A 72089-nucleotide genomic window follows, 5' to 3' on the forward strand; every position below is an offset into this window, starting at 1 on the left:
GGTAAAAAAGAGTCAAAAGCTGGCTTGAAACTCAACATTCAAAAAATTAATCATGGCATCTGATCTCATCACTTCATGGTGAATAGAAGGAGAAAAAGTGGGAGCAGTAACAGATTTTGTTTTCTTGGACTCCAAAATCACTGCAGACAGTGAATACAGCCATGAAATTAAAAGACACTTGCTCCTTGAAAGGAACGAACGCCATGACAAACTTAGCATATTAAAAAGCAGAGCCATCACTTTGCTGACAAAGATGTGTATAGTCAAAGCTATGGTTTTTCCAGTAGTTAATGTATGGATGTGAAAGTTGACCCATAAAGAAGGCTGAGCAACAAAGAACTGATGCTTTTGAATTGTGCTGCTGGAGAGGACTCTCGAGAATCCCTTGGACCACAAGGAGATCAAACTAGTCAATCCTAAAGGAAATCAAGCCTGAATATTCACTGGGAGGACTGATGCTGAAGCTCCAATGGCCACCTGATGCGAACAGTCCACTCATTGGAGAAGACCATGATGCTGGAAAAGATTGAAAGGGAAAAGAGAAAGGGGTGGCAGAAGATGAAATGGTTAGATAGCATCAGTGACTCAGTGGACATGAATTTGAGCAAACTTTGCAAGATAGTGGAGGACAGAGGAGCCTGGGATGCTATAGTCCGTGAGGTCACAAAGAGTCAGATACAACTTAGTGAGTGAACAACAGCAAATTAGTTCTTGTCAATATCTCTCCCAACGTCCACATTACCAAGTCCAAAGACCAACTTTGCGTTTTCATCTTACTCCATCATTTGACATAGACATGTCATGCACATTGAAATGCTCTTTCTCTTGCATTCCCAAGCATCACTTTCTTCGTTCCTTCTGTGTCACTTTCATTCCCTTCTTATCTTATAGATCTTGTGTCGTGTTGTCATGACATGGGGGCTTCAAATAAAATTTACACACTGACTATTCTGTCTCCATCCCAAACCTGATATTCATACTCCAGTGAAAAAAGTGAAGTCGCTCAGTCATGTTTGACTCTTTGTGATCCCATGGACTGTAGCCTACCAGACTCCTCCATCCATGGGATTTTCCAGGCAAGAGTACTGGAGTGGACTGCCATTTCCTTCTCCAGGGGATCTTCCTGACCCAGGAATTGAATCTGGGTCTCCTGCATTGTGGGCAGGTGCTTTATCATCTAAGCCACCAGGGAAGCCTCCTTCAAACTCCAGAGTAGATGTACAACTATTGACAAACTTCACTTAACACAAAATACTACAGTCTGTGGGGTCACATAGAGCTGGACATGACTGAGCGATGAACACACAGCACAAGTACTGCTGGAAACTATTTTGCTTTTCATTCCCTAAATTGAAGTTCAGGAAGACAGCTGTTACCATGCAAGATATAAAGTGAGTCCCTGAAATATTTCAGTTTTTCTATTTGAATTTTTAAGGCATTTGAATATGCTAAGAGATGGAGAGAGATCAATTGTACTCGTGTTTGTGTGTGCTAAGTCACTTCAGTCATGTCTGACTCTTTTAGACCTTATGGACTGTAGCCTTCCAGGCTCCTCTGTCCATGGAATTCTCCAAGCAAGAATCCAGGAGTGGATTGCCACATCCTCCTCGAGGGGATCTTCCAACCCAAGGATCAAACCCATGTCTTGTATATCTCCTGCATTGGCAGATGGGTTCTATACCACTAGCCACCTGGGAAGCCCCATTTATACCCATAATTAATTACAAAGGTTAAGATTCAGCTTAGGTGAAAACATTTCATTTCTTACATCAGAGATTAAGTTAAAAGATTAAGTTAACTTTTAAAGTTATATGCTAAATGCCTTTTCATTTCTCTGTCTGCACATAGATATGGTTCTCATAATTCTTTCTCTGTTTTTGCCAAACTTTCCCCACAGCTCTAGAGGAATGTGGACAAAGAATGTAGAATACATGAGTCAGTAATTTTGAGACAGATTACAATTTAAGTAATCCAATTATTAAGGCTGGATACAGTACAGTAGGCTTAAAACTTAGGCTACATTCAGTATAAATTTTGAGAAATTTATATTGGTGCCTACTCTCCAATATTTAAATTTTATTTATTGACTTTCCATTGAGAAACTTGTCTGATCAGAGAAAATCATTCAAAATTGTAATTGCCCCCAAAATTGAGGAATATAGTCAATAATTGTCCAGAATCTTGGAGGTATTAATACTGACCAGATTTAGATGGGCTCTTGCAACATAGTGGGAGGAACCCTGGCTAGAAATCCTAGTACTTGCCACCAAGGAGTTGTTTTGAATTAGTCACTTCTATATGGGCTTCTGCTGCCTCATACAAAAAATAATGTGGAATTAGTGGTTTGTAAGGGTCCTTTTCGGAGAAGGAGATGGCACTCCACTCCAGTACTCTCGCATGGAGAATCCCACGGACAGAGGAGCCTGATAGGCTGCAGCCCATGGGGTCGTGAAAAGTCGGACACGACTGAGCGACTTCCCTTTCACTTTTCACTTTCATGCATTGGAGAAGGAAATGGCAACCCGCTCCAGTGTTCTTGCCTGGAGAATCCCAGGGACGGGGGAGCCTGGTGGGCTGCCGTCTATGGGGTCTCACAGAGTCGGACACGACTGAAGCGACTTAGCAGCAGTAGCAGTAGCAGCAAGGGTCCTTTCAGGTAATTACATCTTTGTTGTTGTTGTTTAGTTGCTCAATCACATTCAACTCTTTGCAGCTCCATAGACTGTAGCCTGCCAAGCTCCTCTGTCCATGGAATTTCCTAGGCAAGAACACTGGAGTGGGTTGCTATTTCTTACTTCAGGGGATCTTCCCGACCCAGGGATCGAACCAAGTCTCCTGCATTAGTAGGTGGATTCTTTACCACTGAGCCACCTGGGAAGCCCAGGTATGTCTCACAAACTGTCTTTTTTCCCCTATATCTTTTCATAGATGAATGGGATTGAATGGGAACTTACGCCTTCTTTTTTTGCAGGCTTGTGCCTGTGACTTCCCCTACTTCTTTTTTTTTTTTAATGTAAACTTTTTTATTTGGTGTTGGGGTGTAGCTGATTAACAGTGTTGTGGTAACTTCAGGTGAACAGCGAAGGGAGTCAGCCATACTTATACATGTATCCATTCTCCCCAAACTCCCCTCCCATCCAGGCTGATAGAAGGCAAACCCTGTTCTTATGTTCTCTGCAGGGGAGTCCACTTTTTCTCTGTCTAGTATCCCTCTAGTTTTGTTAGGGTATACATAACGTTGTTTTGAAAAATTCTTCTCCTCCCTCCCCAGTCCTGCAGTTCCCTTGGTTCTTCTTGTGCTTAAATAATCCATCTCCTCTTTCACAATGATTATGAAATCAAGCTGCTCCAACCTTAAGAGACTTTTCTCCTGATTATGCATGATTGGTCCCAGAGACACGCATGTGACCGAACTGGGCCATCAACATTTTTCCTATAATTGTTCAAACTAAAGATGGGGGAAAAAGGCATTTCCTCACTAGTGATGAAGGGAAATAGGAAGCAGGTGGCTTCACATTCTATTGTCTTGCTACGTGGAGAAAGTTGGTCTGAGAGGGTGATATGACACAATGAGAAGCCAAGGCAAGAGATGAAAGAGATGGCCTTGGTGGTTTTCGAGGCTGTGGCCAGCTGAATCACCCAGCTTCCTGCAGTTACATGAGCCTTCCAATAAATTCCAGTTTTTGCTCAAGTTAGTTTGAGTTTAGGTGTCTGTCTGTTGCAACCAAGATGAATTACTGACTTTTAATTTTATACCCGATCAGATGTGAAAATACGTGGTTGGAGAAGCAGCCACTTCTTTCTTCTTTCTTTTCTCTACTCTCCCACACACCTTTTTAAGCTATCAAAATAATTGAGGGCATATGCAAGGATTCTGGTATGAATTAGTATCAATCACTTAAGAAATGGCTTACTATTATTCTTATTCACTCTGAGCCTTCTGTCCCTTCTGCTGGTAATAGTCCTTGGCTCCCTGGCCCCAGGAATGAGGACTTGACCCAGGATGCCGTAGTTGTGTTATTTTATGGCTCTGGGCACAGTGATACCAAGATGTGAACACATAAGCAAAACCAGATCAGTGAGGGTATTTTTCTGGATTTTTTCAAATTGGACCTGAAAAGATGCTCTTAGACTCTCGGGCCACAGAATTGCTATCATGTGAGTCTGATGTGTCCTTGGCTATGTTTTCCAAAGAAAGGATTGAAAAACTATCTTCATGGGGAGAGAATTTAGCCAATTGGCAGAGAAAGACAGAAGTGTTGGAAAGGAAGACTCTTGATACTGTTGTGCCTCTGGTCCCAGTTATGGCCAGCTAGAGCCCCATCATCAGAGTGGGGTTCTTGAGAAGCAGATGCTGAGGTGGGTTTTGACACACTGGCTATTTTTAGGAATCAATGGCTGTGGATTGTACCTTGTGGGGAGGGGATCATGTTACCTTGCGAGAGAGGAGTTTTTGCATTGTTTTCAATGAAGGGGAGAATGCTAGCTCTTAATAGGGGTGTGTGGGCCACATTTGTAGGCTCCAAAATTGCAGAGGCCTCTGGGGTTCAAGAATTGGGGTGGACCTTTTATCAGGTGATCCCCATCCCGAGTGACAAGGTCCCATTGTCTCAACCAGGTCCTGATCTTTTATAATACGGACTGTATCAGCTGGGTATCCTCCTCTAGAGTTTTGTTGTCTTGACTTTAAGCCAGAATCTAGTCCAGTTTTTTTTCTTCCTTCTGTTGGTGGAAATGATCTCTTAGTGAGGGACTTCAGAGGCCCTCTGGCTTTCACACTTGGTTTTCATCATCTGTTAATTACCTGTATCTTTACTAACAACTTCTGGAAGAGTTTCAAAGGCAGTCGCAGGATCAGCAGCATCAGTATAACCTTGGAATGTGTTAAAAAAAAAAAAAAGTATAAATTCTTTAGGCCCATGAAGACCTTCTTAATCAGAAAAGTTGTATTGGAGCTCCGAAAACTATGTATTACCAAGAAAGTTATTTTGCTTCATGGTAGTTTGAGAATCATGGTTTTAGAATGTTGGTATAACTTAGCAGTAGCCATTGGAGAATACTGTGCCTTTGGTTACAAAGTCCTAACAACTCTGAAATACTGATACATCATACCAACTAGTATGTTCCCTTCTACAGATACGCCATTCCTGTTCAACACTTCTGCAACTTTTATTATTTTTTTTAAGTTTACGGTGTTATTTATGGCTGCCCTGGGCCTTCATTGCTGCATGTGTACTTTCTCTGGTTGTGTCAGATGGGAGCTCCTCTCTAGTTACAAGGCATATGCTTTCCACTGCAGTGGCTTCCTTGTTGCAGAGCACAGGCTCAGTAGTTGTGGCACTGGGCTTAGTTGCCCGTGGCATGGGATCCTCCTGGACCTGGTATCAAACCTGTGACTCCTGCTTTGACAGGAGTGTTCTTAAGCCCTGGACCAGCAGGGAAGTCCTCACTGTGACTTTTAATACCATGTGCCTAGAGCTGTCTGGGCTGTGTCTGCCCAGTGACTGAGTCCTTTTTTGCTAAAGGCCAATTTAAGTTAGAATTCTGTCACTTGACACTGAATGGATTCCAACCATTATACCCGAAACGCCTAAGTATACCTATGGGGGATGTATTTTTATCAACATTATTAACAATAATACTTTTGCATCACCTAATCATGTCACATTGCTTCTTAAAAAGTGCTTTCATACGTTACTTCATGTGATCATAACAGTAAAGCTGTGAGAAGAAGGGCCAAGCTGGTTCTATTATAGTTGCTTGGGGCTCTCTCTCTCTGGATCATATTTAGTTTTTCTTCTTTTATGATATAAAACATAATGTGTAGTAAGGTAGAAACTTCAGGTTGTTCGCTGTAGTGTAGGACTCGCTCATTCTTTTATTGCCTTTAATTGAAACTTGCTCCCGTCATCTCAGGAGGACGGAAAAGATAAAGACCTGTCCTCTGACTTCCTCAGAGGCCCTTTCTGCAGGATGTGCTGTCACCAGGATGACACAACCTGTCCACACAGCATATGACAGTGTTCAGTGACAATATTCCTCACATTCTCCCTGGGTGCACGTGCAGCCACCAAGTGACACGCTTGATGCTCTCATTTCGGCAGCGCTCACATTCAATGCCAATCACTGCTCTCGGCCAACTGCGGTTTATATCAGTTGTGAAGACACACGGACAGGTTCTTCCATTGCATGGTTCCCGTATTTTGCATCCCTGGTCTTGGCCTCTAGGTCTTTACAGCTGAAATTGATAGTCTTTACTCCTGTAAATATTTTCTTTGTAGCTATTTCAATGGATTGACCAGAAAACGTTTGTTTAAACGTGTGATGTGAGACTCATACTGTTAGATATTATGGCAGAGAATAGAAATATATAAAGTATATGAGAAACAGTCTACAAACCACACTCTCCTTAGGTGGGTCTCTGAGGTCATTTTCTTTAGTTTCTGAGTCCTGTGCAAGTCAGTAATTGAGGTGACACTCTCAGGAGGACCTTGCAAGGGAGTGGGGGAAGTGGGATAGGACAGGGCGAGAAGCTAAGCAAAAAGTATGGTTTCAGAAAACATCTAGGCACAGATTGTTCTCTTTGCAGGACCCTGGAGAGGGAGTCATACCAAGAGTTGTCCTGGACAGAGGCAAAGGGACCAGGCTGCTTCACCCCTTGTGCTAGGCAGTCATTGGCCCATGAGCTGTCTCTGGGGAAAGGGGCATAACACCCCAGACAGCTTCTGTGGAGTCGACTCCCCATCAGCCACAGACAGTCTTCTGGAGAGGTTTGCAGGTATGAACCTTTAGGGCCAACACCTGAAGCAGGTAGAGGGTGGGTGCATGATGTGGTAAAGGGGAATCAGAGCAACAACAGCACCTTATGCATAAAAATAATGACCTGTAAATCTAAAATGATAATGATGTTAATAATAGTGAATAATCATATCGCATTTCATGTATGTCAGACACCATTCTGAATGTTTCACACCTGTTGACTCATTTAATCCTCCCAAGAGCCCTATGAGGTAGGTAGTAGTATTTTCCCCATTTTAAAGATGAGCCAATTGTGGGTGGTTGTGATCTCAGAAATAATGTGGGAAGTGAGAACAAGCAAAAGCCAGGCACATGGAAAATATAGTCCAGGCAATGTATCTATGGGTAAAGAATGGGGTAGTCCTGGTGTTTGCCCAGACAGATGGGGTTTCGACACAGGCAAAGGCTGAGAAGTACACTGTTAGTAATGAGGCTATGGATGATAACTTTCTGCTATTTATGCACCTCACCAGCTGACCAACACCAAGGCCACTGTGAGAGCTAGTGTCTGAAACAGTCCCCACTAAGCACATGATCACACACCTTTGAATTTCAGAACATAGATAATCGGTACATATGGTTCAATCTAATACGCTGACTGTATTCGTTTTCTAGGGCTGCCATAATAATGTACTACAGACTAATAACAGCAGAAATTAATTTTCTCACAATTCCGGACATTAGACGTTTGGGATCAAGGTAAGGTTGCTTTCTCCTGAAGCCTTCCTCCTTGGGTGTAGACACAGGGCCAACTTCTCTGTGTTTTCAATGTGGTCTTCTCTCTCTGTGTATCCTATTCTCCTCCTCTTATAAGAACCCCAGTCATATCGGATTAGGGTCCACCCTATAGACCTCACTTTAATTACTTCTTTAAAGATCTTATCTCTGAATACATTGTGAGGTAATGAGGATTTGGCCTTCAATATATATGAACTGGGGGAGGGACACAATTTATACAAACTCAAAGTGCTTTCTACATGTAATATGTCTCCTGAGAAAATTAGCTGCAGATGTTTTCTTTTGTAATCGTTGTCTTGCTTTGTACCAAATGACTACCAAGAAATCGATAACTGATTGGATCAGTGGCTGAATCACAGATAGTCCTGAAGAGGGCTGCCTGTTGTGAGACCTCTTCTTAATAGCACAGATTGCAGTTGAGCAGGGAAATCAACCCAAACATACCCTTTCTTTTGATGTGTTTGAATTCATAGCCTATAAAGAGATGGAAGTTAAGAACAGAGGGTAAAGCAGAGACAGAGAGATGCCGCATCAGGAGGGGTAGAGTAATGGAGCTGGGAGCCAAGGATGGCCCTCTGTGCTGAAATTTGCCTCTTTGCCCTCAGGCCTTCCCCCTGGCCTTCTCCCGCCCTGATTTGTATCACTACCTTCAGATATGTTAAGCTAGTGGAAGGCACTAGTGAGAGGTCTGACTGCAGGAGGAAGGGAGAAAACCTACTCTTCTTATCTTGGTTGATGTCTCAGGCAGAGGCTGTATTACCTTCACAATTCCAGTTCTTCCTGAAAATACCTTCTTCAAGAGTTCCAGCTTCCATTAGGCAGGCCCCCATGGCTCCATTTCCCCCGGTGGCCACTCTTTGTGGATTCTGTAACACCGTAGCCTCTCCCTTTGTTTCTTCAGCCCTCAGTGATAGCAGATTATCTCTGTTCTGATGAATTTTGCCTTCCCTGTTGGACTCTTCATCACCTTTGTTATTTGTGAAACCAGTTACTCTGTTAAATTCTTTCTACTTGAAGTACCTAGCATAATTTCTCTTTTCCTGATTAGACCACCGTTCCATCTTTTCCAAGGAGACGAATTCTAAAGTTGCTGTCAAGGCGCCATCTGTGTTATCCTAAACAGTTATGAATAGCATTCTGTTTCCCATTTTGGTGTACATTGTGCCAATGGTTTTGGAGGTTCTTTCCACCCCATAGGACTTTACAATGTATCCATTATTTGAAGTAGATTGAGCAGATTTCTGATTCTTGCAGCCTGAAGGAGTCCAGCATAACTTAGGCAATGACCTATAGAGAAATAGCAATTTTATCAAAAAGGCAAATTGTTAAAGTGTCACAAAAAGGTTTAGGATAAGGGTCACTCTCTTAATAGCAGTCTTTTTATCATTTGTATGGGCGTTTTTCCTGTTTACCCATTTACCAGCTAGAATTCTTAGACTGGGCCCCAACAGGAAAAGCAGACGCTGATGAGACTGTGGACCTATTTCTTAGCTACTGTAGCATTTAAGATTATTCCCCTTTCATTTCTCAAACAGTAGAGATGTTCAAGGTTATTTTTAATTATCCATATTCCTATTCAAGTCTCAGAGTTAGTCTTATAATATTATTGCAGCAGAACCATGAAAAAGTCTTGAATAACTTGATCTATTGAAAGAAGACATAGGCAACTTGGGGCCAAGGCAATTGTAATGTTTTAAAAGCCCCATAGTTGACTCTGATACACATTCAATGCTGAGAAACACTAATATAGGTTGGTAGAATTCTAGTATATGTTAAAATCTACTTGTTGTTCAGTTGCCCAGTTGTATCTGACTCTTTGCGACCTCATGGACTGCAGTACACCAGGCCTCCCTATCCCTTACCATCTCCCCAAGTTTGCCCAAGTTCATGTCCGTTGCACTGGTGAAGCCATCCAGCCATCTCATCCTCTGATGCCTTCTTCTCCTTCTGCCCTCAATCTTTGCCTATCAGGGACTTATCCAATGAGTCGGCTGTTCACATCAGATGACCACAATACTGGAACTTCAGCTTCAGCATCAGGCCTTCCAACGAGTATTCGGGGTTGATTTCCTTTATGATTGACTGGTTTGATCTCCTTGCTGTCAAAACTAGTATATGTTAGTAAATGTCTTTCAACAGTTTTTATTTTTTTCCCTCCAAGAGTCATCTTGGCTGGGTGGGAGATTTTCATGCTCTAAGTTTACACATGATATTAGAAGCATATTTGGAGAAATAAATGTGATTTGACATTGTTTCAAATTAAGTTCATGTGAAGACAGTGCTTCAAATTGAACCCACATAAAGGGATTTAATGTGTTCCATGGGATATTGGATAGAGCATAACACATAAATCTTAGACCAAAGTCCAGGCCAAGAAGAAGATGGTCGTGTCACAATCCCAGGCTGCCATGTGTCAGAGACATGAGTCCTGAGTTTTCCAAGCAGTTGCAGCATTGCCACTTAGAAAACATCCCCATTACATCAAATGATAAGAGTTTCCGTGTGGTCGCCTGGAGTATTGCTCGCTGACAGGTTTTAAAGCAATGCTTCTTGTAACACAGCTCTGCTGGGAGGAGCTGGGGCAGCCCAAGCCATGTGCTGTACATCATGGTGAGTGGAGTGACCAACATGTAACTGAACAGAAGAACTACTTTCAATGCAGCCAGAGCTGTCTGATGGGAGAAGATGGATGAGTAGGAAGAACTAACAAATCTTCCCATGCTTGGGTGGACAAGGGGAAGAGCACTGACTCACTGGAAAAGAGCATTAGGTTTGATTCTTCATGCTGGAGGGAGACCAGCTTGGGTTGATCTTCTCTTAGTTGCAGACCAGTGTGGCAAACCGGGATAATGATGGGAGTTCTGGGTAGAATTTTACTAACACAGAAGATCTGAGTGCTTCCTGGAGACAGCACATTCTGAGGGCATGAGAGAATCAAGAAGTAGGAGGAACAAGAAATTCACCCCCCACGCCCCTGTTGGCATTACCCGGTGATGATGGCTCTAGGTGGGTTTTTCACATCAAGTCAGATTAGTGGCATCTCTGGGGGAAGGAACACCCAAGGGATGGTAGAACTGAAGATTCCAAATGGACAGAAGAGAGAGCCGTGCCAGGAGAGTGAGCCTGAGCATTTTCACAAAGACGCTGGGTGCCTGTTGCCTTAGCGTGGTCAGTTTTGTTTATGTCCTTCTAATTTTTCAACTGATGCTTCTTTCTTACAAAAGGAAAAATGCAAAAATCATGAAGTAGGTCTGTGTATGTTCCTCAAATGATAACTGATTCCAATGACCTATTTAATGTTATTTCAATATTAATGCCATCATTGTGATTAAATAGAAAATATCTTACTATATAGTATAGAATAGTTACTTGTGCAGTTACTTTATTAACATTTTCTATTTATGGTGAAAACTAGTAAGATAAATCATTTCAGTTGGATGAGGAAAATAAGGGAAAAACTGTAGTTTTTTTTTTTCCTTGAACTTTAATACTTTCCATGAAAGGACCTCAAGGCATGTGCTTCTTTGAGATAAAATACATTTTACATCACTGTCTTTCCCCTCACATCATGGGTCTCTGCCTTTACCCCATCGGATGTTGGCTCAGCGGCATGTCTTATCTCTTCCTAACATGCATCCTGCCATGCTATATTTCTTAAATGAATGGAAACTTTGTTTAAACAGAGGAGAAATATAATGATCACCTCACCTGTTTAAAATGGCTGCATGAGTATGCTTTGGTCATTGTCATTAAAAATGTATTTGCTTGGCAAGTTCTACGGCTGTATGAATTACTCTATAAGAATTCCCCACAATAGTTACTAGGAGATGGAAATAGAGTTAAATGACTACTTCCACACGTATTTTAAAATTAAAGGCAGCAGTTTAATAAAGCGAAAAAGAGATACATTTTGGAGTTAGAGCTTCATTCTGATTCTTGGTTTCCCATTTACTTTTTGTGTGACCTTGGGCAAGACGTATGACCTTGTTAAGGCCTCCAGTGCTTCATCTGTAAAATGAGAACAAAATCCATTTCATTAAGTTATATTGAGAAAGAGATGCTACATGAAAACAGCCGACAGAATACTTGGCATAGAACAGAAACATAAACATAATTGTTTGCTTCTTTTAGGGCTTCCATTGTCACTGTTTTTAATTCTACTTGAGAACTCATTGGTAAAACTATGTTATATAGATGTTTAAAACTGCTTTTGTTATTGTCTTCCAAGAGTGAGTCAAATTTGCATTTTCTTAAGATAACAGAAAAGAGAAAGTTCAGTGAGGATACAGCTGTTAGGTTAGGGCAAATCATCTTAGCATTTGCCTTTTTGATCATTTTGCATTATTTTTCCATTTTACTTTTAAAACTTCCAAATGTTATCAAAATGAGCACTTTCTAGTTCCATAGAAGCTGTTCAAATTTTATATTCTCAAAAGGACTAAATCGGTGGCAACATTCTGAATACTCGGAAAAACAGCTTGACAAGTTCAGTCGAAAGAGAAACAGACATAAGTAATGAGCATTAAAAAAAAAAAAAAAAAACACAAAAAAACCTTACAGGGATATGAATTCAAATTGCTTGATTTTTTTTGGTTTTACAGGACCCACATAAAGAACCCTTTCTATGGAGGAAAATAATGATATCACTGTGGCTGGCAAGGTCAGCTGGGACATTGGCTAGGTAGCAGAAAATACATTTCTTGGCTTCATTTCCTTCCAAACAAGGGCATATTCCATATTTTGCACAAAAAATCTATCATTTCATAGCTGTAAAAAGAAACAAGGTTTAGAAAGAGTGTGATGTGGTAAATGGAAATGTCTGGAGTCTGATGTACTCAGCTGAGGTCATATGACAGCTGGACACATTTGAGAAAGTCATGTATCCATCTGTACCTCAGTGTTTGAAAAAATGGGGACAGTGCCATCCAATCTGCTGGCTGGTTGTGAGAATTTAAATGAGATAATGCATGTGAAAGTGCCTGGAATATATAAGACTGTTAGTAAGAGTCACTGGGTACTTTGGCCACCTCATGCAAAGAGTTGATTCATTGGAAAAGACTCTGATGCTGGGAGGGATTGGGGGCAGGAGGAGAAGGGGACAACAGAGGATGAGATGGCTGGATGGCATCACCAACTCGATGGACTTGAGTCTGAGTGAACTCCGGGAGATGGTGATGGACAGGGAGGCCTGGCGTGCTGCAATTCACAGGGTCTCAAAGAGTTGGACACGACTGAGCAACAGAACTGAACTGATCTGAAGAGTCACTGGATTTATTTTGTTTGTTTTTTACTAATGATATTCTCATTTAATGGTTAAAATAAACCAAACCTAAGAGGCCAAGAAAATTTGGAAATCTCAGAATTCTCATGAAGAAACCTTTTAAGAACTTCTGTAAAATAATATCATGAACATATGGAGTAGATTTCCAACTCGAGCACACTGTGGCCTCAGAATTAAGATTAAGATGATTGACTTTTACCTACCCTGGAAACTGTGACAGGAGTTCCACGCATCTGAGCTCTCACAAACCTAAGTTTGCCAAGACTGAGGAGGCACGAAGCATTCATTGAAGAAATATATCTGCTTCCAAGCCTTCAGAATTCGTCTGATTTAAAGTTCAGGGTTACATGTACAACTCACCTACTGTGAGAATGACCATGGAGATTTCTTAATACTGTGGCCATTTTAATTTTTTTTCTTCTTTCCTCTATTTACATTTCTGGTGGTGCTTCTCAGAGATTAAATCACTAGCTCAACCAAAGCATTTTCTCCAGTATTTTCTCTTACTCATTAGCTCATTCCCAAAGTTATGCTACAGTTGGATGAGGTTCAGTTGCTTCTGAGAGACTTGTTGTTTGACGTTTAGATTCCATTCACATGACTTTATCCTTCATAACTCATAGATGATCATTTATAAAAAATACTGTCAGGAGCATGTTATGTGAAAAGTCATATTTAAGAGGCTCCACTCCTAAGGCAAGACCTATTAAGCTGTAGTAAGACATCGAAGTTACAAGGAAACTGATTGTCTCTCTGAATTATGCTCAATCTCTTTCTCAGTCTCTCTGACGAGGCCTCTCATCTTAATGTGTTTGTATAATAGAATTAGAGATTTGGAAAAGGTCAGAACTGAGATGTGAGAGTTAGACTACAAAGAAAGCTGAGCACCGAAGAATTGATGCTTTTGAACTGTGGTGTTGGAGAAGACTCTTGAGAGTCCCTTGGACTGCAAGGAGATCCAACCAGTCCATCCTAAAGGAGATCAGTCCTGAATATTCATTGGAAGGACTGATGCTGAAGCTGAAACTCCAACACTTTGGCCACCTGATGGGAAGAACTGACTTCCTGGAAAAGACCCTGATGCTGAGAAAGATTGAAGGCAGGAGAAGGGGATGACAGAGGATGAGATGGTTGGATGGCATCACTGACTCAATGGACATGAGTTTGAGTAAATTCCGGGAGTTGGTGATGGACAGGGAGGCCTGGCGTGGTGCAGCCATGGGGTCGCAAAGAGTCGGACACAACTGAGTGACTGAACTGAACTGAGAGTTCATTAGTCCAACTTCCTACTTTTACTGGAAGATAACTGACACAAATGTTTAACGGTTTTTGTTTTCAAAACATGGAAGATAATGAGATTGTGTTGATGTATAAAGCGATACTTCAGGCCAAGGCCAAATCTAAGAATAGGAAGCAAAGTTGCTTCTGTGCCCATTGAAGGCTGGGGAATAGAGAAAAAACTATGATTTAGTGGAAAACATCACTCAAAGCTTCAGATTACACATCTGTAAAATAGTGATGTTAGTAGTCTGTCTACGGGTTTTGTAAAGATTATGTGAAGCAACTCATGCAAAATACTTAGTCCAGTGCCAGACACCCACTAAGAACTGTGTTTTCTCTCTCTTTCTATATATATATATATATATATATATATATAGTTGTGTGTGTGTATATATACACATACGTAGAGTGGCATAGTATACATGACATAAAAGCTACGACTTTATTTTTAAGAAGTAGTTCAGTTGTATTAAATACATTGACACTGCTGTGCAGCCAGCAATGCCATTTATCTCCAGAACTCTTTTCCTCTTGCAAAACTGAAACTTTGTACCATTAATAATAATACCTCATTCCCCCTGTCCCCCAGCCCTTGGAAACTACAGCTGTATTTTATCTCTCAATGAATTTGAATTAGCCACTTTAGCTAGCTCATCTGAGTAGAATCATACAGTGTCTGTCCTTTGAGGATTGCCTGATTTTATTTAGTATAATGTCCTCAAGGTCCATCTATTTGGAGCATGTACAGAATTTCTCTCTCTTTTAGGTTGAATAAGATTCCATTGCATGTCTATGCCACATCTAGTTCATTTATCTGTTGATGGACACTCAGGTTGCTCTCATATTTTGGCTATTGTGAACAATACTGCCCTGGACAGCAGTATTTTCAAGATTTGAGACCCTGTTTTCGATTAGTTCCATTTTATATCTAGAAGTGGAATTGTCAGAATGCTGTGAGTCGAGAAGTAAAAAGGGGTAAGAATGTCATGTCACCACGGAGAAGGCTTCCAGAAGGAGAAGGAGAAAGAGAAAGAACACAGAAATCTAGCAGTAGAACTCACGTGATTGTGGACAGGTCTAGATCTGCACTGTCCTCTACAGTGGTGATAATGCCATTTGAGATGTGGCTGGTGCCACTGAGGAACTGAGTTTTTAAATTTTTAGTCTTAATTAATTTAAATAATTGCTTATGTCCATGGCACCCCACTCCAGTACTCTTGCCTGGAAAATCCCATAGACTGAGAAGCCTGGTAGGCTATGGTCCATGGGGTCGCAAAGAGTCAGACACGACTGAGCGACTTCACTTCAGGGGCAACCATAGAAGACAGAGCAGAGAGCACGCAATCTATAGAAAAAGAGGTCACTGAGGGGTATTGAGGAAGGTTTTTATTTCTGTTTTTCTCAAGATATTAGAGACTTACAGGATTATAAAAATGATGAGCATTAGGCAGAAGAGCTTTTGAAGTTGAAGCACAGGAATAGGAAAATAATCAATAAAGTTTCTGAGAGGAGGTAAGGTTGATAAGATCTAGAGCAGGAGGGATTCTTCGGCCTTTCACAATACACAAGATTATGATGATTCTATGGGAGGAGAGAGGAGGAGTATGATGGTGTTGGCAATTGTCAGGAGTGTAGGCTGGTGGCAGGAAGCTGAGTGGGTTTCCAACAGACGGATTCCATTTTCTTCCCAGGATGGGAATTGAGGTCATCTACTGGGAGGGAGGGAAAGAGTAGTAAGCTAGAGATTGCAGGAGTTGAGAAGATTTAAAACAGCTTTTGGAAAAGACAGAATGCTGACGATGGAAACCTGTGAAGTTTGTTGAGCAGTCCTTATTTTTCAGACGGGGAAGCCAGACTTAGGAAGGTGTGCATGTCGCTTAGTTTCTTTCAAGTCCAGAAAACAGTGGAGACTTGAATCTTTCTGAGTCCACAGATTCAGTTCTTACACTGCCAGTAAATTAACCTGCCTGTGCCAAGCTCCAGCGCCTTATATGTGCCTCTTCTGATACTTTTCACCTCCATCTTTTATGGTATTTATTCATGCAAAGGCTCTGTTTCTCTTAGTAAATTCCAGGTGTGCAGAATCCATCGTCTTAAAACATCCTAGCCGCTCCACAGTGCCCAGCACAACTCCTCACAGACAAAGGAGGCTCAGTAAATATTTGTTGAGTGGTGCATGGCTGGATAAAGGGAGGCAAGATGCATGAGGTGGAAGAAAAGGCCCTTTCTCATACCCGGGTTCACCTTCCCCATTCTTATGCATGACTGACTCCATTTATGCTCTGCATTTCTGGCTTAGACATAGCTGGAGCCTCTCCCCATTATCATGATGGTTTGGAGAGACATACTTGAAAATCAAGTGAAGCAATTCAGTGTGAAAAAGAAGGGCTGTTATTTTTCTGAGATTTTTTTTTTCCTTTTTAAAAAATTATTTAATTAATTTATTTTGGAGTCCAGACATGGCAGGAAAGCTGACACTTGGGAGGTTCCTCTTTCTCCAATATAACTGACATCACAGAGTTCATGCCCTTATCTTTCATTCTCAAGGTTATAAACAAACATTGAGATTGGCCAGAGCCCTGACCTTGTGGGTGACTAAGGCCCCTTGGAGTTAAAATCTAACTAAGATTTCCCCCTGGGACTCCAATTCTATCATATTGTGCTATATTTACCGATGATGTTACACTTTATCTTAGCAAATATTTAATTTGTTGAGAGAAAACATGTCATGAATGTATTACTCATAAGTTTCCCTGTTTCCCAAAGATTCTGGCAAGTGGCAGAGCTGGGATTTCTGGGGTCCTATTCATACAGCTGAAACAAAGCCAAGGGCCAAACCTTAGCGAATTCAGAGGAGAAGAGATGGGTGTTGTACCGAGGCTGGCAGCACTTGCTGAATGATTTGATGTGGCCAGTTGATCAGTAGGCATTTCCCATGCGATGGTTAGCTTAACTCTGAAATCAAATGGTTTTAGAAATAAGTATCTAAGAACCAAGAAAATGTATCTGACTCACTGAAAATATGGGAAGCTCACTTTTATTTTCCCAATTCCATTGTCCTCTGTTCAATTAAATATGCATGTCACTGACCATGGATAAATCTAAACATTGATGGGATTTTGCATCACCAGTATTTATGCTCACGCCAGAGCTCCTGAACTGAAACACCCCTGAGAGAATAAAATACCTGTTGGCATTGATGGTTTTGAGATTATCGAAACATATACTATTTTAGAAAATCAAAATATGCTGTTTTAAAGAAGAGTTTTTTTTTTTTTCAATAAGCACCCTTAAAACCTCGTTATTTGTACTGAGAGCTGAAACCTGACCATAGAAGCTGTTTTCTTGATTTCCCAAGTGACCTCATAAAGGGTTTGGACTAACTTTCTCTTAATTCCAAAATCCAACGAAAATAAATTTTATCCAGATGTTGGGCTTGGAGATTCGTGTTACATTACAAACATAACTGAATATTTGTTTTTGGAAAAATTTACTACTGTATATCATTTAAAGTAAAGGTTATATGTGTTTTTTCATTCTTGTCACAGCTTCTTATTCTTTTAGCCTCTGAAGCCACTATCCCATCCTGAGTATCTGACGTTTCTGTGTTTGTCGACAGTGCGCATGATTAAAATGATATTTTCATATTTCAATGTAGTTGGAGCTCCTTAAAGTAGAGGGTTGTAAGTGCAAAAAAAAAAAAAAAATAAGATATGCAGCTCCCTAATGGCTTATTACCATCACATTTGCAATTCAGATCAGCTCTAAATTGACTGAAATTTTTAAACACATAGCAGGCAGTTTAAACTAATGATTGTCTGGAGGTTCACATCTGACATGAACTAAGCTTCTGTTCAAAACAAATTGCAAATAATTCCTCCCTTAGAGTCAAAATGTCACTTTTAAAACTCCATGTTATTGCTAGATTTTTGTCAGTTACATACAAAAAAAAAAAATCTGCTTTTATAGTGTGTTCTATCTTTGAAAGGACTGAGTGACACCATTTCCCTATTAAAAAAAAATAACACAACACCACGTATCTATATATATGGCTCTCCATCAGTTTCACTGGGAATCACCTCCCCCCCTTCCCCCTCTTCCCCTTCAAAAATCCTAATTGTAAAGTAAAACACCCTTGGGGCAGTGGTAGACCCGGTTGCTAAGCAACCCTCAGCAGGTAGCGGGATTCAGCTGCAGATGTCCTGATTCTTTCCTAAGAACCTTCTTATTACTGTTTGTGTTAATCTTTAACCAGGCTTTTAAACCACAGCCTTTCTCTCGAGTCTCTTGTTGTTAGATTGCACAGGCCTCCTCAAATGTTGTCCCAGAGGTAATGGTATTAAGGGGTGGCTATTGAATGTTTGGAGAATGATAAGCACTGAAAGGGATTAGAGTTGCATGTTCCAACTAACCTTATTCTTCCGTTCTTAAAAAATATCGTGAAAATTGGACCCTAATAGGAACAATGGTTGGTGTTGACACACAGCTCTGAACCTGCTTTCACTCTGAGCTTGTAAATATGGTGAGGCCACCTCATGATAATTGTTCTTTTTAAAAGATCCACATTCTCCTACCAAGACCATGTATGGAATTCATTTAGCATTTGTCGATAGCCTTAGACTGAGTCCCAAGTCATTCGGTTTAATTACAGGAGAGCCAGGTACGGATGGGTTGATGGACAGACAGAGTTAATAACGGGTTGAGAGAATCTCCTTCTTTGGAGAAGTGTTTCTGCCTCCAGTCGGGGAGGAGGGTCTTCACAGTCCCAAAATTCTGTGATTGGGCTTAAATTTGACCAGTTCTTCAAGGCTGTGTCAGTGTCATGTGAGAAGAGAGGCGCATTTAACAGTGTGGAGATCTCTTCATTTCCTCTGTTGTGAGGTTTGGATAAATTTCACAGAAGACCCCTCATAGCTGTTATTGGCCAATAGGAGTAAGCTCATAAAACATGTTAAAATAAGCCTATTTCTGCATCCTCCTTACACAACATAGGGCAGAGTAAAGACAACACAATTTCTCCGAGGCCTTTTCACTCCCTTTCAGTAGATTAAAAAAATCATCACAGATGATTCACTCCCAGGACCTGCATTCTGTGTCATTTAAAAGGAATTCAGGCCTTTTCCCAATATAACATTTGCTTACAGACCTGATCCTATTATGCAACAGAATATGTGCTTATTAACACTGATTAACTGACTTGGAAATTGGAGAAAGGTCAGAGCAAATGTGAGAGATAACATTTTCATGTTTTCCAGACCTTATTGAAGTTAATCTATATCGATAAAATCTTCAAATTTTGGATTCATCACACACACATCCATACACAGACAAATAAGATATTAGTCTCCTGCTTTCTGAACTCCATTGATATTCTCCTTTGTTTGAAGCTATTTATGAGATATTTTGATCTTAAATTTAAAAAAAAGGAAAAAAGTATAGCTGCCTCCAAAAGGTTGACAGTTGATTGGTGTCCACCATCTCCTAGGTTGTGTGTGGACTAGTTCATTTTTATTCCTCTCAGTCAGTTCAGTTCAGTCGCTCAGTCATGTCTGACTCTTTCTGACTCCGTGGACTGCAGCATGCCAGGCTTCCCTGTCCATCACCAACTCCCAGAGCTTGCTCAAACTCATGTCCATAGAGTTGGTGATGGCATTTATTCCTCTAATTCCACCAGACATCAAACACTAGGAAAATACCTTATATTCCTGATGGGGAGACTGAGACAGGGAGCTTGTTATCCAGTTTTTGGACTGTCATGTTTGAATGACCCAAAAGTACCATGATATCAGATAAGTGTTCTCCAATATATGATGGCCTGAAGGCTTTCATGAGTTTCATTTTGCGTTTAGAAGACCAGCTCATTTTCTTTCCAAGAAACCTTGGATATACCATTGAGAAATGATAAACCTTCTCTATAATTTTGAATTGTCTTCTATTTAAACTCCAACCTCTGTCTTTGATCTTTCTCTTGCTCTAAGAGAAATTATTTTGTTACATGATGATTGGCCAAGTGGGTCTATTAAATTCTGAATACAGCTGGTGTTGATTATAGTTCTGCTAATGAAAGTATCTTTGTGCAATCCTGAAGGCAACTTGTAAAAGTAAACTGATGAACCTAGAAGAAAAAATTTTACATGTCCACTCATAAGCATGTTGATGGATTCCATCCTAATCAATCAAAACTTTGTTTGTCAAACAATAGTTTGTCAGATGCCAGTAGAGGAAAATATTAGTTTAGAAAAGGGCAGTTTGAAGCAGTGTGCCCATGCCTAGATTGTAGAGCCATTTTTACAGGATGGGGTTTGGCCTTTGTCTCTGCAGGTAGTGGGAATATAGGCTCCACCCTTTCAATCACTTGCTATCTCCAGGCAGCTACCTGTGTCTATTCAGGGCAGACAGATTCACGGACCTCATGGCCACTCCCCATTCATGTCCAGGATCTGTGGCTTCAAAACTATCAGTCTCCATGCCAGAAGTATAACTCGTAACTGTGAAGGGTATGCTGTTGGGGTGACCCATTGTAGGCTCTGTGGTTTTCATTGTTGTTGTTATTGATGCATGAACACACTTTTAATATTTCTAGTCCCCCAATTTCCTTCTTTTTGACTTCTGAATCTAGGTATGAATAAAAAAGGGCTACCCTGGTGCTCAGATGGTAAAGAGTCAGACATGACTTAATGGCTAAACAGCAACAACAAATGGTTTACAGTAAGTGGTGAAGATTTGTTTAGTCCAGGGCTCCATTGATATTTGGGTATTACTGAATTTTGAGCCCAACAATTCTTTAGGACGAGGGCTGCCCTGTGCATTGTGGAATGTTTAGCAGCCTTCCTGGCCTTTACCCGCTGGATGTCTCTCCTCATTTGTGATAAGCAAACCTGTCTCTGGGTGTTGCCAAGTACTCCGTGGGAGTACAAAATCACCCCCTGTTGAGAACTACTGGTTTATTCCCTTGCCCTAGTGTGTGGTGTAGGCTAGTGCATCAGCCTCACCTGTAAGCTTGTTAGAGATGCAGAAATTCAAGACCCACCCCAAACCCACTGAATAGAAATCTGTGTTTTAATAAGATCCTTAGGTAATATCATATGAACGTTAATGTGTGGGAAGTGCTGGTATCATCTTGAACAAAAGTCTGGCCTTATTTATCTTGTAAGCTAAGGTAGCACAATTTCAGGAGTGGAAATGTAATCTCAGTGGAATTCTCATCCTGCAAGTTGATGTATATACTGGCAGGTATATTTAGAGCATGGTTCATTGAAATATTTAAGGAAAATCAAAGGGCACTGACCAACCTAAAAATCTTTCTTTTCTCCCAATAATTATCATGTTGTTTTCTGTTTTGGCCCACTTCGTGCCGTATGAATGCAGATTAATGATACTTAGGAAATGTTTGCATCTCCCAAGCTAATCCATAAATAACACCAGTAATAATAAATACTGAAATTCATCCTAGTGTTTATTATGTACTAAGTGCTCTATCAGGGTCTTTAATCCTCCCAACAACTCTGTGAGGCATTAACCTTGTTTGACTGATGAAGAAGCTAAGAGAGAAATTAAGTGCCTTTGTCCTGATGTCACATTTGTACAGAGTGAGGGGGGTCCGTGTTCTTTCCACCCTTTTCTTCTACCTTCCCATCTAAGGAGAGCAAAAACAAGAATGAATATTTTCTCCAGCTTATTATGCCTAAACAGCATCCATGCAGATTCTCAGCCCCAGGAATAACAGGGGGAAAGAATCGTTATTTTTTTTTTTTAAAGTCCCTTTTGTTCTATCTTCTCAGGCAGTGTTCTCATTATACCTTGAGAATGTCTGGTTGTTGCCAACAGCTTGAGGTGAAGCATCCGCTCACCCTTCCCTCCCCTTGCCCTGAGAGAATTAGCGTCCAGCAACAACAAAGCCCTGTGGTACACTGTAAGAAGCTTTCTGGGAAAGGACCGTTATGTCTCTTGTTTTTGAGATCTGCCCACTGATAGGACGGGGTACTATGCACTGATTCTGTAGCCCAAAGGTTTGATGAGTAGACACAGAGAAAGAAAACTAAATGTGGCACTCACATGATTTAATCGAAATCTAATACTTCAGTGATTCTTTATTTTTCCTTCGTTAGAGAAACCCTCTGCTCTTGCTTCTGATCCTTTCTTTGGCTGAACTTCTGCTGTATCACCCGCCTATTTTTTAATTCAACCTATATTCTATCAGACGGTATTCCCAGCTTCCTTTTATCACCATGGTGACACCATATGCTTATGCCTTTATTAAAAATTTATCTTAAATAGATCTTCTAGGAACTAGTCTTTTAGGCAGTGACAGTTTTTCAGTTTCAAATGCACCATAATGTCCAGATACTGGGAATTTGTGTGCAAATATTATTCCACTATTACTATAAAGGGAAATAAAGCAAAATGTTTAAAATTAGATAGCTACTATTCCTGCTGGATGCTTATGCATGGAAAAAGACATTTTATATGCATTCCATTCTTACTTTCCAAGTGCACTTGGCACACAGTCTTTTTAAAGAAGAACTTTATGTAACCTTGAATTAGCTTATATGATCATCTACATTTGGTCAATTTTTAACTTTTAAACTTAATGTCAACTTTCCAGAAATATGTCCTATGAGAAAAATCAGAAATGCTGATGAAGATTAACATGCATATAAACAGCTTAAAATTACTTCTATATCCAGTAATGAGAGAAGAAATAATAATAATTTATACTTTGATATAGTATGAACTGGTATGGTACAGTATCATATTATTGCTATACTACAAATTGCTCAACTGTAGTAATGACTGAATAATAAGCATTTCCTAAGAAAGATATTGCAAATAATTTTAGTAATGAGGAAAGGATTATAATGCAGTAATTGAGAATATACTAAATTTATTTGTGACACTGCTTTTGTCTTTATAGCTATGTCTATACCTCTTTAGTTAATTAAACATCTTTAGTTATATGTCTATTTATAAAATTGAAAAAATGCCAAATACTAATAATGGCTATACCTAGTTGATGAGTTTATGGGTGGTTTTTATCTTTTTAAAGCTTTTCTCTGTTTTCTGTAGTTTTTTTTTTCATGAACAGGAAATACTTTTGAAATCAGAAAGAAAAAAGTGAATATTTAAATATGAAATTAAATTAATTTAATTCTACCTGGATTGTAGTAATATGATTAAGAGGTCCTTGGGATTTTGCATATTTTTCTTGTATTTAAAGAGTTTACTGTTACAGAAGCTACTCTTAACCTGATACTTTTGTTTTAAAAGAGGATTTCAAAACAGTTATTCCAAATGAAGGACAGAGACTATTGTCTTCACCACAGATAATGAAAAATGAGTTACAAGGAGATAGGAACAAAATCAGGGGCCATTGTCCCCAGTGTGTATAAATTAAATAGCTATGTTTCCAAAAGGTTATATCTGGAGTTTGCAGATGGGCTTGACAAAAGAAAAGATTGCCTGAATATTTTTCATTGTACTTAAACAAAAATATTTAAGCAAAATGTAAAAAGATGATTTTTATAAAGAATATGATTAATGGGTGTTTTACGAGGAAAATACTCAGAGGATGGTGCTGGATACTAAGAAAAAAGCACAGGATTTGATCACAGCAAACATGGGATTCTCGATTTAACTGCCTTTACCAAGATGTGGATAAATAATTTCATCTTTCTTAGCCTCCATTTCTTCACTTATAATATAGAAGCAATCTAAAATCCCTTAGAGTTGAGAGTGTGCTTTATTCTACTGTTTTACATATCCTTGTGGCAGAGATCAAGTTATGGGAGTTTATATTTCTGAAACTTGGGTCAAGGTCCTGGCTGATCCTCAACAAGAACAACTGTGTGGGCATCTCTTGTGTTGTTCTCACCAACTAAATGAAGCCAAGCAACAAGGAAAGGAAGTCCAAGCACACAAAATCTCTTCTTGGTTTCCACGAAGACAGTGCTTTTTCGTTTGGAACAGTCTTTCCACATGTGGAAGTGTTTCGTCTTTCATAAAGTGCTTAATGTAAACTTGTGACTAGAAACAGCAAACAGTGATAATAGCTGTTCTCTTTTATGAATCCAAGTGTCTGTTAAATATATCTAACATGTACTTGTGTATGTGAATGTGTGTATTAAAAAGACACTTAAGTAATTGATAATAATAGATAATGTATTAGTTTTTTAAAACAGCTTTATTGAAGTATAATTGATATGCAACAAATGGTACATATTTTAAGCATACAAGTTGCTGTTCTGATGTGTGTATGTGTGTGTGGTGTATGCCCTCACCAAAACCCATAACATCACCCCCCAAAGTTTCCTTGTCTCTTTTTGTAATTTCTCCACAAACTCATATGTGGTATGAAGGGTAGGTCAGAAGTTTTTTTTAAGGTTTCCATTTTTTATCATTGTGTATATCCAGTCCTTCCAGCACTGGATAGTGAAAAACTTCCCTTTCTTCCCCTTGCAACTGTTAAAAGTAAATTGCCCACATATGTTTGGGGGTATTTTGATTTATTTATTAATATTTGGCCATGCCACTAGCAAGATCTTAGTTCTCCACCCAGGGATTGAACTCTGGCCAAGGCAGTGAAAGAACCGAGTCCTAGCCATTAGACCACCAGGGAGCTCCCGTGGGTTTATTTTTGAAGTAACTATTTTGTTTCACTGATACAGTTCTTTGTTTGCTAATACCACACAGTCTGGATTGCTGCAGTTTTATAATGAGTCTTGAATTTAGCTAATAAAATTTTAGGTGTTTTGAATTTTCATATGAATCTTAGAATTAGCTTGTCAATTTCTCCAAGAAAACCTGCTGAGATTTTTATTGGGACTGCATTGAATCTCTCAATCGATTTATAGAGAATTACTATCTTAAATTGTCTTTCCTGATTTATGATCACAGTATATCACTTCATTTACTTAGGTTTTTTAAATTTTCTCTCTGCAGAGTTCTGTAGTTTTCATTATATAGGCCAAGTACACATTTTGTCATGTTTATACTTTAATATTTTGTATTTTTGACACTGATGCAAATGATATTCTTTCAATTTCAACTGATTATTCATTACTAAGCTATAAAAATACTCTTAATATTTAAGTATTGATCTAGGATCTCATGACTGTGTTACACTCAATTTTTAGTTTTAGTAGATTTGGGGAGTAGATTCCATAAGGTTTTCTTTGTGGGTGATTGTGTCATTTGCAAATATTGACATTTTACATTCTTTGTTTCCAATCTGGATGGTTTTCATTTTGTTTTTCTTGTCTTATTACATTGACTTAGCACTTCAGTAAAATAATGAGTAGATGTGGTAAAAACAGACATCATTTCTTTGTTCAAGATTTTAACAGAAAAAGCACTTAGTATTCTACCACTAAGTAGGATATTACTGAACTGAGGATATTAAGTGTACATTTTTGTAGATGTCCATTATCTTGTTGAAAAAGTTTCCTTTTGAGAAATGCTACTTTCCTGAAAGTTTTTTTTTTTTTAAATTAGGGATGGATTTGGATTTTGCTAAAAAATTTTTCCATCTATTTATAATTGTGTGTGGGTGTGTGTTTAAATCAGCTAAAGCTTCCCTGGTGGTTCAGTCAGTAGAGTCTGCCTGCAATGCAAGAGACTCGGGTTGGATTGCTGGGTCTGGAAGATCTCCTGGAGAAGAGAATGGCCACCTACTCTAGTATTCTTGCCTGGAGAATTCCATGGACAGAGGAACATGATGGGCTACACAGGATCACAAAGAGTTGGATACAACTGAGTGACTTACACGTCACTTTACATGGTGAATGATATTGACCGATTTTCAGTGTGAAACCAGACTGGTATTCCTGGGATAAATCTCATTTGGTTATAATGCATTATATTTTTAAAATTATATATCACTGGATTTGATTTGCTAATTTTTTTTTTTTTTTTGCACCTGTGTTCATGAGGGATGCTGCTCTGTAGTTATTTTTCTTGTGTTTGTAGAATGAACTGGGAAGTACTACCTTCTCTTCACCTAGTGGTCGTGGCTCAAATGGTAAAGAATCCTGCTGCCAATGTAGAAGACGGAGGAGATGCAGGTTCGATCCCTGGGTCAGGAATATCCCCTGGTAGAGGAAATGGCAACCTATTCCAGTATTCTTGGCTGAAAATGCCATGGACAGAGGAGCCTCGTGGGCTGTATAGTCCATGAAGTTGAGCACTTGATAAGAATAATACCTTCAAATTTCTAGAAGTTGTGTAGAATTTCTTTCTTTCTTTAGGGTTTGATTGAATTGACCAATAAAATGACAGGTGGTAACTAGGCTTATCATCATAATCATTTCATAATGTATGATAATATCAAATATAAAAAATAACTACTGTGTTGTATACCAGACATTAATATAATATTATATGTTAGTTATAAATTAGTAAAGAAAGAATTGACCAATAAAGCCATCTGTGTGCGGAGTCACTCAGTCATGCCTGACTCTTTGTGACCCCATGGACTGTAGCCCACCAGGCTCCTCTGTCCATGGGGATTCTCCAGATAAGAATACTGGAGTGGTTTCCATGTCCTTCTCCGGGGGATATTCCCAACCCAGCGATCAAACCCAGGTCTCCCACACTGCAGGCGGATTCTTTACCATCTGAGCCACCAGGGAAGCCCCAAAAGCCATCTGTACATAGAGATTTTTTGGTGGGAAGATTTCAAATTACAAATGCAACTTCTTAACAAATAGTGTTAGATTATCTGTATCCTCTTGAGTAAGCTTTAGTAGTTTATGTCTTTGAAGGAATTCGTCATTTTCATCTAGTTGTCAGATTTATAGGCATAAAGTTTACAACATTCCTTTATTAGCTATTTTAGTTATCAGTTTATTACCTCTCAGCTCCAGATCCACTCTTTACCTGCTCTGTGATCTGTTGTCTAGTTGGTAAATCATTACCGACTCTTTTGCTACCCCGTGAACTGCAGTCCACCAGGCTCCTGTGCCCATGGGATTTTCCAGGCAAGAATACTGGAGTCAGTTGTCATTTCCTTCTCTAAGGGATCTTCCTGACCCAGAGATCAAACCTGCGTCTCCTGAGATTCTCGACCCCTGAGCCCACCTGGGAAGCCCCTGCTCTGTTATAATGGAGCTTTAAGCATGTCTCCCTTGCAGCGAGCAGGATAATATGCTTTGTCAGTAGAAGGTACTAGAGAGCATTACAGAGGAGGGACTTGTCTTCCTTCTTTCTGGTGGGAGTCAGTGTTCTATGTATATTCTCAAGTTTTTGCAGTTAGGGCTTTTGAGCAAAAAACATTGGCACCTGGGTTGAAGGATGACTGAATAGAACCATGAAGATAAAGGCATCTGGAGAGAGACACATAATTGATCTCTGCAGACCCATTTGTTTATATTTGTGTTACAGGGTGGTAATGTCGAGGGGAGAGGATGGAATCCTTAGAGAGCATTTGCTTATATTCTGGAGCAAAGGTTTCTCTAAAGAGGAGCATGGCAGGTGTGCCAACAGTCCTCTGTAAGCTCTGAGTTTCATAATGTTGGAGTGCCCATCCCGTGGTGCAAAACCCATTTTAATGCCTAGGGTACATGGGCTCTGCCACATCACACCCTATTCTCATTGGCAACAATTCCCACATGTGGCAAGAGAATGTGTGACATTCTCCTGCATCCCCCTGTGGGAGAACTGAGTCGTGAGGAAGGGACACACACTGCTGTGTATGTGAAAGTACTGTTCCCTGAAAGAACAATTTTATGTAAATGCATATGCATTTATGCATGCACGTACACACATATCTACGTCTATACCTGTGACAAGCTTACTTGTTAGTTTATGGATCTCATTGCACATCTTTCCAGTTTCAGGCTTAGTTCCAGCCTTGCTGCTGTGCTGCCACTTCTTCGCCCCAGCTGCATGGCTGTCAGCAGGGCACTGACACATCCCGAGCGCTCAGTCCCTCCGTGAGCTCACCACCCTGGCCACTGCACTCACTGTGGCCCCGCTGACTCGGACACCACGTGCTCCAGGTGTTGCTCTGTCCTTCTGGTCAACAGACTTCCCATACTCCAGTCCTCTGCACAACATCCCACGGCCCTGACCCATCTGCACCCTGTCGGACTGTTTCTCGCAGTCCTCCTGACACTGACACTGTTACTCCTGGCTGATACCACACCACAGCGAGTGTGCTCCAGTCACCTTGACTCCTTCTGTGCTGTGTGGTTTCACCTGCAGCTGGGAGAGGTTTTTAATTTACTTTTTTTTTTTTCCTGCACCTGTGGACCAGTTCAGGTTTAGCCAATGCAGTGAACTTCCCTGTTATGTGGTGGGCTGCAAGACCAACTTTTCTAATAAGGTCTTAATTCAACCTTGAGAAGGGCACCCCTTCCAATTGCATTCCTCTTTGAGTACTCTCCCTCAAGTTTATATTATTCTTTAGAGCTTTGTTTATATCTTTATTATTACTCTTCATTATAGTTCACTATTTTATGGGCTTTCCTGGTGGCTCAGACCGTAAAGAATAGGCCTTCAATGCAGGAGACCCGGGTTCAGTCCCTCTGTTGGGAAGATCACCTGGAGAAGGGAACAGCTACCCACTCCAGTATTCTTGCCTGGAGAATTCCACGGACAGAGAAGCCTGGCAGGCTGCAGTCTGTGGGGTCACAAAGAGTCCGACAGGACTGACCAACACATACACACACACATTCCTTTTTATAGTTAATGCAGACTTTACTGATCGAAGACTCTTATGAAATCAGTTGTATCATGCCATGCATTCATACAACATAGAGTGACCTCTTGCACTATAGGGGGGAGAACTCACAAACTCACTAGTTAAGTATTCTTTATATCAAAACTTCTCTGCTCAAATCATCATGTATTTTATGTTGCCTGATAAGATTCTGACTGATACATTACTTAAGAGAACAAATTTGTATTCAGTATACAGTAAACTGCACATATTTAAACTGTACAATTTGCTGTTTGATACGTGTGTATACCTATAATATACTATCAGGATAATCAGCGTATATGTTACCTCTAGATGTTTCTTTATGTAAAATATTATTTTGGTACCTTGGGATCAGTTTATGGGATTCATGGTCACTTTCATGCATAGTTAAATCACTGCTGGTCATCCTGGTTTAGGAATGATTTCTGGAATGATTTCTGCTGACAGTTACTTTCACTAGCATCTGGATAGGAAGGATCAGGGTCAAATGAACATATCCTGAGGTGCTGAGGATGGTCTAGTGGAGAAGTATGGACTAATGGAGCATGTGGCTAATGGAGAAGAAATAAGGTTTACATTAAATAAATATTTAGATTTAGGACTTTGGCTGTTAACTCACATGAACAAGGCTTGAGAGAGTTTTTCCAAGTTATCAACAAAACTTCTATTTCAGTTTGCTAATAATGCATCAAGAAGCTAAAAATCATTGAAAAACTATCAGTAGTGAAAGAAAATAAATTTTGGCTAACTATGCTCAAGGAGACTGAATTAGTTATTTAGCATCTTTGCAAAAGGGACAAAGAGGTTGAAGCTAAAAATGTAGGCATAACTTATTGTAGAGGTGGGTCTGTTAGGTTATGAATAGAAATGTTTGCTCTCCTTTGGTTTATAATGTTTGTGGTATGTCAGTTTTTTCTATGTTGAAATCTGTTGCCATTTATTTTTATCCCAAATAAATATTCAATCTTATATCCATAATTTGGTTTTATCCTTATAGTGGAATCTCCCGAAAATGCTTGGAGTCCCACAACCTGGATTTGCCTATGTCTCCAGCACAGTTTTTCCTTAAACATGTGAAAATATACATAAAACACTGACTCTCACCAGGAAGTAGGAAAAGACAAGTCCCTCCTTTGTAATATCCTCCAGTACCTTCTGTTCACAAAGCTAATGATCGTGCTTGCTGCTAAGGAGAAATATTTAAAGCTCCATTCTCAGAGAGTGGGCAAAGAAGAGTGGATTTGGAATTGACAGCCAATAAATTGCCCAGTGTATGGAGGTTTTTTTTATGGTAACAGAGACTCTGTAGGGATTTTGAAAATATTGATGATGATGATGGTGATGACAACAATGGCAGTGATTGATGGAGGTGGTAGTGATAATTAATGGCTATTTCATTTATTCTTACAGACTAAGCTAAACCCCCTAACTACTTTTCCAGATTTTTCCAGCATATCAGTATTTCTTTTTCATTCTCAAATTTGCACCACCTACGGTTTAAACTTCATCTTGGTCTATCCTACTAAAGATTGAGAACACTTGGTCAGCATTTATCATCTATTTCTTTACGTGGTCAGTGTCTGTTGATAATTTATCAACCCCAAATCAGAGCACACAGTTTTTTCTAGTTTATATATTTCTAATATTATATAACATGGTGTTTGATGCCTTATACAAGTATCCAGCTAATTTGTATTTATTTTTATACTTAAGTAATTGCTTTTATTGTAAAAAAAAAAAAAGACAATTGAGTGTATATTTTGAGTAAATAAATTTCACATGCAAATAGAAGTATATGAAAATTGTACTGGAAAATCAAGGACAGTTTAGAAATGCTCTTGTGTAACATGCCTTAAGAATGATTCAACGTAGCATAAAGAAAATTATAACTATTTTTTTATTATATTGTATTTACTTCTGTGGCAAACGTGTTGGTTTTCAGATGTATATATTTTGCTTTTATTCTTCATGTGTATCTTCCTAGTTTGAATCGATGGCTTTCCTTCCTTTCTTAGTTTGTCATTTTTTTCACAGGTTGCTCAAGACAAAGAGCTCTTTGATAATGGGCGGGACAAAGGGTTAAAGGATGGTTTAGAACTAATTCAAGAAAGAACAATCCGATCCCACTTGGAGAAGGACAGAGACACTGAATCAGATGGGGCCGGGGAGCCTGGGGAGGAAATTGTGAGTACTTGCTCTTGATTGAGTATCATTATCCTCCTGTGGTCTAGGAAGATGATTGTTATAATTAGCAACAAATGTCTTGGGCAACTATAATTTACCTTTCCCTGTAACGACTGATGGTTTACCTTTTTCAGTGCTTTCTTTTGCCTACCCACCATGCCCTTCTCCCTACCCTTCCATAACAATCAAATGCAGAATATTATATGTTTGTCTTATAGTGTTGGATCTCAGTGTATATTAACAGTGATAATGTGACTATTAATTGAATGAAAAAGCCATTCAATAACCAGTCACCCCACTTTGGGGCTCTCTTAAAATTTCTACAGGGGGAAACTAGAAACCACAGGATCACATAGTAAGCATGCCAGAGACACCTTACAGATATCTTAGGACTATTTCTTATTAATCCTTTTTCTAAGTGTAGTATTACATTTAGAAAGGAATATTATTTACTGTATTGCCTAGTGTCTTTTAAGTGAATTTTCATATTCTTTAGATTTTATTTATAGTGTACTTTTTAATCTCATTTGAATTTATTGCAGTAATTCAGTAGAAGTACATGTAACTCAAGTTGAGTTTTAAAAATAGAATGTAAACACAATGCTTTATAAAACATCATAGAATTAATTGTGAAGAGTATTTAACTAGTATATACCTGTACTAGTTGTTTGTTACATGATAATCACAATGGTTGACCTGCCTTTAAATGAAAGTAGCTCAAGTCCTCTTTTTAAAGTGTCCCATTATTTTGGAATTTGCACTAAATCTATATAAATAGGTCCCTTTGCAGATTTTAAATAACATAGAATATCATATTAAGAATAGTAATTAAGTGAAAAAAAGTCATTGAAATAAATAACTGATAAATCATCTGGCAAAGATGAATATTCCTAAAACTGAGGAGAGTTGAGAATAATATAATGATATGTTTTTATCATTATCATATGTGTAGCTGCTGCTCTGACATTTCTGTCTTTTACTACCACAGTTTTAGAATGAATGGTCAGCATTTCTCATCTGCGAGTCTACTCTGTATCCTTATGACTTGAATTAATTCTGTGTCTTCCCTGAGACTGTTCTAGAATGCCATTGACACGTTCTTTTAACCATATATGCTGGCCTTTGCTCAGTGTTCATTCTCTATAGCATCTCTGTAGATGTTCATGTTGTAGATCACAGTGAGTTTTCCTGAAACAATGTCCTTTGTGGCTTTGATTCTGGGTTGTCTTCTGTCATCTGGGCTGCTCCTTTTTTCACTATTTTTGTCCACTCCCCTAAATGCACTTATTTTGCTCATTTCTAAAACACTTGCTCTTTTCCTCCTCCTTTGGGAAATATTTTCTTAAATCTCATTTCTCTGAGGACAAAACTTTGAAAACTAACATTTTTCTATCTCTGGACTTGTTTTCTTGAATATCCTAGAGTCAAGGAAAGTGAGAATAAGATAAAGTAAGTAATTTTTTTGGTTAAGATCATAAAACTATCTAGTTAGAGACCTAAAACTATGGAATTAATTTGAAAGATGAATCGTCTGTTAGTAAAACCAAAACAAAACTGGAGTTTGATTTTTTAGTTTTTGCTCTCTTTTGAAAGACAGCTTTTTTAATACTTATTTTATTTTTTTTAATCTTTGTTTATTTGTAAAGGTGGTCCTTGTGTTGTTGCATAGCTTTTTGCTAAAGGTTAATAACATATGTACTATATCCAACAGTCTTCAAGTAATTAATTCAGGTCCTAAGCAGAAGTTGCATAGTTTTTGAGACGATGGGAAAATTCAGTTGCTGTTTATACTCAGTTATATTAATGGCACTGGAGCAAGTCCATTATTTTAACACCATTTGCCAATTTTGCTGACAGTGATTACAGTAAAATATGACAGTAAATTTTATTTTTAAAGGGCTTTTAAGCTGTATACTTAGAGTGCCTGTATCTCAAATGACATTCAAGGTGTCCTTTCCTTTGTATGTGGTTGATAATTTCACTTTCTCAGGCCTGTATTTGCATAAGGTTCATTCTACTGACTACTGGGATCACAAAGACCAAATTTACTGCTTGTGTTCAAGTTATCCTAGGACTACCTGAAAAAGTCTTGATTTTTTTAAAACCATGTTGTTCTTGTATAAGCTTAGGATTTAACACAAACAAGCAATGAGGAAAATGTAGAAAACTTCTGTGTCAACATCCTAAACTAGAGCACAAATTTTTGTGTACTAGATAAAATGTGATAGAAGGCAATGCACCTGATTTTTTATATACGATTGTGGAATTAGTCTCATCTTAAAATCATACCGAAGAATTGATGCTTTTGAACTGTGGTGTTGGAGAAGACTCTCGAGAGTCCCTTGGACTGCAAGGAAATCCAGCCAGTCCATTCTGAAGGAGATCAGCCCTGGGATTTCTTTGGAAGGAATGATGCTAAAGCTGAAACTCCAGTACTTTGGCCACCTCATGCGAAGAGTTGACTCATTGGAAAAGACTCTGATGCTGGGAGGGATTGGGGGCAGGAGGAGAAGGGGACGACAGAGGATGAGATGGCTGGATGGCATCACTGACTTGATGGACGTGAGTTTGAGTGAACTCCGGGAGTTGGTGATGGACAGGGAGGCCTGGCATGCTGCGATTCATGGGGTCACAAAGAGTCAGACATGACTGAGCAACTGAACTGAACTGAAAATCATACCTGGCTGTTCTTGTTACCATGAAAAAAAGCAAAGAATATTTTGCTGCCTAAAGCTTGGTTTTACTAATGAAATTATTTCTATGCCACCTCTTATCTGTTAGAAGGCCTAAAGAGACCCCACAGTTGCTTCTTAGAAGTTCAAGCATATTTGGTTAAACAGGTTAATTTTCTCTCCCAATTTAATTCTGTTCATTTGCATTTGCTTTTTATTCTCTACCAATTTCTGTCTTTTCCAAAATGTTTGTATAGTGATTGTTCAGCACATTTTTAATTTGAAGGACAGTTTCACCCAAATTTTTTTTCTCTTGTTACCTCATCTTCTGAATTGAAAATATCTACATATCTGCATATGTCATTTAACATACTTGAAAACTGTATTTGACAGTAAAGAAAATGGTATATCGTTTGATGGAAGTAAAAAATAAAATCTTAAAGTGATAAAGCATATGTAACGAGACAAAACCATTATATGTTATTCAATATTTGTTATAAAAACATTGAAATAGAAAATTGATGCTGCTATCAACACTTAAAAATATGGCTATATTGGAAATTTGGGGATTGAAATTTAAGGAATTTGTTTGAATATTTTTATTTAAACTATTCCTGTTAAACTTTTGTGAAATCTTCTTCACACTCTTCCTATTCAAACTGTGAGTTAAATTGGAGTACTTGAGTTACAAAATATTGTAAGACTTTTAAAAAAATCAACATATTCATATTTTTGTTAAATTCATCCTACTGTGTTCTGGTGACTGCCAAAACATTTAATAAGATTATGACAAATCTATTGAGCATTTTGAAACGTATGTAATAGTTGAATAAAATTACTTCTGCATGATATAGTGTAAAATAATGAAGATATTAAAAGTAAATACTTTCACAAATGATTCATATTCTATAACAAATGATTTAGGAAGTCCCATAACATGAGACTAATTTATATATGTACTAACATTTTTGAATTTAGTTCCAATCACAATTAGACTTTTCACAAATAGTTTTAGATAAAACAACAGTAGCAGCAGCCCCCCTCCTTCTCCCTCAAAACTCTCAACACCTTAAGAGAAGTCAATTTAATTTTACTTTTAAACTTCTAAGGATATTTGGGAATGATGCCCACATCACTAATTCTGTTCCAAACTAATAATAGAGAAGTCCATTTTGGGGCTTGTCTGGTAGCTCAGCTGGTAAAGAATCCACCTGCAATGCAGGAGACCCCAGTTTGATTCCTGGGTTGAAAAGATCCCTTGAGAAGTGATAGGCTCCCCACGCCAGTATTCTTGGGCTTCCCTGGTGGTTCAGACAGTGAATAATCTCCCTGCAATGCGGCACACCTGGGTTTGATCCTTAGGTTGGGAAGGTTCCCTGGAGGAGGGCATAGCAACCCACTTCAGTATTCTTGCCTGGAGAATCCCCATGGATAGAGGAGCCTGGTGGGCTGCAGTTCATGGGGTTGCAAACAGTCAGACATGACTGAGCAACTAAGCACATGGCTTATTTATTTTCTCCTCCTCCAAATGTTAGACTAATTATATGGTTAAATATGGTTTAGTCATCTGATTAAAAATGTACACCAGCTTTCTTTCTTTTTTTTTTTTTCCAATAAAACAGGTATTCAATCCCGTATTTTTCCTGAAGACGAAACAGGTTTTGACAAGTCCATTATACTACTGTAGACTTAAAGGAGACTTTAAACACAACAAGAAAATAAAACATAACACTCAGAATATAAAATGATTTAAACTTTAAAAGTTAAAGATAAACAATGATAAGGTTATTAAATGAGTGTTACAGAAATCTCTACACTGCCTTAAGTATTAATCGACTAAAAATCAGCACTAAACTTTTCAACAATTGAGTGAAAAATTGTAACCTGAAAAATTCCATAGTTCACAGATTTCATGCGTTTTAAAAATAGACCTCTTGTTTAAGAGGTACAATTATTTTGTATACTAATCCCAGAAAGAAATTTCTTGCAAAGTTTCTCATTAAGAGGATAATGTAAGCAACATCCTGCATGAGATTCCTAGAGATGAGTTCAGAAGTTCTATTTTTTTAAGAATTATATGCTAAATATTGAATATTTATTATAATGTATTTAAGTAATCTAAGTTAATATATAAATATGATAATCAACCATGTAAATACATTAAATATATGTAATATTCTCTTAGAGTATTATACCAAAGCAGAGAGAGAACCTTATTTTCTGTAAGAGTGCATAGTGTGAGTGCCATGAACGCAGTGGCCTTAGGAGACACCTAGCCATGCTGTCTGTTGCCACAGAAGGTCTAGGTACACCACTCCAAAACAAAAGTCAATAACTTGGCAAGTTATCCACGTGTGTGCATACGTGCTCAGTCATTCAGTAGTGTCCCATGCTTTGTGACCCCATGGACTGCAGCCCTGCCAGGCTCCTCTGTCCACGAAATTTTCCAGGCAAGAATACTGGAATGGGTTGCAGTTCCTCCTCCAGTGGATCTTTGTGGCCCAGGGATGGAACCTACATTTCCTGTGGCTCCTGCATTGGCAGGTGGATTATTTATTGCTGAGCCACCTGGGAAGCCCAAGCTATCCATTCAACTGCCTTATAATTTATGATCTTATGTGGTAAGTTCGCTCATTTAGTTCTCCTGGCATGTATTTTGTAAGCAGTGCTCTACAGAGCAGCCTGCTATTCAAGATTATCTACTCTAAGGGTACTTTCCTGATACTTAAAAAAAAAAAAAAAAAAGACCAAGGAGTAGGTGTGATACTGGGAAAGATTGAAGGCAGAAGGAGAAGAGGGTAACAGAGGATGAGATGGTTGGATGGCATCACTGATTCAGTGGACATGAACTTGGGCAAACTCCGGGAGATATTGAGGGACAGGGATGCCTGGCATGCTGCAGTCCATGGGCTGCAAAGAGTCAGACACGACTTATCAACTGAACAACAACGACCTTCATCTTCAGGCTCTTTTTGCAACCATCTACTCTTGCATTGTTGCCTGGGTAATCCCATGGACAGAGGGGCCTCGGAGGCTATAGTCCATGGGGTTGCAAAGAGTCGGACACTACGGAGCATACACGCACCACCTTCTGCTGCAGAACTTGGGGAACTTTTGGTTCCTTCATCTGCATATGCAAAATTACATCCCTAGGAATGTCTTACATCTTCTTGGAGGAAGAGAAAGCCTTTCTGTGCACCCTCCATACTGTTGGGCAGGCACACAACTCTTCTAAAGTGAAAGTGAAAGTTGCTCAGTTGTGTTCGACTCTTTGCGACCCCATAGACTATACAGTCCATGGAATTCTCCAGGCCAGAATACTGGAGTGGGTAGCCTTTGTCTTCTCCAGCGGATCTTCATGATCCAAGAATCGAACCAGGGTCTCCTGCATTGCAGGTGGATTCTTTTCCAACTGAGCTATCAGGGAAGCCCAACTCTTCTAAAAGTCCATCCCAATTTAGGTATAAGATTCCAAGCTAAGACAAAGCGTGGGACAGTTGTGCTTCAGGTCCATGTTAAGGAATATCACCTTAAGGTCCCCGCTGCACCAATTTTATGAAAAACTCACTTGAACAAAAGTATGTTTGTAAACACACACACATCACTGTAAGAGTATGTGGTCCAGCTGAGAACTGCATTAACTGACTTCTTAATTGCTGTTGTCCCCTCATATAATTGCTTTTATTGAGTTACTTCTTTAGTGCAATGTCCCAGCCTACAGTGAGTAATTTTATAAGGAAACAGTCTTATGAAACATAATGCTACATCTAGTGTAAGAATGTTGGGTTTGTTTCATCACCCAGCGCCATCTTAATCAGGACCCATGGGAGAAGAGTTTCTTGGATTTCAAAACTAGGAATGCCTGCCCTGAGCTACATGTGCCCTCCTCATCCATGTTGTTAATAAGGTGCTTGACGGGGCCACTTCTGAATCCTGAACTTCCTGGCTCTGTCCCCCAAGGCCTGCCCTGGCACTGGATTCTAGAAAAGCTAGTGTCAACATATGGCCTTCTTCTGGTGAAGATCCGGATCTGCAGGAAGCTTATGTATTCGTTTCAGTCCTGGTATCCACTAATTTCTTCTAGTATTGCTTTCTCTTGGTTTCATTTTTTTATCCTCTTAGTTGAGATTTTATTTTTTCTTAATATATAGATTTTGAAAGCTACCTTAAATTTATGGAAGTGAGGGTGAGAGTTTGCAGAACAGTTAAGGCCTTAACCTTTCATTCTTCTGTGTCCTTTGAGTCCAGCGATTCCTGTGTTCTTTAAGCTGACCCCCTGTGTAGTCAGACTGCACTCCAGATTTGCTCACTGTTCCCTCTATAGGGTTTTTCTCTATTGATAAAATGATATTATACCACCTTCCCCATGGAGGACATGAAGCATGGTTGGGGTGGCATGTCACTTGTGCTACGTTCTTTAAGCATATAAATTTTCATATAAAGTTTAATGCTTCTTGGAAGTACTGAATTTGGTGAGCTCAATGTTTTTGATGATTCATATTGTCACTCAGTTTCTTGGGTGATTTAATAAAAGATCTGAACTCTTCTCTGAAATGAACACGCTCAATTAAAAAAAAGAAATGTTTACATAATTATCTTGATAGGAGTTGATGGTAAAGCAGAAATTCTGAGAAATGCTAGTAAATATTGTCAGTAAACTCCTTCATCCATTGTCTGAAAATACTTAAATGGCACAGCAGACATTCAGTATATCCTGTGATTCACTTTACCATTCACATTTTTTGAACAACTAAGAAGAATGTAGGAAAATTGTTTTTGATTATGTTATCATTTATTCACTCATCCACTTAATTCCTGTTATCAGTAACTACGCTGTACCCTACACTGTTCTCAGTATTGAAGATACAGTGAAGAAAATGAAAAATCCCTGCCCTTGTAGAACTTATATTCTGTTAATAGCTAGGGGAGACAGATAATAAACACACTAATAAATTCATAAATAACCAAAAGAGATAACCTCAGATGGTTTTGGATACTATGAAAAAAAAGAAGTGGCTAAGTGTGGTGATGACTTTAGTTAGAGGAATCAGGACAGGATAATGACCTTTGATAGGAGACCCGAACATTGAGAGAGAATCAGCCACACAAAGATCAGGGAAAGAATCCTCCAAGCAAAGAGAACAGCTAGTGCAAAGGATCTGAGATGAGAAAAGGGCTGCATGCTCTGGGTCCAGGGAGAAGGCTGGCATGCTTTGAGCTGACTGTGGTAGACCAGGAGGATGAGGGGCCGGCAGAGAGTGGGTCACTTGGTGTTGTTAACTATTCATGTCTAGTTGTCCTTAGTCTCAGTTTCCAGAAGCAAATGGGGAGGATGAAGGCTCCTTCACAGGCTAGTTTGTGAAGATTTTGTGTGTTAATCGCTGGTAAATGCTCAGGAGAATGCCTGGCACTTGGTAAGAACTATATGTGTTGCTTACTATTCTTATGCATATATGCATGGTACAGTTTTCCTCTAGCTAACAATTTATTGTCCTGATAGACTTTTAAAACAAGTATAGGTCTTAATAATCATATCTGGTCTTGATGTTTTACAGATCATACTTTAGCTCAAAGAGGTCAAATGGCCACGCAAACTCCCACAACTAGTGAGTAAATGTTTAGACGAGAATCTTGGTCTCTTGACTCTCAAGCCAAGAGCTTTCTCTGTTATATTGTGTTGGCCTTTAGTTATCAAACTAACGGGCATAGAATTGTTTTCCTTAGTATTTGCCTTATAGGATTATATTTAGAAATGTATAGTTAAACCTGACTTTCTTTGTATAGAGATCAAGATAGTTACATGAATTTATAAGTCAATGACTTACTGATAATTGAAAGATTTTTGGAAATAATTCAAATTTCAAATGATTCTAACAATTAGCTGCAGATTTAAATATCCCATTTGTAGCTTTAGCATTTACACTTTTTTGAGTAAGATGGATCTAGGAAAATAGTTTCATTTCATTCATTCATCTCAGCAGCTCCTCTGTGTCTGTACCCAATACAAAGTGCCTGCCCTCATGGAATCTGTACTTATAGAAGCAAATAATAAACACGTGAATAAACTAACACATGACTAAAAAGACAATTTCAGAGAAGTCCCCAAGATACTTTAAAATGAAATCAAGTAGTCAGTGATTTGTTATTATGATAGACAAGAATTTTGTCACTAAAATTGGAAAACCTAATCACACTTTAAACCCATTAAAAACATTTTTTTGAGCACTGCTTACCAGTAAACACATGAATGGTTTACGTAAATTCAAATGCAGTTATGTACATGGTGTTATTGAACAGTGGCATTTAAATTAATATGTAGCATAGTCTTTGTTAACGCATCAATTTATAGGGCTACATTTATTTTACCCAAAACGTATGATTTGGTGGCTTGCAATAATTTTAAATTTTAACTTGTCTCTTTTTACAACTCTGTAAGTTTTCCTAGGCATAGGAGAATTCGTTTCGGGGACATTTTTTTCCCCCTTTGCTTGCCTTTTTATAGGAGATCCCTTACCTGGGAAAGGTTTTGTTCTGAAAGTTCATTTGTAAACCATTTTGAACTCATTTGTCATAGAAGCAGGCTTAACATGGTGGTTAGTTTCAAATGCCAGTTCACAGAAATTTATTCCCCATTTTTGAAGCTGAGTGGCTGTAGTTATGATGCTTCCGTGAGTTCTGACCCAGTTTGGTTTGGAAGTAAACAGGGGAGAGGCGTACTTTTCTCCTTCTCTGAGCTCGGACATTGGACCTAGTCCGTCCCTTAAAGCTGAGAAGCTCTCCTTTTTGCACTTACTCACTTCCTTTCTGCGCTCCTGCCTCCTATGGCACCCTTCTCTTTAGGCTCTTGTAAAATTAAAAGGATTTTTTTTTCCCAGTAAGAATACGTGTTCCTTACTCTGTTTTCCATTTCATTTGGAGTCATACAAAATTGATAATCAGGTACACAAAATGAATATTTGATTTTCAAGATACCAAGCATATATTTCACACTGTTGAAATGATTTCTTTTAATGTTTGTTCAGATACCTGCTTTTAGGAGCTAAGAACTTATATTCTCAATGTTACCTCCTTTTGCTCCCTAACAGCACTCACCATTCAGTTAGAGCTGCAGTTCACTCATCCTCAGATGTTCACAGAATGTCCTTGTTTCTTGCTTTGAGATGGTGTGTTTGCTGTTTAGTTGCTAGGTTGTGTCCAACCAGCACTTGCAACGCCGTGGACTGTGGCCTGCCAGGCTCCTGTGTCCATGGAATTTCCCAGCAAGAATATCGGAGTGGATTGCCATTTTCTTGGGGATCCTCCTGACCCAGGGGATTGAACTTGCATCTCCTACATTGCGGGTGGATTCTTTACCGCTGAGCCACCGGGGAAGCCATGAGATGGTATATAGGATTTGAAAATTTAAGAGATTTCACTGAAGGCAAGCTTAGTCCTGTAAGGAAAGGCTGAAAAATTATAGCAGTATTATTCAATTAGTTTGGGTCCGCCCTGCTGTTGGCATCTGCTTTGTTTTCTATATTGTCTTTGTGCACTTTGCTGTCAATTTAGAGAAATAGGCTACATGGACTCCTAGCCAAAGCAGAAACCAAGTGGTGAGTGTTTCCTGCTCAACTCTGAAGACAGTGCATAGGTCTGTTGCCCGCCAAAAATAGATGTAGTTTATAGTATGTTCAACTCCATGGCTCATATTTTTTCATTTCCTCTTCCCAGATGAATAAATCGGGAGGAAAGAGAAAAAATTACCCCCATAAAAAGTACATTTCCCCCTCTATGTTCAATTATGGAGGGACATCTATAAACACAGGCATAGAGCCCAGAGGAAAGGAGATATTTTCGAAATGTTGTCTGAGAGTCACTTTAGCTTCCAAATAAAAATTGTTTGAAAATACATTTAGGACATCTAAGCAGAAATATTGACATATGGTATGTGATATTTGGCTGAGTTCGTGGATGATATATGGGCCTGCCTGAAGGAGCTTTGCTGGTAATTGTATAACCTAGGAAGAGACTGATTGTCAGAAACACAGAGATTCGAGGATCTGTGGAAACTTAATGGTCATGTAGGAGAATTTATTTGGTGATTGAAGGAGTGTAACTTATACAGAATAGAAATAAAATTAATGAGGCTTTTTAGAAATAGCTGAAGTATTCAGTTTCTGTTTTTGCAAATTCCAAAAAGATTCTATTTGCTAGGTCTTCAGGAACCACAGCAGCAATGTGCCCTTTGTCAATATCTACTGTTGAAAACAGCCTTTCAGGCTGTTTAGGGTATGGCACTTATTTGTCCATTGCAGTTTTGCCTCTTAAAGCACAAGTCATATATGCTTGTAGCGTATTTAAAGTTATACAACCAATAGATTTATGAGAGACAGCAAGGATTGCAACAGTTCATGCTCAAACCTGTATGTACTTGAGAAGTAAAGTGTCAAAGAGATAGTACTGTTTATTGGAATGTACATTTAGTTAAACTTAGGAAACTTGGTTTCTACTTTTGCCATGGAGTTTTATGAGTTTAGATAAGTGACATAACCACTCTTGGATTTATTTATATATCTCTAAAATATTACACATATATATATATATCTAAAATAGAAAGATATATATATATATCTAAAATACTAAAAAGCAGAGACATTACTTTGCCGACAAAGGTCTGTCTACTCAAAGCTTTGGTTTTTCCAGTGGTCATGTATGGATGTCAGAGTTGAACTATAAAGAAAGCTGAGCACTGAAGAATTGATACTTTTGAACTGTGGTGTTGGAGAAGACTCTAGAGAGTCCCTTGGACTGCAAGGAGATCCAACCAGTCCATCCTAAAGGAAATCAGTCCTGGATATTCATTGGAAGGACTGATGCTAAAGCTGAAACTCCAATATTTTGGCCACCTAATGTGAAGAACTGACTCATTTGAAAAGACCCTGATGCTGGAAATGATTGAAGGTGGGAAGAGAAGGGGATGACAGAGGATGAGATGGTTGGATGGCATCACTGACTCAATGGACATGAGTTTGAGTAAGCTCTAGAAGTTGGTGATGGACAGGGATGCCTGGAGTGCTGCAGTCCATGGGGTCGCAAAGAGTCAGATATGACTGAACAACTGAACTGAACTGAAAATGTGAGGAGAGTCTAGTTGATTTCCAGGGTTTCTCCCTTTTCTATCAAATGAATCCCACTGGGATTAAAAAACCTGGAATAAAAAAACCCATTTTCCATGCCAAGAGTAATGGCTGAAATATCTATGAAATTATATAAAAAGCATCTAAATCAATGATGTGTTTCTTTTTTTTCAGTTTTATGGAAATATAATTAGCAAATATAATTGCAAGATATTTAAAATGTACATGATGATTTAAATAGCTATACATTATGAAAGGATTCCTCCTATCAAGTTAGTTAAGACATTTATCACCTCACTTATTTACTACTTAAAAATCTTTTTTGGTGAGAACATTTGTTTTACACTCTTGACAAATGTCAATAATACATTACAAACCATCATCACTATGTTAAAAATTAGATCCTCAGACCTTATTCATCTTAGAGGTTAAAGTTTATACTCTTTTACTAAATTCTTTCTTTTGTAAATGATTTTTTTGCATTTATTTTTATGCGATCTGAGACATATTCTTATATTTATGGTTTTGAATTCAGGAAAAAAGATGTCCTCCTCCTGTTGTAAACACTTTAGCAATAGGTCCTTGAGGAACCATCTTTATCTAGCAGCTCCATAACCACCTGTATCATTGTTCAAAAACAAGATGATTTACACAGGTAAGGAAAATAAAGAGAGCTTAATGAACTTAAGCAGTTATTGGAAGTTGTACTAGAGTAAAGGATGACTGAAAAGGAATAGCAAACCCTGTTGGAGACATGCAAGAACAGGGAGTGATGAACACATTTAGGTCCACAGGACAAAGGAAGAAAGAGGACATTGCAGTCTCTAGAGAGACTTGTATATAGCTGCAGCTGAAGGTGAGGGCCTCTGACCGGGGCTCTGGTCTTCAGTGAAGAAACTGGGCCACTTCCCAGCAGAAGAGAAGTCAGAGGAAAGAATCAAATCCACTAATCTCTTTCTCCACTGACTCCAGTCTCTTGGTAGTGTTTTCCATTGGCCAAACTCCAGTAGAAGTCAGAGGCCAAGGGAGCCAGAGGGATGCAGTCTGGTCTGGTCAATCTCCAAAGGTTCATAACATGAAAGAAAATGATCAAGAGTGGTTCTAGAGCCTCAAAAAAAGAATACCAGATAACCCGTCATTTCTACGTGATAGAAATGTTCTCTTTATCCTGTAAATGTAGTTATACTTGATTTTGATAGACCTTTAGAATGACCCTTGTCATGATTAACTTTAATGGGAAAGGTCAATTTCTGATTTGGGTTTCCTTGGGTATTTGTCACTATATCGCTGTTGTGATAATATTATTACTGGGACCCCAACTGACTGTATCGCTGATTTACTTACACCCTTTGAAGAGATAGGTATGTGACCAGACTTAGGAAGGAAGGGACTAGAAACGTATCACGATGTGTTTTTATATATTGTTGGATTCGGTTCAGGTCATATGCACATTCTGTTCTGAACGAGTATGCTTTCTGTTTCAACAAACTGTAAGTCTTGTATCTCTTCATTATTTCTCTTTACAAATGGATGTATATAATGATACTTATACTATATTTTACTTATTCTTATAGGCCATTGCTCTGCTTTTGTTAGGACCTGAGATTTAAACCCTTGAAAAAAAGAAATCTGTTGTAGAGTTTGAAGTATGTTGCAGTATTTGAATTGATGGAATAATAAAATGACTAATGATGATTACTTATTTGAACTTACAAAATTTTATATATGCATATGAAGAGAGATATTCACATATAATTTTATTCTCAGCCCCTTGTGGTATTCTGAGAGCTTTGGTTTAAATTATATGTAAAAGAAATTATTTTATTATGACAGTTAAACAACTGTGGTGGTTATAATTATGTGTGGGCATACTGAATCCATTAGTCCAGGGGCCGTAAAATCGCATGTCCTCATCCCTTTGAGAAGAGAATAATAGCATTTCTATGACTCTTTATCTCACTCATTTAATTTATACTTTGTGTATATTTTTAAAATATCACAATATATTAGAATAGCAATGCATATATAATATTTTTGCATTATACAATTTGAATCACTGACAATGTGTTGAAAAATGAAAATAATTTGGAAATTAATTCTTTTGAAAACAGAAAATTATCAAAATTTGCTGCATAAAATGTTATTTAATTTGGGAGTAGTGTAGTTTGGAAAGTAGTTTGGAAAGTAGTTTGTTAGTTGCTCAGTCATGTCTGTCTCTTTGCTATCTCATGGAATGTAGCCCCCCAGGCTCCTCTATCCATGGAATTCTTCAGGCAAAAATACTGGAGTGGGTAGCCATTCCCTTCTCCAGGGGATCTTCCCAACCCAGGGATCAAACCTGCGTCTCCTGCATTGCAGGCAGACTCTGTATCATGTGAGCCACCAGTGAAGCCCAATTTACCCCCAAATTATTTATGAAATCATTTCAACTGAAGAGAGGGAAAAATGTTCAAAATAATCATGTTTGCATGAGTTTGCATAAAGCCTTAGAGATGGAAATATTTTTGAAGTTGGGCAGAAGAGCAAGAGATCGGATTATATAGGGTAAACCTTGAATCTGGAACGTAAGAGAGCAAGTTTGCTGCCCTCAATGGGTTCCTCCTCGTTTTTTAAAATCACCTCCCTTTCTTACCTTTACTCCCTATATCACCTCCTCTGCTTTACTATTTCTTTTCCCATAGTACAGATACAGATCACCTGTTAACATACTATACAGTATACTGGATCCATGGTTTTTGTGGGTTATCTGTCTTCCTCAGCTGGAATATAAGTTCCATGAGGACCAATGTCTGCCTGCCATAAGCGTGCTTGAGTCAAGTGGGAATTAAGAAAACATTTGTTACATGACCAATGGCAGAGTACTTTGGGCTTCCCTGGTGACTCAAGACGGTAAAGAATCCACCTGCAATGTGGGAGACCTGGGTTTGATCCTTGGGTTGGGAAGTTCCCCTGGAGGAGGGCATGGCAACTACTCCAGTATTCTTGCCTGGAGAATCCCCAGGAACAGAGGAACCTGAAGAGCTACAGTCCATGGGGTTGCAAAGAGTTGGACATGACTGAGCAGCTAAGTACAACATAGCACAGCAGAGTACTTTAATGACTGAACAACAGTAGCAGTTTCAGAATTTAGTGGTTTTTATTAGCTATTGTAACTAAACTGTTCTGCAGTTAATGATGCAAGGTTAAGGCACTTTTCTGTTTTCTTTATCAGCATAAACATAAAGTACATTTGGAGATAAGGTTTTAGTCACAATATGCTAGCTAGAATGTAATTTTGGAAAAAAAACAAAAAATGTTAGTTGAGTTGCTTTCTTTATCCCAAAAATAAGTATATTCCTTTAAGAAAAGTTTCTGTATATAGGTGTGTGTACATTTGTTTATACATATATGTATATAAACCAATACATGTTTTAGATATAAAACATAGTGCTTGTATGATCATCATACATCTATAACATATATAATGTTATATGAGTTTCAGGTGTACAGTGTAACTATTTGATATGTGTATATATTGCAGAATGATCACCACAGTAAGTCTGGTTAACATCTGTCACAATATAGTAACAAGATTTTTTCTTGTGATGAGAATTTTAAGATCTCTTAGCAACGTTCAAAAATGCAATAAGTGTATTCATTTTTTAATTTAGTGCAGTTAACTGTGGGACAAGTCATTCTGAGTCTTAGCATCAAAGAATCATGTTTGAATAGTTGAATTGAATAAGATTTCTCAATTCTAATTCATAGAGAGCTTTCTTGAAAAATCCACCCCTGATTAGGCCCACCTGGCTCCCATCACACTTGGTATGGTGTGCAGGCAGAGGTCTGTCCTTAAAGCATATGTTTCTTTTCCACTGTTCTGTGCATTTCTTCCTCAACATCTTTCATTGCCTCATCTGTCTTCCTTTTGTTTATTATCAGAATAGGTTATAATTATGCAGAAGACGTCTAAGTCGCTAGAGTTTCATCTGCTGCCTACTGGGCGTTTTGGAAAGAGGCTCGGAAGGATTTCTTCCAATATTAGAGTTTTACTTTCAGGAGATTAGAAGGATTTTCAGTTTCAATAGTCCATCAATATGAATATTATCTTAGGACTGAACACTTTAAATTATTTGATTAGTGGTTAGCTGACCTGCTGAGAGTAAAACAATGAAGGGATAGTAAACAAGGGTGGATTCAGGTGAAAGGAATGAGAAATTCTTGGAGGAAGTAGACACATATTTAAGGAGGGCATTACTTAACGTTTTGTTTAGGATTTGGGTCAGGCTGGCTCTGTAGAGGAATGGGTTGTTTTCATTTTATTTCCATTCATCCTGTATGCTTTACAATGTATGTCTTATTTAAGTGTTGAAAGGGACCAGTGACTTACTGCTTGTTATCACTGGGTAGTCGTGCTTTGGTTCTGGTACCTGATAGAGTCCAGCAGAGACTTGAGTGTACTTATTTCTGTGATTTGCTACAGTGACTTAACATTTTTTGATGATTTCTGGTACAAAGTGAATGAAATACAGGAAAATAAAGTTCAGATGCTTTTGGACAAAGCCTTAGTTTATCTCCTCCCTTGTCTCTGACTTTCCAGCCATTTATTTACTCATCTAGTCGCATGTTCTTGGATGCCTTTTGACTCTTAATGTCTGCCTCATTCTGTCTGTGTGGTTAAGGCCTATTTCTTTTCCTGTGTCTTTCCTATCCTTTGCTTCTTTCAGCTTGGCAGAGCCCTCTTTGATTTTCCTTTAGTGTCATAATATTCCCAGCTGTTTCTGGGCTGCTGCTTTTTCTCTACCAGTCTCAACACCCACAACCTGTCAGTACTGGTTAATGTTTTCTTTTTGTCAATTCTGAACATACTGCTCTCTTGCACTAAAATGTCCTGGTTTCCTGCTGCCTTGCAAAATAATCACAAACTCTCCAATTTGGCATAAATGATCCTCCATAATGCATAAACAATCCTTATGGGATTCTCTCCAGTGTAACCCTACAATAATGTATGTAGCACATCATGGCAGCATAATCATGAGAGATGTATGTGTGTTAAAAAAATGAGTGTTTCTTGTATTTTTGTCAGAATTATCACTGATACCTTATAATGCTATATGTATACTAATATCTCAGCTCCTTTGCTCCCTAATGTAGTAGATACGTAGTAGATGGACAGGTTTCTCTGTCCATCACCAACTCCTGGAGCTTCCTCAAACTCATGTCCATCGAGTCGGTGATGCCATCCAACCATCCCATCCTCTGTCATCCCCTTCTCCTCCTGCTTGCAATCTTTCCCAGCATCAGGGTCTTTTCCAATGACTCAGTTCTTCGCATCAGGTGGCCAAAGTATTGGAGTTTCAGCTTCAGCATCAGTCCTTCCAATGAATATTCAGGACTGATTTCCTTTAGGATGGACTGGTTTGATTTCCTTGCTGTCCAGGGGACTCTCAAGAGTCTCCTCCAACACCACAGTTCAAAAGCATCGGTTCTTTGGTACTCAGCTTTCTTTATGGTCCAACTCTCACATCCATACATGACTACTGGAAAAACCATAGCTTTGACTAGACAGACCTTTGCTGGCAAAGTAATGTCTCTGCTTTTTAATATGCTGTGTAGGTTGGTCATAATTTTTCCTCCAAGGAGCAAGTGTCTTTTAATTTCATGGCTGCAGTCACCATCTGCAGTGATTTTGGAGCCCCCCCCAAAATAAAGTCTGCCACTTTTTCCATATCATGATCTTTGTTTTTTGAATGTTGAGTTTTAAGCTAGATTTTTCACTCTCCTCTTTCACTTTCATCAGGAGGCTCTTTAGTTCCTCTTCACTTTCTGCCATAAGGGTGGTGTCATCTGCATATCTGAGGTTATTGATATTTCTCCCGACAGTCTTGATTCCAGCTTGTGCTTCTTCCAGTCCAGCATTTTGTATGATGTACTCTGCATATAAGTTAAATAAGCAAGGTGACAATACAAAACCTTGATATACTCCTTTCCCAATTTGGAAAAAGTCCTTTGTTTGGTTTTAACTGTTGCTTCTTGACCTGTATAAGATTTCTCAGGAGGCAGATAAGATGGTCTGGTATTCCCATATCTTTAAGAATTTCCCACAGTTTGTTGTGGTCCACACAGTCAAAGGCTTTAGCAGAGTCAGTGAAGCATAATTGATGGGGTTTTTTTTTTGGAATTTTCTTGCTTTTTCCATGATCCAGTGGATGTTGGCAATTTGATATCTGGGTTTCTCTGCCCTTTCTAAATCCAGCTTGAGCATCTGGAAGTTCTTGCTTCACGTACTGTTGAAGCCTGGCTTGGAGAATTTGGAGCATTACTTTGCTAGCGTGTGAGCTGAGTGCAATTGTGTGGTAGCTTGAGCATTCTTTGGCACCGCCTTTCTTTGGGATTGGAATAAAAACTGACCTTTTCCAGTCCCGTGGTCTGCCATATCATATAGTAATTTTTGTGTTTATGTCGTTCTTTCTTTTGCACAACTTGAGAGCCATCTTCTGGAAAATAGAGATTTTTTTAAAAGCTCAGTTAAGTCCTTGTTGTCTCCATGACACGTGATTTACTAATCTAATTGGTCACTGAACTTTAGGGTTTTTCATTTGTTTGTTTCTGTTCAATAACCACTGCTACTGTTCTTGCTATAGCAGGACAGTTTCTTCAAGTGCAATCTTGCTTTAAATCTGTAAAAGAGGGAAAAATCGATGCACTCTGGATAGCAGGGGAATGATTGTTAAATCCACCCCCAATATCCTCTTTTCAGCTACTCCTTGCTGTCTCTAAGAACACCTATGACTGTGCTCAGTATTGTCTGAGATCTCTAGTATTTCGTTTATATGTCATGGTCAAGCAGGGAGACACCTTTCAATATCACCACCTGTGTTGTTGATCCAGAGTCTTAAATTTATACTTGGAATAAGCTTTATAAGAGACAAATACATGAAGACGTGTGAGCTATTGGTGAGTGTATGTTTCCTACAATTGCTTTGTTCCCCTTTATTGCCAAATTTATCCTCTAATAAATACCACCTTCTTTGCTAGAAATACCTAGACATCGAAGGAAAGAAAGTTAAGAGGGTCACACAGTGAAATTAGATATTTTCAGCAATAAATGATTTGGAAAAAAAGTGCATACAGGTCTTTCCCATGATCTTCTGCCAGAAAGATGGCATTTTGCATGCATGCAGGAGCAAAAGGAGAGATTAATAGATTTTTTTGAGGCAGAGTATTCTGTCATGTTCTGAAAGGTTTGGGTCATCACAGCTAGAGGCAGGAGCAGGACTCAGACAAAGATAACCCTGGCTTTGAGGGAAGAGATTGGTTTTGCTGAACAGTGTTCCTGTATATGTGTGAAGGTTGTGTATTTATGACAGCAGAAAATTTCCCTAGATTCTGTGCTGAAGAGGTAACAGATTTTGTTCATCCCTAGAACTATGTCAACTCAATTAGTAGCAACAAAAGAATACTCCTAATACAAAGGACAGTTTCAGAAAAAGAGGAGAAAAGAGAAAATGGAGGTAAAACAAGAATTTGAGATGATATTTGCTCTTAGGGTATAAAAGTTAAATCATATATATATGCTGCTGCGGCTAAGTCACTTCAGTCGTGTCCGACTCTGTGCGACCCCATAGATGGCAGCCCATCAGGCTCCTCCGTCCCTAGGATTCTCCAGGCAAGAGTCCTGGAGTGGGTTGCCATTTCCTTCTCCAGTGCCTGCACGCATGCATGCTAAGTCGCTTCACTTGTGTTCGACTCTGTGCAACCATTCCTAGGATTCTTCAGGCAAGAATACTGGAGTGGGTTGCCATTTCCTTCTCCAATATATATATGGGACTTTCCTGGTGGCTCAGACAGTAAAGCGTCTGTCTACAATGCGAGATTCCTGGGTTCCATCCCTGGGTCGGGAAGATCCGCTGGAGAAGGAAATGGCAATCCACTCCAGTACTATTGCCTGGAAAATCCCATGGACAGAGGAGCCTGGTAGGCTACAGTCCATGGGGTCGCAAAGAGTCGGACATGACTGAACGACTTCACTTTCCTTTCCTTTACCATATACAGTATTCTAGTATTAATAGCATTTCAACCTTCAAAACCCAATTCTTTTATTCATTTTCCCTCTTCTCCTTTTCCTTCCTGTCTTTCTCTTTCCTTCCTCTTCATTCCCCTTTCCCTTCTACCTTTTTATTTCCCATTGTCTTGTTTACTAGAAATTCCTGCTAAAGCCATAAAGATACTGCAGAACCAGCCCAGCAACACTACGGACTTCTCAGGAGAGCTAGCCAAGAGATTGGCCTCATCACAGTTTGTCTGGAGGCAGTTGAATAAGGTGAGCAACCCTGATTTAGTCATGTCTTTGTAGCCTCTATTGAGACTTAGTATGTTTGGAGGGTTTTGTAATTCAGGGACCTATAGGGGATGTTTGTAAGGCCAAATAATTATCTACAAAGATAGTTACTATAAAAGAAGGAAAGAATGGTATCTCACTCCTCAGTTAAATGTATCTTTATGGATCCAACTTTCTGGTCTACTCTATGTCTATGTGAGCACAGAATTGTTCAGAGACCTCAGGAAGCGGGTCAGATACACACCAGTATTTCTACCATTCAATTGTTCGGAGTATTAATGATACATGGGTTTCCTGCAGGTCAGCTAGTGGGTAGCTGACTTCAGGCTAATTAATTTTCTCCAGAAGGTGCTTGCAGAGCGGGGAAACAGGCTGTGGTGACTACTGCAGGTGGGGAGCTGTGGGGGCCAGAACATTTCCCCTGATTTAAAAAGAACATATGAAGTCGGATATCTCCAACTTGTGAATGTCCAGGAAAATCACAAGGGTGCCCCACAAGTGAGACAGTTGTCAGTCAGGGGGAATTCCAGGTCAGTCCTTCTTGACACCAAAGGGCTCCGACAGCACCGTGTAAGTCAGTGATGTCAGAACTTCCCATCTTGTCACCCTCTACCCTCTTCCAACCTGGCCTGAGGAATGAAGATCCAGAGAGGGAGAGAGAAGGAACCTTGCAGAAATGGACACATCTGTACTTCCTGGTAGGTCCCCTGGGCCTCAGCAGGGAAGAGGGAGACATTGAATAGGCTGAATATGAGATGGAGCTGACACTTGACTGACCTGGACTTGTGAAACCCAGAGTGATAGAATGTATGGAATGGCTGCAAGGTGATGCAGGAAATGAGGATCAGTGGAGTGTGGGTGACGACAGCCACTGGAGGAGGATGAGCCGGTTCACGTTTGTATCTGCTATGGTCTCAACATTTATGTCCCTCAGAAACTTCATATGATGTAATTCTGATTCCCATGGTTATGGCATCCATAGGTGGTGCCTTTGTGAGGTGATGGAGTTGTAAGGATGAAGCCTCTTCAATGAGATGAGTGCTTGTATATATAAGAGATGCACAGAGCTCCCGAGCCCTCCCCCGTGTGAGGATACAGTACGAAGTGTGTGACCAGAAAGGACCCTGCATGACCCTGCTGTGGAAATCAATTTCCATTGTTTTTAAGCCTCTGATATTTTGTTATAGCAACTCAGAAGAACTAATACAGCATCCTAACAATCTTTAGACAGTTCAGTAAAGCTCATGCTATTTATACAAAGGTGCGAAGCACTTATATTTTCTGGTGTAACACTGTGATAGTTGGCTGACAGTTCATGGCTGGCTTTCATAAAGAATCCTGAGAATTCAGTCTTCTTGGTAGCATGACCAGAATGATGAACAATTATCTAATTTTTGATTCTAATAACTTGACCCAGAATAACTGTCTGTGATTCTTAGGTAATCTCTTAATGGTCTTCTTTGTAATGCCAGCTTCTGCTATTTGTGACTAATTTTAATAAGAGCTTCATTCTCTCAATTGTAGGAGTGAATTTTCTTTTGATTTTCTATTAAATGACGATAAGAAATGTTGACAAATTGCCTTCTTAGATTTTGACATCTCTAGAGAGTCTGTGTTTATTTTTTTAAGAGGAGACCCATTTCACAAAGCATGCATTAAAAAGCTGTAAAGCTCAAAGAAGCTTGCTATGGGATAGATCATTACAGCCATCTCAGAGCTGGATGGGATGGATGTGGATTTAGCACTTGTCATGGAGGAGTTGGCACGCCAGGAGTTTGGTGTAAATGTCAATTTTTCGTGAATTCCTGTGCAGGCAGTGGAACAGGTTAAAAAATGCAGAATGATGCCTATCTTCATTGCTCGACGGCAGGGATGGGAGTCCTCACCAGACAGTGTTGGCTCAGGCCATCTTCCTCTTGACTGTAAGAATAACCTGAATACCCAAAAGATAATGACTTCTTATGTGTTTTATTAGTATTTGCTTATCTTTGTTCCTTCTAATTATCAAATTAAGATTTGGGGAAGACACAATGAATATAAAACTCTCTAGATATGGATTTTGGAGCCAGCCTATAAGAAACCTATTAGGAATCTAAAAAGCAGAAACATAACTCAAGTTTAGTTTTAACTTTCTCTTTTCTTCCTTCCCACTCTCATCCTTTGATTTGAGGAGAGCAGAGAAAGAAGACAAGTGGAACTTCAATAGCAGATGTCCTGGGATACTTTGAAGAAAATGCTGATCTTGGAAATTCTGTTCTCCAGTTCTCTTACTCTTGAAAATATTTTAACCACCAGTGCCCAGGAAGAGGCAAGCTTTCAGTGGCATTGTGTGCAATGCAGGGAAGGCTGCACATGTCAAAAACTGCAGTGAAATTCTGATTCATTTACAGTAGAATCTATCACTATGAATGACTAGGCTCCTGCTTTATGTAGTAGCAGTCTAGAATATAGAAGTCATGAACGTTTTCTTACAAAATGAGATATTTCAAAACTCCTTCTGCATTACAGAGGTCTTTCATTCATGAGCAAAGCAAGAAAGTCCTCTGCAGGATGCTCACCTGGCTGAACACCCTCTCTATGAATGTTTGAAGTTCTTTTACTTTTTTTCACATTCTCTCTGGCTCTTGATAGGATAGCATCTGAGACTTCTTTCATACTCCGCAGGTTCATGACTAGATGATACAGAGATTCATTCCAGGAGTACAGTAACATGAGTATCCACCTAATAAGGCCTTTGTTCTAAGCAACCATAAGAAACAGTCTCATTAAAATAATCATAATTCAGTGGTTTTGGTAACATGTTATGTTTGCTCAGAGCAGTTGACCTAAAGAACTCTTGGTTATTCCTATGTGTATGCAGAGATTTTTGAAGGTAGTAAAAGTTGTAGAAGTATAAAACATAACCTCTTAGTTCACACTTTGCTGAATTAGTGGAAACAGTGTCAGACTTTATTTTTTGGGGGCTCCAAAATCACTGCAGATGGTGACTGCAGCCATGAAATTAAAAGACGCTTACTACTTGGAAGAAAAGTTATGACCAACCCAGATAGCATATTCAAAAGCAGAGACATTACTTTGCCAACAAAGGTCCATCTAGTCAAGGCTATGGTTTTTCCAGTGGTCATGTGTGGGTGTGAGAGTTGGACTGTGAAGAAAGCTGAGAGCCGAAGAATTGATGCCTTTGAACTGTGGTGTTGGAGAAGACTGTTGGGAGTCCCTTGGACTGCAAGGAGATCCAACCAGTCCATTCTGAAGGAGATCAGCCCTGGGATTTCTTTGGAAGGAATGATGCTAAAGCTGAAACTCCAGTACTCTGGCCACCTCATGTGAAGGGTTGACTCATTGGAAAAGACTCTGATGCTGGGAGGGATTGGGGGCAGGAGGAGAAGGGGACGACAGAGGATGAGATGGCTAGATGGCATCACCAACTCAATGAACCTGAGTTTGAGTGAACTCCGGGAGTTGGTGATGGATAGGGAGGCCTGGCGTGCTGCGATTCATCGGGTCGCAAAGAGTCGGACACAACTGAGTGACTGAACTGAACTGAGGTTATTTTAGTAACTAATTCTTCTGATGCATTCTAATTTATAACATGAAGAATTTTCTTTTTTCCTCTGAAATTCTATGACCACTCAGTGAGTTCTTTTATGTTGTCTATTTGCATGAGAGAATCTAAGTATTTTATGGCAAGTGAGTATGTGCTGCAGTGCCTGACCCAGGAAAGAGGGATTCCACCTGAGCCCACATCATTGTCACCCAGCTATTCATTCGTATTAATGAATCAGATGAGTCCTTCGTACTGATTTTTGATTGGTAATTTGTTTTATGATATTACAACAAAGAGACAAGGAAGAAGATATGACATTCTTAAACAGGCTTCTCTCCTCAGCTGATCCCACACCAGCACCCTGCTGACATCAGAAGAGTCTGTTTTGTTGACACGTGTCCGGGCAGAAAATGGCACAGCGTTGTGTTTAGTAACAGCATCAGTGGGATTCACAGTGGAGGGCCCCCCTAGTTCACTACTACTAGCAGAATTGAGCCTGAAAATCCCGGGGGCTGAAGATCTCTAGTTAATATACTTGATTTCTTTATAGCCGTGAATTGTTTTACTGGTAAAGAACAGAGAACTGAATAGGATTAAATATAGTAATGCACATGAAGTGCTGAGTAAAATGTAAGGCCATGTAGTAACTCTCAATAAACTTTAAATTTAAGCTCATTGAAAAATCCCTCCTCCTCTTTCTCTTTGACCTTTTTCCTTTACTTGATCACCCTCATTATTAATGAGCTTAATAGAGGAAAAGAATGCTGGTATCATTAAGAAAGTTGTAGAGAGAGAAGATAGTATTTTAAGGGGGGATGCATGTGAAAATATTTTAAATAATGTTAGGATGAAGGATAATGCAGGAAATCAGAAAGGAGAGATTATAACTGTGAAAATTTGGAGCTGCCATAAATGACTGAGGCTTGATGTGTAAACTGTGTTGTCCTCTGAACAGAGGCAATTGTTGCCGCCTTGAGAAGCAAAGCAATGTTTATAGGCCATTGTGGGGGAGACTTACAAATTAAGAATAAAAGGTGACAGAGGAGTCGTTGAAAATGACGAGTGAAGGAGGTGTCAGAGAAGTAGAAGCAGAATCAGGAGAGCCTTGAAAGGCAGACGCGGTGGCTCGGGTGGTGCAGTATAGGACTCCCACGTAGGACTCACTAGTAACAGGGAGTACTCAAAACTGGGTGTGTTTCTTACATATTCACGAATTTTGCGATCTTATATTTTACACATGGAAGTTCCATTCATTTCATGTTTTGATACAGTGTAATAGCTGCAATCCTGTGTCTAATGCATTGGTTGAACTAAAGTTGTCTGCATGGACAATTTATGGATCTGTTATTTATTTTGCTACTACAGATCTTTAGTCATCCCTTGATTTCACTCATGCTTCAACAACTGCATAATATAATTTCTCTTCAATTGCTGATGGTTCTTCAACCTTTCTCTGCATGTACGATTACCATTACCTCTAATAATCTGATTCTTGGTAACACCAGTATAGTGTCTCATGTGATCCAGTGAAAAACCCAGGGGTAAAAGACTCACATGCCTGTGTTCGACTTGTTCTTTTTCTTCAGGAGCATGGAGGGAAGTGGTGTGGCAGCTGTTGGTGATGTTAATATAGTACTATCTGCCCTGGGCATACTGTTCATCCTGAAAGTGATCAGGATTAGTTAGGGTTGTTGGGCATTCATTATATGAACCAGAACATTAACATGTTTGATAGACGTGTAATTTTTTTAATGGGGGTCACAAAATTTGAAAGTCATTCTTTTCCTACTTTTTCTCTACATTGTCTCTATAAAAAATGATTTTACATCTGACTTTTCTAAGTTCAACCTGTTTTATTATTATCTTTTTTAAATTTAGTATTTGAACCAACTATAGTACATAAATATCAATATTTGGTGCTTCCCAGGTGATGGTAGTGGTAAAGAACATTCCTGCCAATGCAGGAGATATAAGAAGACTCAGGTTTGATCCCTAGGTGAGGAGCATCCCCTGCAAGAGGGTACAGCAGCCTACTCCAGTATTGTTGCCTGTCTATGGACAGAGGAGCCTGTTGGGCTACAGTCAGTAGGGTTGCAAAGAGTTGGACACAACTAAAGTGACTTAGAATGCATGCATGAACCTGTATTTAACCATTTAATCTCCTGTTTACTGTGGGTTAGAGCCAATATATTGCCTTATAAGGAGTTATACGTTATGACTCTGACTTATCTCTGATCTGCACACCAAAAAGCTTAGTGTTCTTCCCAGGTGCAAAATACAATATTGTTTATGGTGACAAAATGGTACGGCAGAAAAACATGGCATAAATTTGTAGGAAACACTAAGCATGGACTGAGAATAAGAGTAGAAAAATCTAGCTAACATATTGACAGAGAAAAACTAATAGCGAAAGTTATGAACATTTAAAAAGATTACTTGGAAGAGTTGGAAAAAACATGGACAGTCAAAAATGAAGGATGAAACAAAAACTAGTGAGTAAAGCAGCCATGAAATTAAAAGACGCTTACTCCTTGGAAGGAAAGTTATGACCAACCTAGATAGCATATTCAAAAGCAGAGACATTACTTTGCCAGCAAAGGTCCATCTAGTCAAGGCTATGGTTTTTCCACTGGTCATGTATGGATGTGAGAGTTGGACTATAAAGAAGGCTGAGCGCTGAAGAATTGATGCTTTTGAACTGTGGTGCTGGAGAAGACTGTTGGGAGTCCCTTGGACTGCAAGGAGATCCAACCAGTCCATCCTAAAGGAGATCAGTCCTGGGTGTTCATTGGAAGGACTGATGCTGAAGCTGAAACTCCAGTACTTTGGCCACCTGATGTGAAGAGCTGACTCATTTGAAAAGACCCTGATGCTGGGAAAGATTGAGGGCAGGAGGAAAAGGGAACAACAGATGATGAGATGGTTGGATGGAATCACCAACTCAATGGATATGAGTTTGAGTGAACTCCGGGAGTTGGTGATGGACAGGGAGGCCTGGCGTGCTGCGATTTATGGGGTCACAAAGAGTCAGACACGACTGAGTGAACTGAACTGAAAAAGAACTATATGAATTTAATAGAAACCTTTAGCACCGTTTTTTTATTAATTGTCTGCTCTACTGTGTGCTCCTTGATTGACCTAAAAGAATTAACGTATAACTTTCAAATACCTTCATCAGGAAGAGAATAATTGTTTACAGTTGTAGACCCCCTTCTATTGTAGCTCTAAACCTATTCCCTGCAAATCTTAATTTCTGTTGTTTATTCCACTGAGTCTATTGTATTCTTTTATGGCATTCCTAGCTGACAAATACAAAATCATTTATTCTGGAAATTTAAAAAAGAAAATGAAAAAAAGGCAGTTGAAAAAGTTATTGCACTCCTTTGGAGTCTTTGAGATTTCACAAAACTGATTCTTTCTTCGATTTCCACATCTTATGAGCTGGCGGCTTCTTTGACCTAGAGAGTATGTTATTTGAAGTTTGGCTGATGCAGCCTTCTTGTTTAAAGGATAGTATAGTCCAGTCACTTATGCGAAGCTTCATTCTGGGAGTCTGGCAGGCTACAGTCCATGGGGTCACAAGAGTTGGACACAACTTAGCAACTAAACCACCACCACCACCACAGTACTTACAAACTCATTGAACATTTTCGAGGAGAGGTTATAGATGTAGTGGGACAGGTTGGTGGCACAGGTAAATAAGTCTTTAAGGGAGTTCAGGCAGAGGTCATCAACGTGAGGACAGAGGAATGTGCAGAAGTTGCCTTGGCACAAGAGCAGATTTGACATGACCAGCAGCAGGAGCAGGCGGGACCCTGCTTAAAACATGAGCCATTCTGAGATGATCTAGTCACCTGCGGTTATCAAATCCATCTTGTAGAGGGAAGCCTTCTCTTTCCCTGTTGCTCTGAGCAGGAGTTGGTGCTGTAGTAGCTGGGGTGGGGAAGAAGCAGCGCCTTCTGTGTAAATTTCGATGGATGATGATATTTGCACAGATAGAGAGTTGGAGAATAGGTTACTCCCTGCATTTTTGTATTGCTCCCAGAAGTGCTTCTGTGCTGTGCAAACATTTGGAACTTAATTTTGAGCCAGAATGTTTAGGCCATTCTTTTAAGACAATTTAATGTTGGGACTCTGCAGACTCTGAGCAGCGAGGCCCTCTAGAAGTTTGTAATTTTTTCACTCTGCATTGACTAATGCTTGCATTTTAGACACTGAAATGACAAGAAAAGTCTAGTTGATCTGTGTGGTTTACTGTCACGCTGGTAAGAGTAAACACATGACTGACTGATCGCTGCTATTGAGTACAAAGAGAATACTAAGAGAAAAAGGATTCTGTACCTTGGATCTGCTCTCTCACCTTAATAACCCCATGCATGTCTTTGATACTTTCCCAAAAGCTTTAAAACATTTTAAAATTTGTGTTTCACAGTAACCCTGTGAGATAGCCTTAATCTTCACTATTATCATCAAATTATATTAAGATGTGATGACTTAGAGAAGGGCAAGTGATTTTCCCCAGGTCCCATTATTAGCAGATGCAGGCGACTGAGCATCAATACAGTCATCTGTCCACCTCCTGATGTCACATCACACATGCCTGTGGCCCTCGGTCTGCATGTGTGTAACCAGGACCACATCAGGAGCTGTGATGACTCTGCTTAAAGAGAAAAATATTTTGTCTTTGACTGCAAAACAGCAGTGACCCTAGAACATTGGTTTTATCCACTCGTTCTGCTCTGTCTATAAAACACTCACTGTTACAGTCTTTGACAATTATTAGTGTGGGGGCCTGGTTCTCCTGGCTAGCCTTTCTTCTAGGCACCTTGGCAGCTCTTCTACTTTTATGCATCTTTAATCTTCTTGTTAAGTTTGTTTCTTTGAGAAAATAGCAAATAAATCTCCAGATGGTAATACAAGAGTATTACCTGGTCAGCACCCAAGACAACGTCATCAGCTCTGCGAACATGGCCTGCCCTTTCCTGACTTTGACTTTTTAGGGACAAAATTTACCCGTTTGGTTGGGAGTACATCCTGACAACCCATGGGGCTTAGTTTTTGAACCATCTCCAAACATCTCCTCTTTGACAGTAGAACTAGACCTTCATGCTTCCATGATGTATTGTAATATTTCAGAAACTATACGTGGCCCTACCTTTGGCCAACAGAAGCATAAATCATAGACTCTTGCAAGCATGATTTTAATATTACTTTTCCTGTCTGTCCTTTGTAAGGAAGCAGAATTTAAGAATGAAGTAAGCAAGAATTTAGTTTGGACAAGAGAACTGATAAAATAGAGATTTTACCCTCCTGAATGAGATCTGAACATGATTCTTTTTCCAGTTTACTAGAAGAGTGGTAATTTAATTAAGGATAAGACATCAGCATTTACTAGATTTTCTCTGCTCTTAGTTCAGAGAGGCATGGTATCTAAGAATAAAATGGTTATTTAAAATTAGGTGATGAAAATAAGTGGTTCTCAAAAAGAAGACATATAAGTTGGAGAAATTTGGGACTATCTGTCTCATCAACTAAAGAGCTTATTGTGACAGGCAAGGAGAATAATAGCTTGTATAACATAGATGTATTTATGTGCATGTATTTCTGTGCATACATGTGTTATGCATAAATATATGCTTAATTCCTACATGGAGATTTGGACCTTATCAAAATTAGATTTTATAAGAGGTAGTAAATATAGCAGAATACCCTAATTCCTCATGTAATCAATTATTTATTGGTAGATGACTATATGATTTTTTTTTCTATTGAAAGGTTATTTCTTTTCTGACACCATACACAAAAATAAACTCAAAATGGATTAAAGATCTCAACATAAGACCAGAAACTACTAGAGGAGAACATAGGCAAAACACTCTCCGACATACATCACAGCAGGATCCTCTATGACCCACCTCCCAGAATATTGGAAATAAAAGCAAAAATAAACAAATGGGACCTAATTAAACTTAAAAGCTTCTGCACAACAAAGGAAACTATTAGCAAGGTGAAAAGGCAGCCTTCAGAATGGGAGAAAATAATAGCAAATGAAGCAACTGACAAACAACTAATCTCAAAAATATACAAACAACTTCTACAGCTCAACTCCAGAAAAATAAATGACCCAATCAAAAAATGGGCCAAAGAACTAAATAGACATTTCTCCAAAGAAGACATACAGATGGCTAACAAACACATGAAAAGATGCTCAACATCACTCATTATCAGAGAAATGCAAATCAAAACCACTATGAGGTGCTATTTCACGCCAGTCAGAATGGCTGTGATCCATAAGTCTACAAGCAATAAATGCTGGAGAGGGTGTGGAGAAAAGGGAACTCTCTTACACTGTTGGTGGAAATGCAAACTAGTACAGCCACTATGGAGAACAGTGTGGAGATTCCTTAAAAAACTGGAAATAGAACTGCCTTATGATCCAGCAATCCCACTGCTGGGCATACACACTAAGGAAACCAGAATGGAAAGAGACACGTGTACTCCAATATTCATCGCAGCACTGTTTATAATAGCCAGGACATGGAAGCAACCTAGATGCCCATCAGCAGATGAATGGATAAGAAAGCTGTAGTACATATACACAATGGAGTATTACTCAGCCATTAAAAAGAATACATTTGAATCAGTTCTAATGAGATGGATGAAACTGGAACCTATTATACAGAGTGAAGTAAGCCAGAAAGAAAAACACCAATACAGTATACTAATGCATATATATGGAATTTAGAAAGATGATAACAATAACCCTGTGTAAGAGACAGCAAAAGAGACACTGATGTATAGATCAGTCTTATGGACTCTGTGGGAGAGGGAGAGGGTGGGGAGATTTGGGAGAATAGCATTGAAACATGTATAATATCATGTATGGAACGAGTCACCAGTCCAGGTTCGATACACGATACTGGATACTTGGGGCTGGTGCACTGGGACGACCCAGAGGGAGGGTATGGGGAGGGAGGAGGGAGGAGGGTTCAGGATGGGGAACACAGGTATACCTGTGGCGGATTCATTTCGAATATTTGGCAAAACTAATACAATATTGTAAAGTTTAAAAAAAATAAAATAAAAAAAAAGGTTATTTCTGTGTTCGCTTTGGTAGCACATATATTAAAAAATTGCAGTAATACAGAGAAGGTTAGCATGGCCCCTGTCCAAGTATAAAACACAAATTTGTGAAGTCTTCCATATTTTTCTGTAACAGCTTCAAGGGGTGGGACTGGAAGGAAGGTGGGAAGGAGGTTCAAGAGCAGGGGGACATAGATTTACCTATGGCTGATTCATGTTGATGTTTGGCCAAAAGAGGTACAGTATTGTAAAGCAATTACCCTCCATTAAATATTAATAAATTTAATTATTAAAACTGTTATTGGGGATCATATAACAGGTTTAGATATCCATTGTACGACTAAAGAGGATCTGACTGGAAACTGATGGCATCAATTATCATCGGCTAGTGATTCATTAACTTTATAGTTGAATGAGAAAAGTAAACTAACAAACACTACTGTCTGTGATTCAGTGCAATAGCAAGCTATAATCCTTGTCTGCGTTCACTTTTCGGTGGTGTGGTGCCCAAACTTTGAAACTGAGGCTGTTTCCAGAAGCGCACAGTCGTGAGTCCTGCCCAGGGATTTTGTTCCTGATGCTGGAGGCTTCTGTTCACTGGTCACTAAGGCCGAAATTTTCTCTGCTGAGCATTCTCTGGGTCTATCATGTGCACAAGTCTTTATATTTTGGTTTTCTAATTTGATTCTCTTATTCTTTTGATCAGACTACCAAGTCCCTTTATGATTTATTTTCAGACCCATTTGTGCTTTGATCTTTCTGATGCTCATTAGTGTATTTGCTTCCATGTCTATCTCTCTGAGTAGTTTTCAGCATCTACATAAACCCTACCCTATTCTCTTACTGTCTGGATTTTGGCTTTTAGCATCGTCATATTTTTATGAACTTCATTTTCCTTCTGGTGCGGTTTCTGGTACACAGTTTAAGCTGGTTGGCTCACATCTGGCTTGTGTGTGTTGTCTCAAAAAAATTAGAGAACTCTGCTTTCTTTCTAGGCAATACTGCCCCTTGTTTTGATACCATTGCTAATTTTCTGTAATTTCAGTTCCTGCCTCATAAGCTTGTCTTTCTCAATCTACTGTAACTGGAGTACTGTATGTCTCTATGTTGGTATTACTATTCTAAATAAACATCAACCTAGTATAGCAGAGAATTAAAGGGAATAAAATTACAGTACTACTAGGAATAATACATTCCCCTGAATTATAATCCAGTGATGCTCCCAGTTTTAAATGACTTCTATCCATGTGTTATTGAGGTCCCCTAAGTCATTTTTCCTTACTAGATGTTTCAGTTTTGACATAGAATGTAGAAAACAATGGAGTGGAAAATTCTGAAAATCACCTTGTATTTTAGATTCCTCAAGATTCAGTACGTAATTATTAGTTTTTTATAGTCAGTAGGGCTATTCTTAGCACATATAGCTCAGTGTAGGGTGATTGTTATTGAGTGAAGGATGTATACTGTGATTTCCAATCACTAAACAGGTGATTGGAAATAAAGAAAGCAATTCCAGGAAGACACAGGCATTTGTTCTGGAAGGAAAATCTTACAGTGTCTGTCATCTGCAGTGTACACTTCAGATTTTTCAAAATACTTACTCTTCCTTTGCTCATTTAATAATTTGGGTTATTTAATTTTTTATTCCTACTGAGTTGCATGAGTCTCTTATATATACATGGATATGAAGCCCTTACCAAATATGTGATTTGCAAATATTTTTTTCATTCCATAGGTTGCCATTTCATTTTATCGATGGCTCCTTTTACTATGCAGAAGCTTTTGAGTTTGATGTGGTCCCACTAGTTTATTTTTGCAGCTCTCACCTTTGCTTTTGATGATTGAGTTGTATGAGCTGCTTGTATATTTTGGAAAGCAATCCTTTATCAGTTGTTTTACTTGATATTATCTTCCATTTTTACCAAATGCACAGACTGGCTGAATGGATACAAAAACAAGACCCATATATATGCTGTCTACAAGAGACCCACTTCAGTCCTAGAGACACATACAGACTGAAAGTGAGAGGATGGAAAAAGATATTCCATGCAAAAGGAAATCAAAAGAAAGCCGGATTGGCAATTCTCGTATCAGAAAAAATAGACCTTAAAATCAAAACTATTATAAGAGATAAAGAAGGACACTACCAAATGATCAAGGGACCAGTCCAAGAAAAAGACATAGCAATTGTAAATATTTATGTACCCAACATAAGAGCACCTCAATACATAAGGTAAACGCTGACATAAAAGGGGAAATTGACAGTAACACAATAATAGTAGGACAAGTTACCACCCCACCTACACCAATGAACAGATCATCAAAACAGAGAATTAATAAGGAAACATAAGCCTAAAAGGAAATATTAGAGCAAATGGACCTAATTGATATCAGCACATTGCATCCAAATGCAGAAGAGTACACTTTCTTCTCAAGTGCCCATGGAACATTTTCCTCATCTTGGGTCACAAATCAAACCTCAGTAAATTTAAGAAAATTGAAATCATATCAAGCATTTTCTCTGACCACAACTCTTTGAGACTAGATATCAATTAAAGGAAAAAAAAAACTTTAAAGTACACCAACACAAGGAGATTAAACAACACATTTCTAAATAATATACAGGTTACTGAAGAAATAAGGGAAATAAAAAAATTCCTAGAAACAAAGAACCTTGAAAACATGATGATCTAAAACCTATAGGATGCAACAAAAGCAGTTCTAAGAGGCAAGTTTATAGCAATACAAATCCTACTTCAAGAAACAAGAAACACATTGAATAGACAACCTAAATTTACATATATTTATCTTTTTAAAAGTTTCTCTTATCAATGTCTTAAAGGTTTTGTGTAAAATCTTTCAACACGTTGCTTAAGTTTATTTCTAAGTGTTTTATCTTTTTTTGATAGTAATAGTAAATGGGATTGTTCTCTTTATTCCATTTTCTGATAGTTCATTGTTGATATATAGGTAGGCACTGAGTTTCATATATTGGAATATAGTAAACAAAATGTATGCTCCATCTTTAAAGAATAGACATTTTTCCACTAATAAGACATTTAGATGATCAAGAGGTATATGACAAGATGCTCAACATCACTAATAATCAAGGAAATGCAGATCAAAAGCAGAAGAGATATCAACTCATACCTGTTTGAATGGCTAGTACCAAAAATGTATGAAATGACAAATGTTATTGAGGATGTGGAGAAAAAGGAGTGTTTATGCACTGTTGGTAGGGATGTATACCGGAGCAACTCCCATGGAAAAATACTGTGGAGGTTCCTCAAGAAATTTGAAAGAGAACTGTTATGTGATCCGTTATCCCACTTTTGGATATATAGTCAAAGGAAATGAAATCATTGTCTCAAAGAGGGATCTGTATTCCCATATTCATTGCAGCATTATTCACAGTAGCCTTGGTATAGGCACAACCTGAATATCTTTCGACAGGTGAATGGATTAAAACAATGTGATGTGACATATATAGGTAAATATTATTTAGCCCTTAGAGAAAGAAAGAAATCCTTCCATTTGTGGCAACATGGATGAAACTGGAGGGCATTACGCTAAGTGAACTAAGTCAGAGAAAGACAAATACCATATGATCTCAATTATAAGGAATCTAAAGAAAAGAAAAAAAGGAACTCAGAGTAGAAAAATGATTGCCAAAGCCTGGAGGGTGGGGGAAATAAGGAGAGATTTTTAAAGGTTACACATTTTCGTGTATAAAAAATTAGTAAAGTCTGAGGATCTAATGTGTGAGCCTCATGATCTAATCATGAGATCAATCATGAGTTTGAGCAAGCTTTGGGAGTCGGTGATGGACAGGAAGCCTGTCTTGCTGCAGTCTGTGGGGTCACGAAGAGTTGGACATGACTGAGCAACTGAACTGAGGATCTAATGTATAGCACGGTTAGTGTAACTAATAAGATTGTGTTGTGTATTTGAAATTGTCTAAGAGAGTGGACATCATTGAATGGCACCACTGCACTTGATGGGCATGAGTTTGAGTAACCTCTGGGAATCACTGATGGACGGGGGGCCTGGCGTTCTGCAGTCCATAGCGTCGCAAAGAGTCGGACATGACTGAGCCACTGAACTGAACTGAAGAGCAAGGAACTTAGCTGTGTTCTCCTCAAAATGCAAAAGCTAAACGTGTGGTGATGGCGGTGTTACTTAATAGAAGGGAAACTCGTTTCTAATCCATGCACAAATGGGGGTGGACAAGATGAGGAGGGGTAGGTGGAAGTGGGGTACACCTCTCTCCACCGATGCATCAAGAACATCTAAACGCAGCAGTTCTCACAGAAGACCAGGTGAATCCTGCAGGACTCCCTGACTACTGAGAAGGAACATCCGGATTCATACAGAACTCAGTAGGACAAAGGAAAGAAGGGACAAGGGAGAAGGGGAAAGAAGGAGGAGAGCAAGTGGGACCAGCCTGCACCTGGGGATGAGGGAGCTGAAGCGCAGGGGAGAGATCCCCGCGTCCATGGCCGTCCACTAGGACGGGGGAGGCATTTGAAGCTTTTGGGGAGTGAACTAACTAATCTGTGACAGTCTGAACGGAGTGAGAACCACATAGACGAGCCATGCTGCGGCCTCTCATACCTCGGACAGGGTTGTAAGTCCACTGGTGTCCACAGAAGCTGGGGGCTGGAGCCATGGGGATTGTGGAATGATCCCAGGGTGAGGACTCCTGTTGACCATGGGGAGTCAGCCGGATGGGATGGGGTGGAGGAAATGTGCTGCATGGAATGCTTCTTAAGGAAAGCCATGAGGCCATAAAAGTAGGGTTCCACTGCCTGTGAGGTAGAGCTATCTTTCTCCATGCTGGTACCTGTAGGTTGAGCAATAGAGAAAGACTTCAGTGAGGGTGGTCCTTGAGTGCCTGATGCACTAAGCAATGGAGAATTTTGAATGCCTATATACCCTACCCTACCCTATTCTCTGGCCAAATTTTGGTTTTTAGCATCATAATGTTTTTATGAACTTAAATTTCTTCAGGTAGAGTTTCTGGTATACAAATTAAGCTAATTCCTCACATCTGACTTGTTCTTGGTGTTTCAAGAAACTTTGAGAACCTTACTTTGTCTCAAGGCAATACTACCCTTTATTTTAATACCATTGTTGACTTCCCATACTTTCATTTCTTGCCTAATATAATCTATGTCTTTCTCTATTCACGATAACTTTAGTAGTATTTGTCCTTATGTTGGTATTAATATTTATAATAAATTACTAACCTGATGCAGCAGAGAATCAAAAGGAATACAGTTACAATAGTAATAATAAATTACCTGCAAATTATAATCCATTAATGCTCCCATTTAAAAATGATTTTCTATGTGTATATTATTGAGGTTTCTTAACTCATTTTTTTTACTAGATGGTTCAATTTTGAAATGAAATATAGAAAATAATGAAATGGTAAACTCTGAAAATTACCTTCCTTTTTATATGCCTAAATAGTAAGTATGCAAATATTAGTTTTTTTCCCCTAATGGGACTATTCTTAGCACATATCATAGCTCACTGTGCAGTGATTGCTATGAGTTGAAGAATGTACACTGTGAACTGTAATTGTCAAACAAGTGAGTGGAGATGAAGCAAGTAATGCCGGGAAGGCACAGGCTGTTGTTGTTCTGGAAGGAGAACCTTGCTGTGTCTTTCATCTCCAGTCTAATCTTCAGATTTATTGAAACTCTTACTTTTCTTATACTCCATTAAAAATTTGGATTATTTGTGTTTTTTTGCCCTTGAGTTGTATGAGTATCATGTGTTTTTGAATGTTAAGCCCTTATCAGATATGTGATTTGGAGATATTTTCTCTCAATCCATAGGTTGCCATTTGATTTTGCTGATGTTCCTTTGTTTGGAGTTGGATGTGGTCCCACTTGTTTATTTTTGCAGTTGTTGCCTTTGCTTTTGGTGTGAAACCCAAAAACTCATTGCAAAGACCCATGTCAAGGAAGATTACCTCGATGTTTTCTTCTGGGAGTTTAATCGCTTAAAGTCTTATGTTCCATTTTTAGTTGACTTTTGTGTATGGTAAAAGACAGAAGTACAGTTTCATTTTTTCACAGGACTATCCAGTTTTCCCAGTGCCATTTTGAAAAGCTTGTCCTTTCCCCACTGGATCTTCTTGGCTCCGTTTTCATAAGCTAACCGACAATATACGGGTGTGCGTTTCTTTCTGGCTTCTCTGTTCTGCTCTGTTGATCTATGTGTCTGTTTTTGTGCCAGAAGCAAGTCATTCTGTTTTGATTACTACAGCTTTCTAATATATTTGAAATCAGCAATCATAGTCTCGAACTTTGTTCTTCTTTCTCAAGATCACCTTGACTCTTTGGTATTTTGTGATTTAATAAAGCAGAATAGACCAAGAAGAGATGGAAAAAGTACACAGGAGAACTATAAAAAAAATCTTAATGACCCAGATAATCACAATGGTGTAGTTTCTCACTCTGAGCCAGACATTCTAGAATGTGAAGTCAAGTGGGCCTTAGGAAGCCCTGCTTCCAATAAAGCTAGTGGAGGTGATGGAATGCCAGCAGAGCTATTTAAAATCCTAAAAGATGATGCTATTAAAGTACTCCACTCAATATGTCTGACAATCTGGAAAAGCCAGCAGTGGCCAGAGGACAGGAAGAGGTCAATCCTCATCCCAATTCCCAAGAAGGGCAGTACTAAAGAATGTTCAAGCCACTGAACAGTTGCACTCATCTCCCATCCTAGTAAGGTTATGCTCAAAATCCTCCATGCTAGGCTTCAGCATTATGTGAACCCAGAGCTTCCAGATGTTCAAGCTAGGTTTAGAAAAGCACAGAAACCAGAGATCAAATTGCCAACATTTGCTGGAACATAGAAAAAGCAAGTGAATTCCAGAAAAACATCTGCTTCATTGATCTCACCAAACTGTGTGGATCACAACAAAGTGGAAAATTCTTAAGAAGCTGGGCATGCTAGACCAACCTTACCTGTCTTCTGAGAAACCTGTACACAGTTCAAAGAACAACAGTTAGAAGCAGACAAGGAACAATAAACTGGTTCAAAATTAGTGAAGAAGTCTGTCAAGGCTGAATATTATCACCCTGCTGATTTAACTTATATGCAGAGCATGTCATGCAAAATGCTGGACTGGATGAGTCCTAAAAGCTGAAATCAACATTGCTGGGAGAAATATCAACAACCTCAGATATGTGAATGATGCCACTCTAATGGCAGAAAGCAAAGAGGAACTAAAGAGCCTCTTGATGAGGGTGGAAGAGGAGAGTGAAAAAGCCGGCTTAAAACTCAATATCAAAAAAGCTAAGATCTGGAGAAGGAAATGGCAACCCACTCCAGTATTCTTGCCTGGAGAATCCCATGGACAGAGGAGGCTGGCAGGCTACAGTCCATGGGGTCGCAAGAGTAACAACTTAGTGACTAAACCACCAAGGGTTGTTTGTCAATAAATGATTAATCACACAATGGAATATAATTAAAAAAAAAAAAAAAGCTAAGATCATGGCATCTGGTCCCATCTCTTACATGGCAAATAGAAGGGGAAAAGGTGGAAGCAGTGACAGATTTCCTCTTCCTGGGCTCTGAAATCACTGTGGATGGCGACTGCAGCCACAAAATTAGAAGACAATTGCTTCTTGGCTGGAAAGCTCTGACAAACCTAGACAGTGTGTTAAAAGCAAAGACATCACGTTGCTGACAGAGGTCTGTATAGTCAAGGCTAGGCTCTTTCCAGTAGTCATGTACACATGTAAGAGCTGGACAGACAATAAAGAAGGCAGAGTGCTGAAGAAGTGGTGTTTTTGAACTGTGGTGCTGTAGAAGAATCTTGAGAGTCCCTGGACACCAAAGAGATCAAAACCAGTCAACCTTAAATACTCTTCAGAAGGACTGATGCTGAAGCTGAAGCTCCAATACTTTGGCCACCTAATGTGAATAGCTGAGTCACTGGAAAAGACTCTGATGCTGGGAAAGATTGAAGACAGAAGAAGAAGGCTGACAGAGGATGAGACGTTTGGATGCCATCACCAATTCAATGGGCATGAACTTGGGCAAATTCTAGGAGATGGTAAGGGACAGGGAAAGCTGGAATGCTGCAGTCATGGGATCACAAAGAGTCGGACACGACTTGTCAACTGAACAAAGCAACAGTTTTATACAAGTTGTAGAATTTTTTTTCTGTTTTGTGAAAAACACCTTGGAATTTTGAAAGAGACTGCAGTGAATATGTAGATAGCTTTGGGTAGTATGGATGTATTAACAATATTAATTCTTCTAGTCAGTAAATATAAAATATGTTTCCTTTTGTGTCTTTCAAAAATTTCTTTCATGTTTGTCTTGAATGTTTTCACACATAGATATTTCAACACTTTGCTTAAACTTATTTCTAAGTATTTTATTTTTTTGATGCAGTTGTAAATGGGATTGTTTCTATTTCTATAATTTGTTGTTGGTGTATGGATAGGTAACTGAGTTTTATATATTCAAATACAGTGTACAAAATGCATGCTATTTTTTATAGAATAGACAACTTTTCCTCCAATAAGACATACAGAATGCCCGGGAAGTGTATGACAAGATGCTCAACATCACTATCAGGGAAGTGCAAATCAAAAGTACAACAAATATCACCTCGTTCCTGTTGAAATGGCTTTTACCAAAAAGTAAGAAGTAAATGTTGTTGAGGATGTGTAGAAAATGGAGGTATTAATGGATTATTGGTAGGCATGTATATTGGTGCAACTCCCATGGAATACCTTCTGGAAGTTTCTCATGAAATTTAAGAAAGAACTGTTATGTGACCATTAATTCCCACTTCTGGATATATATTCACTTCTGAATATGTGTTCAAAGGAAACGAAATAATTATCTCCAAGGAAATCTGTACTCTCATGTTCATTGCATCAATATTCACAGTAGCCTAGAAACAGCCTGTTATAGGAACAACCTAAGTATCTGTCAGCAGGTGAAGAGATTAAAACAATATGATATGACATATACATGTGAATTTTATTTAGCCATTACAAACAGAAAGAAATTCTCCCATTTGTGGCAGCATGGATGAAACTAGAGGGCCTTATGCTAAGTGAAATAAGTTAAAGAAAGATACTGTATGATCTCAATTGTAAGGAATCTAAAAAAAAATGTGGTACTCAGAAACAGATAGGAAAGTGATTGCCAAGGCCTGGAGGATGGGGAAAATAGGGAGAGATTTATAAAAGGTTATACATTATAACATATGAAAATGTTAAGGTCTAAGGATCTAATGTGCAGCATGATGACTATAACTGATAAAACTGTGTTGTATAATTGATGCTGTCTAAGAGAGTGGCACTTACCTGTGTTCTCTTCAAAAAATAAAAGGTAAACATGTCAGATGATAGCTATGTTACTTAACTTAATGACAAGTGACAAGTGAAGTTGCTCAGTCGTGTCCAACTCTTTGCGACCCCATGGACTGTAGCCCACCACGCTTCTCCATCCATGGGATTTTCCAGGCAAGAGTATTGGAATGGGTTGTCATTTCCTTCTCCAACTTAAGTTAATAGAAAGGGAAAATCTTTTCTAATACATACGTAAATGAGGGTCAGCACTATGGTAGAGGGGTAGCTGGAAATGGCAAGTATACTGGAGTGGGTTGCCATTTCCTCCTCCAGAGGAGCTTCCCGACTCAGGGATTGAACCATCTCCTGTGTCTCCTGCATTGCAGGCAGAGTCTTTACCTGCTGAGCCATCAGGGAAGTCCTAACAAAACTACCATATGACCTAGAAGTTCTACTATTGGGCATCAGATCAGATCAGATCAGTCGCTCAGTCGTGTCCGACTTTTTGCGACCCCATGAATCACAGCACACCAGGCCTCCCTGTCCATCACCAACTCCCGGAGTTCACTCAAACTCACGTCCATCGAGTCAGTGATGCCATCCAGCCATCTCATCCTCTGTCATCCCCTTCTCCTCCTGCCCCCAATCCCTCCCATCATCAGAGTCTTTTCCAATGAGTCAACTCTTCGCACGAGGTGGCCAAAGTACTAGAGTTTCAGCTTTAGCATCATTCCTTCCAAAGAAATCCCAGGGCTGATCTCCTTCAGAATGAACTGGTTGGATCTCCTTGCAGTCCAAGGGACTCTCAAGAGTCTTCTCCAACACCACAGTTCAAAAGCATCAATTCTTCGGTGCTCAGCCTTCTTCACAGTCCAACTCTCACATCCATACATGACGACAGGAAAAACCATAGCCTTGACTAGACGAACCTTTGTTGGCAAAGTAATGTCTCTGCTTTTGAATATGCTATCTAGGTTGGTCATAACTTTCTTTCCAAGGAGTAAGCGTCTTTTAATTTCATGGCTGCAGTCACCATCTG

The 72089-nt window shown here is 39.0% G+C and overlaps 1 long non-coding RNA gene and 1 other non-coding gene across 2 annotated transcripts; both read left to right on the forward strand.

Annotated features, from left to right (window-relative positions):
- Nucleotides 1-7411: 7411 nt before the first annotated feature.
- LOC138985114 (uncharacterized) lies at nt 7412-51057 on the forward strand. Its single transcript, XR_011462379.1, has 3 exons — nt 7412-7497; nt 30831-30980; nt 50952-51057. It is a non-coding gene; the product is annotated as an uncharacterized lncRNA (long non-coding RNA).
- A 10679-nt stretch (nt 51058-61736) lies between these two features.
- LOC138985155 (U6 spliceosomal RNA) lies at nt 61737-61845 on the forward strand. Its single transcript, XR_011462411.1, has one exon. It is a non-coding gene; the product is annotated as a U6 spliceosomal RNA (small nuclear RNA).
- The last annotated feature ends 10244 nt before the right edge of the window (nt 61846-72089 follow it).

Source organism: Bos mutus, chromosome 23 (genome assembly GCF_027580195.1).
Source record: "Bos mutus isolate GX-2022 chromosome 23, NWIPB_WYAK_1.1, whole genome shotgun sequence".
Classification (NCBI taxonomy): Eukaryota; Metazoa; Chordata; class Mammalia; order Artiodactyla; family Bovidae; genus Bos; species Bos mutus.